This window comes from Drosophila elegans, unplaced genomic scaffold, assembly GCF_018152505.1.
Source record: "Drosophila elegans isolate 14027-0461.03 unplaced genomic scaffold, ASM1815250v1 contig_383, whole genome shotgun sequence".
In the NCBI taxonomy this organism is placed as follows: domain Eukaryota; kingdom Metazoa; phylum Arthropoda; class Insecta; order Diptera; family Drosophilidae; genus Drosophila; species Drosophila elegans.
This window is the reverse complement of record NW_024545767.1, coordinates 1,273-70,214: the sequence shown is the minus strand read 5'-3', so window position 1 is coordinate 70,214 and position 68,942 is coordinate 1,273. Positions and strand designations below refer to the sequence as shown.

General features: G+C 41.6%; 7 protein-coding genes and 1 long non-coding RNA gene across 28 annotated transcripts; 7 read left to right on the top strand and 1 right to left on the bottom strand.

The window, feature by feature from the left end:
- The first annotated feature begins 17,457 nt into the window (after positions 1-17,457).
- On the top strand, positions 17,458-19,553 carry LOC121467356. Its single transcript, XM_041708737.1, has 4 exons — positions 17,458-17,974; positions 18,512-18,894; positions 18,945-19,206; positions 19,342-19,553. Exons 2-4 carry the CDS (start codon positions 18,754-18,756, stop codon positions 19,551-19,553), a joined length of 615 nt encoding a protein of 204 aa, XP_041564671.1. The 5' UTR covers positions 17,458-17,974; positions 18,512-18,753.
- A 9,928-nt stretch (positions 19,554-29,481) lies between these two features.
- On the top strand, positions 29,482-31,224 carry LOC121467350. 6 transcript variants are annotated; one of them, XM_041708728.1, is made up of 3 exons: positions 29,482-29,673; positions 29,768-30,175; positions 30,234-31,224. In XM_041708728.1, exons 2-3 carry the CDS (start codon positions 29,992-29,994, stop codon positions 30,593-30,595), a joined length of 546 nt encoding a protein of 181 aa, XP_041564662.1. In that variant the 5' UTR covers positions 29,482-29,673; positions 29,768-29,991; the 3' UTR covers positions 30,596-31,224. The 6 variants fall into 6 exon arrangements, 2 of the variants coding, with proteins under 2 accessions (XP_041564662.1, XP_041564661.1); XM_041708727.1 differs by having other exon boundaries at positions 29,482-29,711; XR_005977460.1 differs by lacking the exon at positions 29,482-29,673 and having other exon boundaries at positions 29,735-30,175; positions 30,234-30,729; positions 30,827-31,224.
- A 6,151-nt stretch (positions 31,225-37,375) lies between these two features.
- Positions 37,376-39,143, top strand: LOC121467353. Of its 5 annotated transcripts, none has more exons than XR_005977463.1 (4): positions 37,378-37,603; positions 37,665-38,065; positions 38,131-38,635; positions 38,723-39,143. XR_005977463.1 is itself a non-coding variant. In XM_041708735.1 (2 exons), the coding sequence occupies exons 1-2, from the start codon at positions 37,407-37,409 to the stop codon at positions 37,890-37,892; spliced, it is 387 nt and encodes a 128-aa protein (XP_041564669.1). In that variant the 5' UTR covers positions 37,376-37,406; the 3' UTR covers positions 37,893-37,910. The 5 variants fall into 5 exon arrangements, 1 of the variants encoding a protein (XP_041564669.1); XR_005977464.1 differs by having other exon boundaries at positions 37,665-38,072; positions 38,131-38,625; XR_005977461.1 differs by having other exon boundaries at positions 37,665-38,072.
- A 97-nt stretch (positions 39,144-39,240) lies between these two features.
- On the bottom strand, positions 39,241-60,626 carry LOC121467349. The gene is made up of 2 exons (XM_041708726.1): positions 60,380-60,626; positions 39,241-42,287 (listed from the first exon to the last, which is right to left on the bottom strand). The coding sequence occupies exon 2, from the start codon at positions 42,285-42,287 to the stop codon at positions 40,347-40,349; it is 1,941 nt and encodes a 646-aa protein (XP_041564660.1). The 5' UTR covers positions 60,380-60,626; the 3' UTR covers positions 39,241-40,346.
- LOC121467355 lies at positions 49,235-50,918 on the top strand. 4 transcript variants are annotated; one of them, XR_005977470.1, is made up of 3 exons: positions 49,235-49,662; positions 49,728-50,232; positions 50,320-50,918. It is a non-coding gene; the product is annotated as an uncharacterized LOC121467355 (long non-coding RNA). The 4 variants fall into 4 exon arrangements; XR_005977469.1 differs by having other exon boundaries at positions 49,235-49,669; XR_005977472.1 differs by having other exon boundaries at positions 49,235-49,669; positions 50,308-50,918.
- Positions 60,627-61,804: 1,178 nt separating the features above from the next.
- Positions 61,805-63,557, top strand: LOC121467354. 5 transcript variants are annotated; one of them, XR_005977465.1, is made up of 4 exons: positions 61,806-62,033; positions 62,096-62,503; positions 62,562-63,066; positions 63,154-63,557. XR_005977465.1 is itself a non-coding variant. In XM_041708736.1 (2 exons), exons 1-2 carry the CDS (start codon positions 61,837-61,839, stop codon positions 62,321-62,323), a joined length of 387 nt encoding a protein of 128 aa, XP_041564670.1. In that variant the 5' UTR covers positions 61,805-61,836; the 3' UTR covers positions 62,324-62,551. The 5 variants fall into 5 exon arrangements, 1 of the variants encoding a protein (XP_041564670.1); XR_005977467.1 differs by lacking the exon at positions 61,806-62,033 and having other exon boundaries at positions 62,066-62,503; positions 63,142-63,557; XR_005977466.1 differs by lacking the exon at positions 61,806-62,033 and having other exon boundaries at positions 62,066-62,503; positions 62,562-63,082.
- Positions 63,558-64,093: 536 nt separating this feature from the next.
- On the top strand, positions 64,094-65,600 carry LOC121467351. 5 transcript variants are annotated; one of them, XM_041708730.1, is made up of 4 exons: positions 64,094-64,284; positions 64,379-64,786; positions 64,845-65,350; positions 65,438-65,600. In XM_041708730.1, exons 2-3 carry the CDS (start codon positions 64,603-64,605, stop codon positions 65,204-65,206), a joined length of 546 nt encoding a protein of 181 aa, XP_041564664.1. In that variant the 5' UTR covers positions 64,094-64,284; positions 64,379-64,602; the 3' UTR covers positions 65,207-65,350; positions 65,438-65,600. The 5 variants fall into 5 exon arrangements, with proteins under 5 accessions (XP_041564664.1, XP_041564663.1, XP_041564666.1 ...); XM_041708729.1 differs by having other exon boundaries at positions 64,094-64,322; XM_041708732.1 differs by lacking the exon at positions 64,094-64,284 and having other exon boundaries at positions 64,337-64,786; positions 65,426-65,600.
- A 514-nt stretch (positions 65,601-66,114) lies between these two features.
- Positions 66,115-66,649, top strand: LOC121467352. The gene is made up of 2 exons (XM_041708734.1): positions 66,115-66,304; positions 66,404-66,649. The coding sequence occupies exons 1-2, from the start codon at positions 66,146-66,148 to the stop codon at positions 66,629-66,631; spliced, it is 387 nt and encodes a 128-aa protein (XP_041564668.1). The 5' UTR covers positions 66,115-66,145; the 3' UTR covers positions 66,632-66,649.
- Positions 66,650-68,942: the final 2,293 nt, after the last annotated feature.

Genomic DNA, 68,942 nt, shown 5'->3' with positions numbered 1-68,942 from the left:
ATTAGAAACAAGCCCAAACACACATGTTTCAAATGCATATAAATTGCGTACATTTCCGAATCAGCATGGTACAATCTTCGTTGTTGCATTCGAGTCTACATCGGAAAGCAGATCGTTTTAAAATAAACAACACATAACTTTAACACACTATAGAAGCATTATCGATAAAAGCTGCATATTAGCTCAAGAACCAGAAGAAGTCCATAGGTGCGCTCCCTGGGGAGTGCTAGTGTCATGAATGCTATCAAAAACGTTGGGTTCTGTTGTCAAGAGCTGGTCATTATGGACGGCAGTATATGTAGTGAATTTTACTGGAGCTGTTGTGCCGGTGGAGCAAAAAGCCTTACTTTAATGGCATGGTTGTATTCTGGCATTAAATAAGCGTCCAACGACACCACAATTATGACAATCCGATACTCCGTTAAAAAGATATTCAACAAACAAGACAAATACAGCATTATTGAAATGAGAACGTTTTTCCGTTTTTGGCGTGTATGTGCGCATCAAAGCAATGTTTTAGTGTCTTGAAATCAATTTTACTGTATTAAGCAGCTCGAGCTGATGTAGCATATAACGATCATTTAAGAAAGAGCTGGTGGAAAAATTAACGTGTTTGCGGAATACGTGACGTCCTCGGCTTTTCATATGTCTGGTCGGCATGGGGTGGGTTAACGAAGAAAAGAAAACCGCCACGTTATAAGGCTCGTATGCTAGTAAAAATAACTTAAAATTCGAGTACTATTCATTTGGGTACATTGGGGAAGCTAGAGAACAAAAAAAAAAAACAATAAAAAAAATAAAAGGGCTGAAGAAAGAAAAGAATACGAAAACAAAACAAAACGTGAGAGACAACAACACTCCTTTTACTACGCCAAGAAGCCGAAGTGCCCACCCTACCATGATCCTAATGGTCCAGCATTTCCTCTTCAGGATCCCTTGGAGTGACTACAAATCACCTTTTAAACGACACTCGACTTCCATGATCCCCGGATAAGGAGAAGCTTAGTTAAAATTCATTTTCTTTTATTACAAATTATAATTACAAATTATCCCTTTCAATAGGCGGAGATATTTTTGTTGTTGTTTTATACAATCTTATTCTGAGATAAATTTGTTTATTTTAATATTATTTCACATTAGAAAAATAAACGGTTTTCATATAGATTTTCATATTTGTGGTTTAAAATTTTTAAACAATACTATAAAGAATTTTTAAATATAGGTACATTTTATTTCTAACAAAAGCTCTCTATTATTTCGATTTCATTTATTTATATTTTTTTCTTTGTTCTGGTGTATTACCAAAAATAAAATATTTTTTACAAATAGTGCTTCACAACAATTTCAGTTGTATTTACATACCTACGAAAACTGTCTAATTAATTCATTCCATTTCTCTTTTTCTTGTCTAACATTGCAAAGAGTTCAAAGTTGCTGAAAGAGAACGGGATTAATATATATATATAATAATTGCTATATATATATATTTATATATTATATATTTATATAAGTTTATATTAAAAGATCATGTAGGTTAATAGTATATGATCATTGTAAGATTAAAGTTTTAAATTTATAAGTGACTGCGCGTGTAAATCTAAAGGAAACTTTTGTATCTGCCCTCATTTATTAAAACAGAGCTTTAGACGAAATAACTAAAAAAAGGACATAATGAAACAAGGTATGTAAAGGTAACTTACTGTCGATTAACTCCGGCGGCGAAAGATCTTTGGCAGCGGCGACTTCTTGTACATGTTTATTTAGTTATATGGTCATCGGGTTTATTTTTAGTTAACAATGTTTTAGTTTTGATTCGGCAACATTGTTTACTTTAAATTAGTTAATTTTTTCTCGTTAACATTTTAGATATGCATTTTATAAAATTGACGCGTTTAAACTGCGGGATTACACATTTACTAGCACATTCACATATTATTTATTTCGCCAAGTTTTTATTTATTTTTTTTTCACTGTGAGTTTTCACCGGTTCGCAGCTTCAACGTTGAGCTCTTTGACTATCAATTTTCTCTCTAATATCTCATAACCACAGCAAATTAAGAACTCTAATTTTATATTATTTACATTTTTTTTATCGAAAATTGATATTCATACTATGTAGATTTGTTTTTCTTATACAACTGAGAAAAATATAGCAACAACGTGCATTAGGTTTATGTTTAGGTAGGGTTAAGATGAGTAGCAACAGCTCCTGCTGATGCTGCTGCGGCTGCTGCTCTGCAATGTTGTTGAGCCTATTTAGGCTTTAGTATAGCTGCTAAAGATAGCCATGGGTTTGCTGCACCTGCTCTGCTCTATTTCCACTGGGTATTGGGGCATATTTGGGCTGCTGGGTAGCCCTGCTGCTGATGCACCTGCTCTGCTGTACTGGCTGTTGGGCCGAATTAGGCTATGGCCACTGGGCATAATTGTAAGCCAGTGCGATTAGGTTAAGGTGCGGTCTCAGAAGGAATATGGTGGTGCTAAAACAGCATCCGAATTGGCCTCTGATAGTTCACTGTATTCAGCCACCGTTGAACGCGTGTTGCGTTATTCGAATAGATTTCTTTAAACAAAATTAAATAAAAGCACTAACAAGCTTTCGTTGCTTTTTCTTTTGGTTGATTGTTACTCACAGTTTATTTTCTAACCAAGTAACCAAACCACGATGTCTGTTTGCTTGCTGGAGATAATTTATTCCAGACAACTTGTATCGTTGGCGGTGGAAGTCGAAAAGAATAAGCTAAAGCCGTGAGTTTAGAAGGTTACCCCAAAACGGAAATATAACTCTGTCAAAATTGATATTGACCACAGACTTAGATCACTAAAGCATCACTAAACATAACATTTAAAACAAGTATCCGAAAAGCCCGCTCCCCTTAAAAGCAATCGTCGCTAGGGTATGCAGGCACCAACCGTTCGCAAAACATCGACAAGAGCTGATTTAGTTTGAAGTTTTCTCAACCACTGAAGAGCAGTCGGTGTTTCAAGTGACACGACTGCGATATGCCCTGTTCCCATCTCAGTGGACTGATTTCTATAAATTCGAATACATACATATATGTAAAACATTTTACTGCTACCACTGATTTGAATTTGTAAACAAAAATAAAATGTGCGCTGAAATATTAAATAAATATATTATATAATATATAATATTCATATTTTTATCATAACCCAATAGTAAATACGCCCATATTCTTAGGGTACCAAGTCTGAAAAGTGGCAAAAGACAAAATATTCTTGATGCGCCGAAATGAAATAAACGCACACATGCTCCCGTGTATGAGAATGCATGATCACGCATACATACAAAGACGAATTCAAGCGCAGGGCAGCCTTCTTCAAAAAGCGCCTCTCTGCGACTGAACGACTGAACTCGTGCAATGAGTGCGCGAGCATAAAAATGAGAATAAGAATGAGAGAGCAAAAAACCCGAACGCACACGAAGTGCATGGATCTGCGGCTGTGAGCACGGGGGACCTTCCGCGGTCCGTTTTTTTGTGTCCAAATGCGTCGTATGAAATGACCAGTCTATATGTTGTATGGTGAGTGGTACAAGCTAGCATTCTGACTATAAGACCTAAGCTATACTGCCTACTTTTCGGGATTTTTTTTTTCTTTTTATTTTATAAGAGAGCTCAAACAAGACTTTCTACACTGATTCAATCCATTTCAGAAGAAGATGATGATGACGATGAAAAATTCTTTTTAGAGCTTTTTTAAGTAAAATGGAAGCATGTTATTATGGACAAAAATAATTTTTGTATGATGGATTAGAAGGATTAGAACTGTGTTCTTCGGTTTTTTCAATGTCTACGTAACATGAGGCCCGCTCCTGGTCACGGTGTACATTAATAGAAAATTTGATTTTAGGTCTCCTGTACAAATTTATAAACGAAAACAATTCCTTCTATTTGTTCCATACTTTTTAACGAATACAATATACCGTTTTTATCTACGAATAACGGGTATGATAACATTCCCTATAATTAAAAAAGAGTTAATTAACATTGAAAAATTATTAAAATAACCAAAAAATACAAAATGTATAAAAAAAAAATTTTTAAATGTAATACTAATAACTAAAATTAAAAAAAATTTATTAAAAAAAACATTTTTTACTTAACCATTCAATTTTTATTAATCTATCACATTAAGTTTGAGCTATTAGGACTTCTTAAGGATTTCCGCGTACTCAGAAATTATAAATATCTAACTATGTCAACAGTGTAATGCTTCGTAGATTAATACACTGTTTTAATAATTAAATAAACTTCCTAAACGGCTTGCTTTGATACTGCTAGCTGCCTAGAAGAAAATTTTAATTTGCACCTTTTTGCAGATTATTATTTTATTGTTGATACTCGTAACAGTAATTTTTGATGAAACAGTCACATGTAAACTTTTTATGCATTGTCAAAACTGTACAGCAAAGTCATACAGGGACGACTCATAGCCGTGGACTTAAAGTTATTTTTTTATTGCGACTAGGTAGGTATTGGCGCTTTGCAGAAATACGACTTTTGTTTCAAACAAAAACTTCTGATATCAAACAAAAAACCTCTTGACGAGTGAAGAACAAAGTGATGATCGCACTTCAAAAATTTCTTATATCAAATTTTGTGACGATTATTATTAATTTTACCCAAAAAGTTAATCCACAAAAAGCTGCACAACAACATCAATAAGAACAATACCAAACAATACCAAACAATATGACGATTCCAAATGAGCGTGCCGATTACGAAACTAATTTAAAAAAAATAATAAATAAAATGTTTAAGATTGTTGTGTACGTATTGATCCAATATTTGGGGTAAAGTTTTTTAGTAATTAATTCAGTGATCAAGGTAGTAAAGCTAAGCAAATATAGTCGTTTTATTTTAAAACATTTAAAAAAATACCCTTGCTTATAAAATTATATTTTCACTCATCGCATTAAAAGGATAAAAATAGTCCATTATTTTTAACTAAATACTTATTTTTGTTTTTAAAAAAAAAATTCTGATATCAAAAACACTAAATCTGTTTAAAAATATTGTAAAGATCGTACCTTTAACATACAACTTTTATATATGCCATACATCGCAAGCAATAATCTCAAAGTACCGCAGTAGATATAAGAATGTCAAAAAAAAAACAACAACAAGCGAGCAAGGGACAGATAATGATAATGATAACAATCTTTTGTTTACCATTAAATTTGGCCAATAAGATTTGTCTGCTCCCAACATACTCCTCCCGTTGAAGGAATCCCTTTCAACAACCTGATTAAAACCGCGAAAGGATAACAAGATAATCTGACGTTTCGTTTCGAACCTCCGCCTAATCAGTGAAAAGTGAAAACCCAAAAACCCCGAGACCCGGACCCCGCCGTTTAAAAAACGCCGCAAATGGTCACTCCTGAAAAAACAGGACTTGTGCCCAATGGAATAATCAGGCCAAATTCTATCGCCTTGATCCGTTTAGTATGCGTTCGAAGGGAACGTGAATTAAGGTACAAAGAAGGCCCTTAGTAAACTCACTCTCAGGAGAGATCGCTGCAGCGTGGGTTTAACGGAATCCTCCGAGCCCGTCATCACGAGAGCACGTCGAGATATGTTACTACTGTAAGAATAGTTTTAACCAATCTATTAAAAACAAAAACTTCAAAATTAAAATTGAATAACATTCAAGAACAAAAAAGATTTACCCAAATATAAAGTGTAAAAGACACATTTTTGTAATTAAAAAAGACTCATAATATAGATAAAATAAATTCCCACACAATAATCCACCCCATAATAAAAAAAAAAACCCAACACTCTAATTCTTAAGGCAACAACTTCCGAATTCTGAACAATTAAAATTAAAAGTAAACTCAACCTTTCACTGCTGATATATCCATAATGACCGAACAAGATTTGGCAGACATACTCGTGAATCTTTCCAAACCCCCATCAGCCAGTACCACACAAATAAACCCGCGAATCATGACCGAGAAGGACATTGAGGAAAAAATAAAAACAGTCTTAGAGACAAATTTTAGTAGCCTAGGAAAGAAAATGCTTAATCCATGGTCTTTATCGAAGTAACAATACTGTAGACGAATATTACCTGGCAGTTTATCAACACCTATAACTAGTTCTGAACCAAATTGGCAGCTTAGATGCCTCACAAGAAACTACAATCTCTGGCAGCCATTTACAGGGAAAAAGCCTTGGACACTTTTGTCAGAGGCCCTAATGGAAACCTGGCACAATTACTAACCATTAAAAAACCACATGACTTAGGACACGCTCTACATTTATGCAGTCTGCTAGAGAACCAAAATACTAGGAATAACCGGACGACAAAAACGTATTCAGGGAGGGCACCCATGCAACCAGCCAAACCCCAACAACCATATCGGTTGGTAGCCGTCAAACAAAACTTCCATCCGCATCTCTAGCATAATCCAAACCAACTACATTTAGTACCTGCGTCTGGAAAAACACCAATTACCCAAACTAATCAATTCAAATCCTACAGTCAACAAACCATGCCGGTGCAGTAGCACCCTATAGCACCTATAGCACACCAAAATCTCCGCCACGACCACAACCAGTCGTCGATCAGTCAGTTCGCTCGCGTCATATAAATTATTATAAAGACCTCTCAGCGCCGCTAATGTTCCCAACAATAACAAGATGCCAAGACAGTTCCATATTCAACCAGAGCCAGAAAAAACAGCGCAGCAAAATTTATAGGAAGCTACATCAAGCTCAGAACAAGAGTATTAACAGTTAATAGGAGAAAATAACGTAAACGAACTTCAAGAAGAATATGTATGGTAAAGCGATACCGAATACCGATATTCCCTTGCAGAGGGTATTATAATTTCAGTCAGAAGTTTGCAACGCAGAAAAGGAGACATTTCCGATCCTATAAAGTATATATATTCTTGATCAGCATCACTAGTAGGGTCGATCTAGCCATGTCCGTCTGCCCGTTCGTCTGTCCGTCCGTTTCTACGCAAACTAGTCTCTCAGATTTAAAGCTATCTTCATGAAACTTTCCCAAAAGTTGTCTTTCTATTGCAGGTAGTATATAAGTCGGAACGAGCCGGATCGGACGACTATAGCATATAGCTCCCATACGAACAACCGGAAAAATAAATGAATAAAAATATAAATTGCTGTTCTCTAATCTTTTTTTTTAGTTCTTCGACATATAGTAATGGTTAAATATTTCAGAATTTCGGTTTAAATTTCATTAAACTCGGACGACTATATCATTTAGCTCCCATGGAAACAATAAAAATATATATATATTTTCAAATGTATCTTTTCTGTTTTGTAATTTTTTTTTAAATTCTTTTTGACTTATTATTAATTTGACAGTTCAGAACTACGCTTTTAATTTTATTAAAATCGGAAAAAGATTTCATATAGCTGCCATAGAAACTATCGAATAACTAAACTGCAAATCATTATAGCCTCAATGTTTTTAAACATAAACGCAAGTAAATCATAATTTTAATGTTTTCAAGAATATTTAGTTTTTGCAATAGCTTCAAGGGTACATGAACTTCGACTTATCGAACTTTGCTTCCTTTCTTGTTTTTAATTTATTTTAAGTTTTTCGACATAAGTAATTGTTAAATATTTCAGAATTACGGCTAAAATTTAATTAAAATCGGACGACTATAACATAACAAAAAAAATGTTAAAAATAATTTTTTTTTAATTGAAACTTTTATTTTGTAATTTTTTTTAGAAATTCTTTTTGATTATTTAATTATTTGACAGTTCAGAATTACGCTTTTAATTTTTATTAAAATCGGAAAATGATATCATATATCTGCCATAGAAACTCAAAAAATTGAGCTGCAAATCATCATAGCTTCAAAGCTTTTACAAATACACGCAAGTAAATCATAATTTTAATGTCTTCAAGAATATTAAATAGCTGCAAGGGTATATGAATTTCGGCTTGGCGAAGTTTGCTTTCTTTCTTGCTTAGAATAACTGGCTTACTCTAATGTAACCACGGGGAACGGAAAAATTCTAAAATTCTTTATCGACACGGGCTCAAATTAAAATTATATTTAAAACCAATTGGTACCAAAACCAAAGCCAAATGAGAACACTTTTTTAGTTAGTTCAGTGGGAGGAAACGTTAAAAAAACACAACACGCAATACTTAAGCTCGCTAATATTTCGGATACACTCATGAAAACACTCTGAAAAACCTTCCACGGTATTTTGAGCAATGACACAATGAAAAGCCTAGAAGCAAAAATAGATGTGAAAAATTATATATTAATTTTTGGAAATAAACACAAAATTAAAATTCATCAATTAGCGACACAAGCAGTAAATACAATTGTACCGCAAGTCAGTCATATGACCTATTCACAGAGATCAATAATAAAACTCCTCGTACAAAGTCACAAAACAAAACTTTGCAAACCCCGATACAAAGTTAGCATACACAGCTAAAGTAGTAGGTGATATCAGAACTTCATCAGATTCCCCAGTTTACGGAAAACATTACCTATACCCAGTATCACTTAAACAGGAAGTAAATAAATAAACAACAGAGATGGTATTATGACCTTCAAGGTCACCATATAATGCACCAGTCTGGGTAGTTCCGAAAAAATCCGGTCAGTCCGAAAAAAAGTACAGAAAAAAGATTTTAGCTCGGTACCCCATTCCCGAAATTGGAGAAATTATTGCACAGCTTTTCAGTATAAGATCTTAAAAGTGGTTTTCACCAAATACCATTGAAAGATACGGACAAAGAAAAAACAGAATTCGCGGTAAATGTCGGAAAATATAAATTTACGAGAATCCCATTCAATTTGAAAAATTCCCCATCCATTTTTATACCCTTGCAGAGGGTATTATAATTTCAGTCAGAAGTTTGCAACGCAGTGAAGGAGACATCTCCGACCCTATAAAGTATATATATTCTTGATCTTGTCCGTCTGTCCGTCCGTCTGTCTGTCTGTCCGTCCGTTTCTACGCAACCTAGTCTCTCAGTTTTAAAGCTATCTGCATGAAACTTTCCCAAAAGTTGTCTTTCTATTGCAGGTAGTATATAAGTCGGAACGAGCTGGATCGGACGACTATAGCATATAGCTCCCATAGGAACAATCGGAAAAATAAATCTAAAAAAATTATAACTTTGGATATAGTAATGGTTAAATATTTCAGAATTACGGTTTAAATTTCATCAAAATCGGACGACTATATCATATAGCTCCCATACGAACAATCATAAAAAAAATAAAAAAATATTATAACTTTATTGTTTTTTAATTTTTTTTTAGTTCTTCGAGATATAGTAATGGTTAAATATTTCAGAATTACGGTTTAAATTTCATCAAAATCGGACAACTATAGCATATAGCTCCCATAGGAACAATCGTATAGCTGCCATAGGAACTATCAAATAATTAAGCTGCAAATCATTATAGCTTCAATGTTTTTAAACATACACGCAAGTAAATCATAATTTTAACGATTTCAAGAGTATTTAGTTTTTGAAATAGCTGCAATGGTATATGAACATCGGCTTGCCGAAGTTTGCTTGCTTTCTTGTTCAAAGAGCTTTAGATGACATATTGGGAGATACCATAGGGAAAATTTCCTAGGTATACGTAGGCGACGTTATAGTCTTTAGCAAAACTGAAGTAGAGCACGACCAAAATTTGGAAAGAGAGTATCAAAAAAGAGAGTATCAAAGCTACAAAACGCAAATATGAGGGTCCACATAGAGAAATGCTATTTTTTCAAAAACGAAGTAGATTGCTTGGGGTACACAATATCAGAAAATGGAGTAAAACCAAACATAGACAACAAAAAAAGCGATTACAAAATTTCTAGTTCCAAAAACATTAACAGATCTCCGTTCCGGTTTGGGCATGACAGGTTATTATAGGCGGAAATTTGCAAAACCCCGAACCATTTTCTAAGAGGCGAAGAATAAGAAGTCAAGCAGAACTGCTATTAACTTGAGCAAAGATCCGATTACAGCATTCGAGAAACTAAAAAATACTCTCATCTCCAGGGAGCTTACCACTGTCCAGATTTCGGAAAAGAATTTTATTTGACTACTGACTTCAAGTTACGCAAGAGACGCAGTATTGGAACAAAATCATAGGCCTATATCGCGCACCCTATCAAAAACTAAAGAGTGGTAATATACACGGGTCACCTAAGCTATACTGCCTACTTTTCGGGAATTTTTTTTTCTTTTTATTTTATAAGAGAGCTCAAACAAGACTTTCTACACTGATTCAATCCATTTCAGAAGAAGATGATGATGACGATGAAAAATTCTTTTTAGAGCTTTTTTAAGTAAAATGGAAGCATGTTATTATGGACAAAAATAATTTTTGTATGATGGATTAGAAGGATTAGAACTGTGTTCTTCGGTTTTTTCAATGTCTACGTAACATGAGGCCCGCTCCTGGTCATGGTGTACATTAATAGAAAATTTGATTTTAGGTCTCCTGTACAAATTTATAAACGGAAACAATTCCTTCTATTTGTTACATACTTTTAAACGAATACAATATACCGTTTTTATCTACGAATAACGGGTATGATAACACTCCCTATAATTAAAAAAGAGTTAATTAACATTGGAAAATTATTAAAATAACCAAAAAATACAAAATGTATAAAAAAAAATTTTTAAATGTAATACTAATAACTAAAATTAAAAAAAATTTATTAAAAAAAACATTTTTTACTTAACCATTCAATTTTTATTAATCTATCACATTAAGTTTGAGCTATTAGGACTTCTTAAGGATTTCCGCGTTAACGGCTTGCTTTGATACTGCTAGCTGCCTAGAAGAAAATTTTAATGTGCACCTTTTTGCAGATTATTATTTTATTGTTGATACTCGTAACAGTAATTTTTGATGAAACAGTCACATGTAAACTTTTTATGCATTGTCAAAACTGTACAGCAAAGTCATACAGGAACGACTCATAGCCGTGGATTTAAGGTTATTTTTTTATTGCGACTAGGTAGGTATTGGCGCTTTGCAGAAATACGACTTTTGTTTCAAACAAAAACTTCTGATATCAAACAAAAAACCTCTTGACGAGCTAAGAACAAAGTGATGATCGCACTTCAAAAATTTCTTATATCAAATTTTGTGACGATTATTATTAATTTTACCCAAAAAGTTAATCCGCAAAAAGCTGCACAATAACATCAATAAGAACAATACCAAACAATACCAAACCATATGACAATTCCAAATGAGGGTGCCGATTACGAAACTAATTTAAAAAAAATAATAAATAAAATGTTTAAGATTGTTGTGTACGTATTGATCCAAAATTTGGGGTAAAGTTTTTTGGTAATTAATTCAGTGATCAAGGTAGTAAAGCTAAGCAAATATAGTCGTTTTTTTTAAAACATTTAAAAAAAATAGCCTTGCTTATAAAATTATATTTTCACTAATCACATTAAAAGGATAAAAATAGTCCATTACTAAATACTTATTTTTGTTTTTAAAAAAACTTCTGATATCAAAAACACTAAATCTGTTTAAAAATATTGTAAAGATCGCACCTTTAACATGCAACTTTTATATATGCCATACATCGCAAGCAATAATCTCAAAGTACCGCAGTAGATATAAGAATGTCAAAAAAAAAAACAACAACAAGCTAGCAAGGGACAGATAATGATAATGATAACAATCTATTGTTTACCATTAAATTTGGCCAATAAGATTTGTCTGCTCCCAACATACTCCTCCCGTTGACGGAATCCCTTTCAACAAAATCATAATTAATTTTTTAACTGCCGCCAGAGCAGGGACCTGATTAAAACCGCGAAAGGATAACAAGCTTCGCTTCTCGCCAAGTTCGGAAAGTAAAATAATCTGACGTTTCGTTTCTAACCTCCGCCTAATCAGTGAGAAGTGAAAACCCAAAAACCCCGAGACCCGGACCCCGACGTTTAAAAAACGCCGCAAATGGTCACTCCTGAAAAAACAGGACTTGTGCCCAATGGAATAATCAGGCCAAATTCTATCGCCTTGATCCGTTTAGTATGCGTTCGAAGGGAACGTGAATTAAGGTACAAAGAAGGCCCTTAGTAAACTCACTCTCAGGAGAGATCGCTGCAGCGTGGGTTTAACGGAATCCTCCGAGCCCGTCATCACGAGAGCACGTCGAGATATGTTACTACTGTAAGAATAGTTTTAACCAATCTATTAAAAACAAAAACTTCAAAATTAAAATTGAATAACATTCAAAGAACAAAAAAGATTTACCCAAATATAAAGTGTAAAAGACACATTTTTGTAATTAAAAAAGACTCATAATATAGATAAAATAAATTCCCACACAAAAATCCACCCCATAATAAAAAAAAAAATCCAACACTCTAATTCTTAAGGCAACAACTTCCGAATTCTAAACAATTAAAATTAAAAGTAAACTCAACCTTTCACTGCTGATATATCCATAATGACCGAACAAGATTTGGCAGACATACTCGTGAATCTTTCCAAACCCCCATCAGTCAGTACCACACAAATAAACCCGCGAATCATGACCGAGAAGGACATTGAGGAAAAAATAAAAACAGTCTTAGAGACAAATTTTAGTAGCCTAGGAAAGAAAATGCTGAATCCATGCTCTTTATCGAAGTAACAATACTGTAGACGAATATTACCTGGCAGTTTATCAACACCTATAACTAGTTCTGAACCAAATTGGCAGCTTAGATGCCTCACAAGAAACTACAATCTCTGGCAGCCATTTACAGGGAAAAAACCTTGGACACTTTTGTCAGAGGCCCTAATGGAAACCTGGCACAATTACTAACCATTAAAAAACCACATGACTTAGGACACGCTCTACATTTATGCAGTCTGCTAGAGAACCAAAATACTAGGAATAACCGGACGACAAAAACGTATTCAGGGAGGGCACCCATGCTACCAGCCAAACCCCAACAACCATATCGGTTGGTAGCCGTCAAACAAAACTTCCATCCGCATCTCTACCATAATCCAAACCAACTACATTTAGTACCTGCGTCTGGAAAAACACCAATTACCCAAACTAATCAATTCAAATCCTACAGTCAGCAAACCATGCCGGTGCAGTAGCACCCCATAGCACCTATAGCACACCAAAATCTCCGCCACGACCACAGCCAGTCGTCGATCACTCAGTTCGCTCGCGTCATATAAATTATTATAAAGACCTCTCAGCGCCGCTAATGTCCCCAACAATAACAAGATGCCAAGACAGTTCCATATTCAACCAGAGCCAGAAAAAACAGCGCAGCAAAATTTATAGGAAGCTACATCAAGCTCAGAACAAGAGTATTAACAGTTAGTAGGAGAAAATAACGTAAACGAACTTCAAGAAGAATATGTATGGTAAAGCGATACCGAAGAACATAGATATGTCAGAACTTTATTTGTATTCCCTTGCAGAGGGTATTATAATTTCAGTCAGAAGTTTGCAACGCAGAAAAGGAGACGTTTCCGGCCCTATAAAGTATATATATTCTTGATCAGCATCACTACTAGGGTCGATCTAGCCATGTCCGTTCTCTTCATGAAACTTTCCCAAAAGTTGTCTTTCTATTGCAGGTAGTATATAAGTCGGAACGAGCCGGATCGGACGACTATATCATATAGCTCCCATACGAACAACCGGAAAAATAAATGAATAAAAATATAAATTGCTGTTCTCTAATCTGTTTTTTTAGTTCTTCGACATATAGTAATGGTTAAATATTTCAGAATTTCGGCTTAAATTTCATTAAACTCGGACGACTATATCATTTAGCTCCCATGAAAACAATAAAAATATATATATATTTTTAAATGTATCTTTTCTGTTTTGAAATTTTTTTTAAAATTCTTTTTGACTTATTATTAATTTGACAGTTCAGAACTACGCTTTTAATTTTATTAAAATCGGAAAATGATTTCATATAGCTGCCATAGAAACTATCGAATAACTAAACTGCAAATCATTATAGCCTCAATGTTTTTAAACATAAACGCAAGTAAATCATAATTTTAATGTTTTCAAGAATATTTAGTTTTTGCAATAGCTGCAAGGGTACATGAACTTCGACTTATCGAACTTTGCTTCCTTTCTTGTTTTTAATTTATTTTAAGTTTTTCGACATAAGTAATTGTTAAATATTTCAGAATTACGGCTAAAATTTAATTAAAATCGGACGACTATAACATAACAAAAAAATGTTAAAAATAAATTTTTTTTAAATGAAACTTTTATTTTGTAATTTTTTTTAGAAATGCTTTTTGATTATTTAATTATTTGACAGTTCAGAATTACGCTTTTAATTTTTATTAAAATCGGAAAATGATATCATATATCTGCCATAGAAACACAAAAAATTGAGCTGCAAATCATCATAGCTTCAAAGCTTTTACACATACACGCAAGTAAATCATAATTTTAATGTCTTCAAGAATATTAAATAGCTGCAAGGGTATATGAATTTCGGCTTGGCGAAGTTTGCTTTCTTTCTTGCTTAGAATAACTGGCTTACTCTAATGTAACCACGGGGAACGGAAAAATTCTAAAATTCTTTATCGACACGGGCTCAAATCAAAATTATATTTAAAACCAATTGGTACCAAAACCAAAGCCAAATGAGATCACTTTTTTAGTTAGTTCAGTGGGAGGAGACGTTAAAAAAAACACAACACGCAATACTTAAGCTCGCTAATATTTCGGATACACTCATGAAAACACTCTGAAAAACCTTCCACGGTATTTTGAGCAATGACACAATGAAAAGCCTAGAAGCAAAAATAGATGTGAAAAATTATATATTAATTTTTGGAAATAAACACAAAATTAAAATTCATCAATTAGCGACACAAGCAGTAAATACAATTGTACCGCAAGTCAGTCATATGACCTATTCACAGAGATCAATAATAAAACTCCTCGTACAAAGTCACAAAACAAAACTTTGCAAACACCGATACAAAGTTAGCATACACAGCTAAAGTAGTAGGTGATATCAGAACTTCATCAGATTCCCCAGTTTACGGAAAACATTACCTATACCCAGTATCACTTAAACAGGAAGTAAATAAATAAACAACAGAGATGGTATTATATGACCTTCAAGGTCACCATATAATGCACCAGTCTGGGTAGTTCCGAAAAAATCCGGTCAGTCCGAAAAAAAGTACAGAAAAAAGATTTTAGCTCGGTACCCCATTCCCGAAATTGGAGAAATTATTGCACAGCTTTTCAGTATTAGATCTTAAAAGTGGTTTTCACCAAATACCATTGAAAGATACGGACAAAGAAAAAACAGAATTCGCGGTAAATGTCGGAAAATATAAATTTACGAGAATCCCATTCAATTTGAAAAATTCCCCATCCATTTTTATACCCTTGCAGAGGGTATTATAATTTCAGTCAGAAGTTTGCAACGCAGTGAAGGAGACATCTCCGACCCTATAAAGTATATATATTCTTGATCTTGTCCGTCTGTCCGTCCGTCTGTCTGTCTGTCCGTCCGTCTGTCTGTCTGTCCGTCCGTTTCTACGCAAACTAGTCTCTCAGTTTTAAAGCTATCTGCATGAAACTTTCCCAAAAGTTGTCTTTCTATTGCAGGTAGTATATAAGTCGGAACGAGCTGGATCGGACGACTATAGCATATAGCTCCCATAGGAACAAACGGAAAAATAAATCTAAAAAAATTATAACTTTGGTGTTTTCTAATTTTTCTTCTTTTCTTCTTCGAGATATAGTAATGGTTAAATATTTCAGAATTACGGTTTAAATTTCATCAAAATCGGACGACTATATCATATAGCTCCCATACGAACAATCATAAAAAAAATAAAAAAATATTATAACTTTATTGTTTTTTAATTTTTTTTTAGTTCTTCGAGATATAGTAATGGTTAAATATTTCAGAATTACGGTTTAAATTTCATCAAAATCGGACGACTATAGCATATAGCTCCCATAGGAACAATCGTATAGCTGCCATAGGAACTATCAAATAATTAAGCTGCAAATCATTATAGCTTCAATGTTTTTAAACATACACGCAAGTAAATCATAATTTTAACGATTTCAAGAGTATTTAGTTTTTGAAATAGCTGCAATGGTATATGAACATCGGCTTGCCGAAGTTTGCTTGCTTTCTTGTTCAAAGAGCTTTAGATGACATATTGGGAGATACCATAGGGAAAATTTCCTATGTATACGTAGGCGACGTTATAGTCTTTAGCAAAACTGAAGTAGAGCACGACCAAAATTTGGAAAGAGTATTTTCAAAGCTACAAAACGCAAATATGAGGGTCCACATAGAGAAATGCTATTTTTTCAAAAACGAAGTAGATTGCTTGGGGTACACAATATCAGAAAATGGAGTAAAACCAAACATAGACAACAAAAAAAGCGATTACAAAATTTCTAGTTCCAAAAACATTAACAAATCTCCGTTCCGATTTGGGCATGACAGGTTATTATAGGCGGAAATTTGCAAAACCCCGAACCATTTTCTAAGAGGCGAAGAAGGCCGTATTTATAAGACCAAGTCAAGCAGAACTGCTATTAACTTTAGCAAAGACCCGATTACAGCATTCGAGAAACTAAAAAATACTCTCATCTCCAGGGAGGTTACCTCTGCCTGTCCAGATTTCGGACTTCAAGTTACGCAAGAGACGCAGTATTGGAACAAAATCAGAGGCCTATAACGTTAATTTCGCGCACCCTATCAAAAACTAAAGAGTGGTAATATACACGGGTCACCAACCATTGAGTTTTTCCATTAGTATTAACCATATTAGTAAATAACCATAAGGCTAAGCTTAAATGCTGGAGAGACCTCATTGGCGAGTATAACCACGAGACCCGGCACAAGCCCGGAGTAGCTAGTTTGGTAGCGGACGCGTTTTCCGGGCCACCGCGAAAATAAATTCAATCAGCTCCTCAGCATCAGCCCATAGCGACGAAAGCTCGTCACACAACCTCATATTTTCGGTAGAAGCCCCAGTTACCGTATTTAAAAACCAATTATTTTTACTGACTGCCTACACAGATTCCTATAGTTTCGAAATCCAATTCCTAACATACCACAGACACATAATTTAACAAAAATCTTACACAAAAGAAATACTTATGATATAGCCATTTTAACTAGTAGACATCCGAAGAGGCAATGGGAAAAATTTAAAACATTTACCCTACCTATTTTAAATCAAAAAAATAAAGTTTACTCAAAACGAAATAGACAACGTAACTTCAGAGTCCCAACAAAACGAAATAATTACCCTCGAACATAAACGAGCCCATAGAGGTGCAAAAGAGGAGCAAATTACAAATTTTGAAGAATTATTTTTTTTCCACAAGTTACAAAGAAATCCAAGCAATAGTTCAAGCCTGTCAAACTTGTAAAGAATCAAAATACGATAGACAACAAAGAAACTAAAATAGTGGAAGAAATTTTTAAAAAAGAAAATAACTTTTTTTTACATAGAAGAATAATTGCGTAAGCGCTCTCTTGAACCTTCGAGAACCAGAATGTTAGATGATCAACAATCAACAACTTCAATCAACTAGATGAAAAACTTCTACAACTGCAAGGCTCTTTTATATTACAATACCGAAGAAAAGACGAAGTTTAGAGGAAGTTCTCTTACTTCAAATGGTCAAGGAACTCAACAATAATAACACAAAAGCGATGAAAAATTAAGAAGCAAGGCAACCATAGAATCTTCCGTTAGCAACGGATCCGCCATCATCCTACTACTACTCATAATAGGACCGATCATGGAACTCCTACAAAGACGTAGGTCAACAGAAAGTGCACCAGCTTCCGTGCCAGAAACGCAAGAAAAGCCCACGAATTTCGGACCTGTACTCTACTATGTTGTTACCGAGGACAGCCGCGTTTAAGGAGGGAAGAGTTCACACCCAAAATAATACAAATTCCCAGACAGAAGAAAAGAGTAAGTATTGATTGCACAGCAAACAGCAATGCTCAATAAAGTTCAAACGAATTTAGTCTTCCGTTGGAGCGGTGCGTACAAAACAGGCGTTGTACCAGGCGTTGAACCAAGCGTTGAACCAGACGTTGAACCAGGCGTTGAACCGGGCGTTGAACCAGTCGTTTACCCAGACGTTGAACCTTGAGTTGAGCCTGGAGTTCAACCATGCGTTAAACCAGGTTAAATCAGCCATATCCGTCTATCCGTTTCTACGCAAACTAGTCTCTCAGTTTTAAAAATAACTGCTGAAATTTTCTTAAAAATTAGCTGTTTTTTAACCTTAGGATCTTCAAAATATAGTCATGGTATATTATTTTAAAATTACGCGTCAAATTTGAATAAAATCGGACGACTGTATCTTATAGCTCCCGTGGGAACGGTCTAATAATTTAATTGATGATTTCAATATAGCTGCAATGCTTTTAAACAAATACTAAACGTATATTATATGATATTTAGATGTTTTAAAGAATATTTAATTTCTCCTATATTTGCAAGGGTATATAAACTTCAATTTATTTTTTCCGTCAATGGATTTACTCTTTATCTGGCTTTTGGGTTACAACTAAAACCGATGCGCAAGTTTTATCAGAGGATTCGCACAAACTGTAGTGGCGAAATCGATCAATAGCATTTGATGTTTAGCAATTAACCAGACGAGGCTTCTATTTGTATTCTTAATTGTGGTGCCCAACGAGATTGTCCTGATCAAAGTATCACAAAATTAAAATGGGGAAGGGATGGATAAGGACCATCAACAAGGAGGAATACGGCGATGTGGCGGCCAAGCTGGGCATCAAACCAACCGGAACCGTGAAAAACATGCTGAAAAACGTTTTCGGATTTTGGAGACGAGAAGACAACTAGAGTTCCTGGAGCAGGTAGAGTGGTGTTTAATAACCTATGGAATGAACATCAACCAAATTCGCAGGTAGATATGCAAACCCTGATACATTCGTCCCTACGAATGGAAGAATGGAAGAAGAACTTGGACACCGTTTTAACACTGGCAGACGAATTCGAGGAACTAAATCAGCAGAGAAAGGAAATCCAGTGGGAAAAATTACCAAAAATTCCGAAACTGCAAGGCGTGATACGCTGCAACGAACTGATTTTGTTCAATCTGCGCGCAACGAATATCGTGCGGCTGGCTCAGAAAATGTATGTGTTCGTCCCACCAAATTTATATAAACGTGACTGCCATCAAAAACCGATCTTTATTCGTCGACTTGACCCTCGACCTGGGACGGATAATGACAAATAGGTAAAGTTATCGCCTTCTTCACCGATCCCGGATGAACACTCTCCTTCCCTCGTTGATTCTCTAGGTGGCTCTGACGTTGACACATCGGGATGCTTGTGTTTCCTTCTGATGCCGTTGGCTTGGCGGCTATCAGGGCTTAGGGATGCTTCACCGGTCTCAGACTATGGTAAGCAGGCACTGTTCTCCCAGGGCACTCCTTTCGCAGCCGCAGCCTCCTGTCCCTTGCTCTGCCCCGACCACTCGCGTCGAATGCTCAATTTTTACCTGACGGCTTAGGCGAACGCCGGAAGTCTGATCCAAACGCTATTTTCTAGCTTTAACCATACAACATATAGACTGGTCATTTCATATAACGAATTCGGACACAAAAAAATTGAAAGGGGGAGGCCCCCGGGCTCTCAGCAGCAGACCTCTGCACTTCGTGTGCATTCGGGTTTTTTGCTCTCTCATTTTTATGTTCGCGCACCCAATGCACGAGTTCAGTCGTTCAGTCGCAGAGAGGCGCTTTTTGAAGAAGGCTGCTCTGCGCTTGAATTGGTCTTTGTATGTATGCGTGATCATGCATTCTCATACACGGGAGCATGTGTGCGTTTATTTCATTTCGGCGCATCAAGAATATTTTGTCTTTTGCCACTTTTCAGACTTGGTACCCTAAGAATATGGGCGTATTTACTATTGGGTTATGATAAAAATATGAATATTATATGCTAAAATATATTTTACAATATTTCAGCATACATTTTATTTTGGTTTATAAATTCAAATCAGTGGTTGCAGTAAAATGTTTTACATATATGTATGTATTCGAATTAATTGAAAACAGTCCACTGAGATGGGAATAGGGCTGATCGCAGTCGTGTCACTTAAATATCCGACTGCTCTTCAGTGGTTGAAAAAACTTTAAACTAAATCAGCTCGCGGGTATCTGGTCCTGCTCCTTGCTGGTTCGTGCAGGACCAGACGCAGCGCGGTCTTTGGCTCTCGGTATTCGGTCAACTGCCGCTCTCGGACTCTGGCGGTGAACTACTGGGTTCTCAACGCATACGCCTTATGAGACGTCAGCCGATCAAACACGAGTCCTACTTGGCTAGTCACACCAGGACCTGTACACCTTTCGCAGGGCGATCTGGCATACGCCTGACTTTGCCAATACGATCATTGTAGCAAGGCAGATAGCTCTTGAAAACACGGTTCCTTTGCGAAGGACTCTGCAACTCTGCCTGATACGCCGGGCAATACGCTAGGATCAAATCGAGACAGAGCGTATCAAAGCGCCATGACTTAGCCGTGTGATGCTTTAAGGACCTAAGCTACCTGTGTCTCAATCGGACACTTCAAAGTCTAAGTCCCGAACATCTCGACGTAGCGATCCTGCTCTTTGATTCTTCATGTTGTTTCACTGATTACTGGTTCACTGATGGCTGATACTTGTTAAATGGTAATAAACAACTGATCCAGCTTCCTACTCTCGGCATGGTCAGGGCGAGAAATCTGTCTGTTTGCGCACAAACACGAGTCCTACTTGGCTAGTCACACCAGGACCTGTACACCTTTCGCAGGGCGATCTGGCATACGCCTGACTTTGCCAATACGATCATTGTAGCAAGGCAGATAGCTCTTGAAAACACGGTTCCTTTGCGAAGGACTCTGCAACTCTGCCTGATACGCCGGGCAATACGCTAGGATCAAATCGAGACAGAGCGTAACAAAGCGCCATGACTTAGCCGTGTGATGCTTTAAGGACCTAAGCTACCTGTGTCTCAATCGGACACTTCAAAGTCTAAGTCCCGAACATCTTGACGTAGCGATCCTGCTCTTTGATTCTTCATGTTGTTTCACTGATTACTGGTTCACTGATGGCTGATACTTGTTAAATGGTAATAAACAACTGATCCAGCTTCCTACTCTCGGCATGGTCAGGGCGAGAAATCTGTCTGTTTGCGCACTTCGCGCTGTTATTTAATTTAATTTACTAGTTGTAGGGCGAGAGCGGGAGCCAATAAAGCTTTCGTTCGTTCGCTCTTGCAAATTCGCCCCGTCTCTCGTCACCTTAGCATAAGTTAGGTTCTAAGAGAAATTATTGAAACATTAAATTAAGTGATCATCTGTACTCCATTGAAATCTGTCCCTTTCGTTGTCGCAATTTCGCTAAATTTTATAAAAGTTATTTTCGCAATTTAAATCCGTCGAATCCAAATGCAGTCACACAAGTTCGCGTTTCGTTTATACAAACTAGTATTAGATTTTCATGGTGACCCCGACGTGATCGCAGCAGTGTTCGCGATTTTTTTACCACATGTTTTCGGTAAAAACTAAAACAATTACTAAACAAACGCACACAAGCAAATTAATCGTGTCGGTTCGGCTAAAAAATTAACAAGTTTAAGCTTCCGAAATAAATTTCGTCGTTGGACCTTTCCTCCGTTCCTTTTGATGTTGCCCAAGCCATTTTTTCGTCGCTGCTGTTCTTTAATTGTGTAATTTGCCTGCTGCCGCTGGAATATGGATTTAAAAAAGGAAGTTGCAATTGTCGAATCGGCCAACCAGGTATAGAGTGCTAAAAATTTAAAGTTAATCTGTGGCGATTCGTTAATTGTGTTTTGGCCCATCGTAAAACTCTTTGCATTCGTGTAAAAATCGGTAGATAGTGAGCTTTCTGACCAAGAAATAAACTTTGCATGTACTAACAATCAAAATTCTACAATAAACCTAATAGTTTTCGAAATATATCGCGTTGGATAATAAACACGCATATAAAATACTCATCGTTAAGTAGTAACCACCAGTTTAGGGTATAAAAAAAGTGAAAATTGTGAAAAGTGTAGTTCTCAAAAATTAGCGGCAAAAAAACCTCATTACGCTTGAGCTTTAGCATTAGCTCCCCTACAGTGCGGTATATTACTGTCGGAGGGTTTATAGAAAACGTATAAAAACCCTATTTAGATTTTTTTGCTGTACTTCTTAGATTATTGAACAAATAAATAGTATTTATAAAAATAAATATTTAACACCTCTTCGATACCAACAAAAATAAATACAAATAAACGCAATATCGACACTTTTAGTCTACAAAAAATTTCCCAGCCTTCATCGCATCCACTTGGGAGCGAATGTGAGGCGGTTCTCAACAGGCGATACCAACGTAGGCTTCCAATCCTATAACTGTTCAGCAGATTAACCTTAAAGAAGAATGGAAATAACGTTTGTCACTGCCAGGAAGGACCCTGTTCAATGCGTGTATTGCGACTCGCCTGAACATCAAATGGGAAACTGGACTTCCTTCGCAGCCCTAACAGTGCAGTAAAGATTCGATTTCACTAAAAGAGCCCCCCTAATGCATTAACTCCTTAAAAAAGGGTCACACGGTCAAAAAATGCAAATCGAACAGATGTAGAGAGTGCAATTCCTTACACCTCCTGGCACCCCCTTCTCAGCCCACGCACATGTAGTAGATTCCATCCACTTCGCATGTTTTGCATGCGACTGTATCGGATCGAGTCATTCTTGAAACTGCTGTTGTGAGCGTTCATACAAAAAGTGTCGAGTTTGTATTATCTCGAACGTTGCTCGACTCTTGTGAAGTCGCGAGTAGGGAACAGCCAGTTGTCGTCCGATTTTTGGATCCTGAAAAATATTTCTGGTTATCATCCGGATCAAACGGTGAATACCAGCGGGTGAAGTGTGCCTGAAAATATTCAGTTGCCAGATCTATTCTACTTCAAGCCCCAAAAAAAAGATATGATTATCGGCGCTGATACGTTCTTTGAACTTTTGTCTATTGGCCAGATAAAGCAGGAGCCTGAACTTCCCATCTTACAAAAGACAGTTCCCGGCTGGATAGTGTGAGGGAGATGTGCCTCTGAAAATAAAGTAAAGCTGCAGGAGGAAGCGTTGGAGTCCATTGACACAACACTGCAGAAATTTTGGTCTGTGGAGGAATTGCTGCCCAAGGCTAATAGCCTAATTCCATTGTCGCATTAGTGGACTTTTTAAATGTGCCTGATTCCATTGGCGCATCAGCATTTAGCTAATGCTACTCCGACATGTAAGTGGCACGAATCTGGGCTTGTTTACTTTTGAATTTTGGCAAATCCAAAAGAAATTAATTAAAAATAATGAATATGAGTGAGTTTACTCAACTCTTTAATGCTCAGCAGAACATCCATAATGCGATCGAGGCATTTGCCAACTTGGACGACAAGGAGGAGAGATGCTACTGCGTTGTTATGACGGGTTTGCAATGGAGACCACCACAGTTATGTGGGAGTTATTTTATGCCAGAGATCCAGCAGTAGTGCATTGTAGTGAGTAGAATTTGCAGCGTACGCTCAAGGTTTCAGTAATTTTTATACAAAATAGATTTCATATTCAAAAGATATCAATAATTGCGCCAGCCTTGCATATAGTGGTGCCTCGAACAAAATATCGTTAAACATTGGTATTTTCCGGTATTTTTCCTAATAATCGCATTTATTTTAAATGCGGCATTTACCCTTATGGGATTCCCTGTGTAAATAAATGCGCATTTGGCTAAATGCGTTTTAATGCGTTATTGGAATCAGGTTATAAAGTCCATACTCCTGAGCATCAACTCTGTTAACAACACTTTGAGAAAAATACTCAAAGATTTTCTTTTGGTAGATTTTCGGTTCGGTTGCCGTTCAAATTTGACCCAAATACTCTTGGTTCATCATAAGAAGTTGGGAAACGTAGATTTTTGTTGCTGGACAGGAAATTGTCAAAGGACCCTTTGCTGAAGAAGATGTGTCTTGAATTCACTTATCCTCCACCAATGACGAAATTCCGAATACTCCGCGCTATTTCATTCCGCACCAATGCGTGAGAGTAGTTTTCGATGTATCGTGCCGTACTTCCACGCAGGTAGCGTTGAATGACATCTCTATGGTAGGCCCATTTATCCAAGGGGAGCTGTACTCGACTCTGCTACGGTTTAGAATGCATAAGTTTGCCCTTGTGGCTGACGTCAAAAAGATGTATCGCCAAGTGATGGTGGACGAAGCTGACCGAAACTTTCGGCTCATGGTATGGAGACGAGATCCTTCCCTGAAAATCTTTATGTTAAACACAGTTACGTATGGAACTTCGCCAGCACCTTTTTTGGCGATTCGGTGTTTAGCGCGGCTAGGAGAGATGGCAAAAGTAACTCATCCAAAAGCCGCAAATGTTATTCAGAATGATTTTTATGTAGACGACTTGCAATGTCTTTTGCCCAGAGTTATCCGAATCTGATAGCGCTGTAATGCCACTTAGGCAGACTCAGATGTAACTAAGACCCTTGGCGTGGTTTGGTTACCGTTCAAGGATTACTTTCAATTTCTGTTGGATGACATTTTCCTGAATCTTCGCGGGACAAAGTGAAATATTTTGTCGGCGACAGCTCGACTCTTCTACCCACTTGGCCTCTTGTGTTCGTTTGTCGTCAACGCAGATCCACAAGTCCCGATTCAAATACATGGTTTCGCTGACGCTTCCAAGTGTGCGTATAGAGCGTGCAACTACGTTCGTACTCAAACTGCAGGTTTGAAGGTTTAAATGTGTCTTTATTGACCGCCAAATCGAAAGTAGCGCCCCTCAATACAAAAACTTACCTCGCCTTGAGCTGTGTGCAGCTCACCTTTAAGCAGATCTCTATAATCGTGTCGAGCTAGTTCCATTGAGAATGCTTTCCTATAGACAGACTCCGATATCACTTTACACTGGATCAAAACCCATCCCTCGTCGTTGTCGGGTTTTGTTTCGAACCGGGTTGCAGAAATTTAGTAGTGGTCGGAGAAAGCAATTTGAAGACACGTTCCCACAAAAGTGACGTAGAGGAGCTTACAACGTCGATTTGGTTCGGTGGGAATTCGTTCTTGCTCGACTCAGAAAATAATTGGCCTGTAATGCCGGCTGATGTAGTGTCGATAATGCTACGCAAATCGGCACTATCTCTCGTAGTCAGCCCAGAGCCAAAGTATACGCTTCAGAAAATAGAGTCCTTTTCGTCGCGCCTGAAGCTTTTGAAAGTGTTCGTTTAGGTTTTCCGTTTTATTCAAAGGTGCAGAAAGGCGTCGAGCCCTTTGAAAAAAGTATTTCGCCAAGAGCCCTGGATTTCGCTTTTGAGAAAATTGTCGAAGTTATCATATTTCACGAATTAAGGGACGACATAAGTAAAATTCAGAAAAATAAACCGGTAGCAACGAGTATTTAAAAGTTAAACCCTTTTCTTCAGGTGTTTTCTTCATTGGTGTTCCTCGACATTGCAACGAGTTGGGGGTCGGTTATTGAATGCTCCTATCCCGTACAAAGCCAAATTTCCGTTGTGGCTGTCTAAAAGCTCACAGTTCGTCAGATCCTATATGTCATACCAGCACGTTACAAATTGTCACGCTGGCCTATGAGCTCTAGTAAGTCGTGTGCGCGAGAAAATATGGCTTATGCTCATGCTTAAGCTTATGCTCAAGAAGTCTGTCGACGAACAGTTCGGTCTTGCATGCGCTGCTTTCGCTGCAAGCCGCAACTCTTGACGCAAATTATGGGGAACTTGCCAGCAGATAGACTTCGAGTCACGGCAGCCCTGCCAGAAACTTGTCGAAGGATGAAGATGCCGCCAAGTCAACAGAAGAACAAGTCGAGTGTAGCTGGATAAGGGACATGCGGGATAAAATATCTCAGAATCCACATAAATATCCGTACTATTTAGTGGAGGGTCACCAGCTGTACCGTTACATTCCTCACAGAGTGGGCAACGATGGTAATAGCATGAAAGCTGTGCGTACTAACCGGATCGAGGCAGCGAGTCATCGCCGGACACTTGGGCAGCCGGAAAACGATTGCGAGGGTGGCAGCGAGGTCCCATTGCCAGGGTGTGCATCGCGATATCAGGAAGTATGTGCGAATCTGTGAATGCAGCCTCAGATACAAGCTTTATCAGCTTCAGGCGGCCGGGAAAATGCTCACCCAGATCACAAAGAAGCCCTGGGCCAGAGTATTTACCGATTTTGCCGCAGACACCGTTACCGGCCAACACATACGTGTGCAAGTTCCGAAGGAGGTGTGTACACGAAGGGCGAGTCTCGTTACCGGGAATGCGCGGAGGTCTTGTTATATACGCACGCAGCAGCAAGGTTGATCAGGTTAAGCACAAGGAGAAGGGTAGCGGGCCGCATCACGCAGACGCGGGTGGCACCCTTTTGGCTGCTCAGGGCCCGGAGGCCTGCATCGAGAGCAGCAGTCGCGGAGAGCGATTGGCAGCAGCAGCTGGCCGTCGGTGTTGCGACCGCTGAGTAGACCACCCCACCAGCACTGCCGTGGAGGCCATCGACTGGCGACGCCCACCGCCGAGGAGGCACCCGCGTGATCCACTCGGCAGGGTCATCCGAAAGGCCGAAAGGTCGCAAGTGCAACAGCGGAGGAGTCGCACGAGGTCCGGGAACCGACGGAGGAGCTGGAGAAGGGGACATGGTAGTACCCGGCGCCGGTGGCGCCACCCCCGAAATTCGCAAGGCAGGTCTCCGGAGTAATCGAGCCCTGCCGAGAGGTCAAATGAAGTCGGATGACGCCGAGCACTGTTCCGAGGTTCCTGATAAGAATTGTGGACGATAGCTCTCCCTCGGACTCTTCCTGTCCCTTTCTGTACACCACACTCTTTAGGCTCACTACCGTTTGTTTCCTTCAAACAAAACACTGGCCTTTTTGCTGATCGAACCTCGACTTTACCGTTTGGTCTATTAGTGCCTAAACCCGACAAAAAATGCATCCACACCCAACCCGTCTTCTGATTATTTAAATTTGTTTAAATTTAAAATACAAGTTTATGTTCCTAACGGTTAAAAAATGCTTCTTATCCAAGTTATAATCCAAAAGTTTGCTGTTGGAATTTGGGCTTGCCAACAACAAGTTTGATCAAACCGTCCGCTCTAACTTCGAACACATTGATTCAAAATTTTACGCCTATACGCCACTGTGACTTTTGATGGTCGCTTTGCAAAACCTTACGGACCATCTTTGAAAGATATGGTAAATGGTGGATCGTGCTCGGTGGGACTAGGCCATTAGACTTATAAATCTGTTTCAATAGAAAATGTTTTCCCAAGTTAAATGGCTTTATAATTACACAAACAAAAACACCTCTTTACGAGATAAAATTAACGTGACGATCGCACCTATAACTCCAATAAATTCTGATAACAGATTTTGTGACGACTATTTTTTATTTTGCCAACAAAATTTACCTTTTTTTATTCAATTGTAATCGTTTTGTAATCGGCACGAAGCAGCGTGTCGTGAATAAAAAACAAGAAAGGATGTAAACTTAGTTAAGCCGAAAGTCCATATACCCCTACAGCTATTTTCAAAATTAAATATTTTGATTTACTTCCGTATATTTTAAAAGCATCGATGCTATGATTATTTGTATCTCAATTATTCGATAGTTTCTATGACAGCTATACGATATCTTTTCTGATTTTAATAGACTTAAAAGCGTAGTTCTCAACTATCAAAATATTAATAAGTCAAAAAAGATGTTTAAAAAAAAAATTACAAAATAAAATAAAAAAAATTACAAAAAATTTTTATGAATTTTAAACCGTAATTCTGAAATATTTGACTACTATATGTCGGAAAAATAAAAAAAAAAAATTAAAAAGCATCAAAGTTATAATTTTTGTATCCTATAATTGTCCGATCCGGCTCGTTCCGACCTATATACTACCTGCAATAGAAAAACAACTTTTGGGACAGTTTCATGCAGATAACTCTAAAACTGAGAGGCTAGTTTGTGTAGAAACGAACGAACAGACTGACGGACAGAGGGACATGGCTAGATCGACTCTTCTATTGATGCTGATCAAGTATATAAAGGCTGATTTTTTAAGAGCTTTCCTACTTTAAAAACAAAATAATCTTGATTTGAATCGATAGTATGTCAATATAAATGAATGCTTTAAGATAATTTCATTTAAATGCTCCATCCGCTAAGTCCATTTCTGCCAGTATCTCGCTCATGAAAGCTTAGATGTTGGCTTCCAATGCTCCAATTGTTACGGGCTTGTCCCTATAGACATGAGCCTTGACATGACACCAAAATTATCTAACGGCGTTAGATACAAGTAGTGAAGTGACAGAGTCCCGATTGCTGTGAACGGCACCGAATTAATAATCCAAGGTCTCCTTGGACACTGGCCGCTACAGCTACGATGTTTTCTTCATTTCGCACATTAAATAAGCGTGTTGATGGCTTAATGTCCAACAAGGTAAATTTAGTGCGAAATTTCATTACAACACCCCGAATTGCCGACAGAGAAGGTCGCCGAAACTGTTCATAAAGTGGAAGAAGCGCGCGATGAACTTCCTTAACCGAGCACTCATTTTGATAATAAAATTCAATAATTTGCAACCTATGTTCGTTTGTTAAACGATTCATGGTTAAATTATAAGCCTATCTGAAAATATTAACCAGAGTTACAAACTAGGGCTGTCAAAAAAAAAGGAAAGTAAAAAAACACCATTTATATACTTTATAAATTGGGAAATGTCTCCTTGAATGCAAGGGTTTAAATAGTAATTTGATATTAAAGTGCACTATGACAGGAGCCGACCTCATGTTAATTAAAAATTTTTTTATGTCTCTAGTACCCTAAAACATCGCCTTAAAACGCACGTACAATAGAAAAACGTTCTCATTTCAAAAATTTTCAGTTTGGTGCCGGTGAGACGGTCACAAGTAAGACCACTCTGCCTATATGAATAGGTGTGTGGCTTAGTATTTATTTCAGCTCGTTATATACGTTAGCTATATATAAATAGTATTTAGTGGCGTTAGCAGAGGCCTTTACAATAGTAGGCTTTAAGAGTATTTTAACAGTAGTAACATAAAAATATCTTAAAAATAAATACTGAGTATGTTAACAGGTTTTTTTAAAATACTTGGAACTGTGACTAAACACGACAATTTATCGCTATCGAAATATTCTTATAGAAATAGTTGGCTTTAAGAGCTTTGTTTAACAGTGTTAACATAAAAAATAAATGCTGAATGTTTTAACAGGTTTTAAATACATGGAATTGTGACTAAACGCGACAAATTATTACTATCAAAATATTCTTATAGGAACTGTTAACTGTGAGGTGTGACCAAAAATGCCTGAGTATCGATGTCAAGAGTCACTGCCGCGAATATCGATAGTGGCCTTAGTGACCCGATATCGCGGCATGACAATCGAAAAAAGCCAGCATGGCTGGTTTGTTTACATTTTTAGAATTTACAAGTTTGCTAATAAAAATTTTCTTTTCAGGTATTTCGCGGCTTTCTGCCAACAGGATTTGGAGTTGCCGCATCCACAGGAAGACGTCCAGTGTTGATGGAGGTGTACCAGCCAGCGGAGTCGGCGGAGTTAAGTAGCAGCCAGTTTCCAATCCACAGGGGAGAAAGTATCGTCAGAGTTTTTTGCACGCTGTAACTTACAAGTCCTTTCCTCTCGTACTAGGGGTGGTTGTTGCAGCACGTGTCAGCCTCATTCAAAGCCTCTGGAGAGTCCGGATTAATGTGGTTGGATACAGCCAGCTGTAGATTAGCGACGCCAACTTCAGGAGAGTCCACCGTCGGTTGTTGGCTAATTTGCCACTGAGTTTGCTGTGAATACTGGATGCACACTGACCCCAAGGGAGCAGTGGCAGAAGGAGCTGGTCCAGCTGGATGTGATAAGGACTCATGAGAGCAGGAGGCGCTAATCAAGGATGTAGTGGAGACCAGTTCTTTAGCGACTTCAAAACAACCCGAACCAGTGGCCGCGGAGGATCCAGTAAAGTCAGCTCGGGGCAAACCAGTTGTAGAGCATTCAGCAGTACTGCCCAAGGAGTCCAGAGGTGCAGAAACTGGAGTGTCGTTGTAAACAGTGCGTTTTTGTACGTGTGGTCGCATGTTACTAATTAAAGTCTTTTTTCCCTCGCCAGGTGGAATCATCTCGTCTATCTGCAGATTTGACCGCTTGTCTGCGTTGGAGCCGGAGCCCGCAGCTGTACCGGATTCAGCTGATGAGTTTGGAGAGTCCGGGCTAGCGCTGCTGTTGTTTTTTGGCGGCAGCAGATTTCGGAGCATAGAATCCAGTACCAAGGGAGATTGCAGTCAGCTGTTGGAGAGTAGTTTGTCGCAGTTCCTGTGTGTGATGAGTCCAGTTTGGCCCCATTTCTGTTGTCCCAGACAGCGGGCGAGCTATAAAGGCTTCGAGAACGCTTGGAGCTGCAGCTTGGTGATGAGTAGTGGGCGAGGGTGGAACAATTTGGTGATACTCTTCTCTCACACCAGGAGTGAGTAGCACCGCCGCATCAGTTGCTGCCGACGATTCCAAGGGATCCGGATTAGCGCCGTCAATGATTTGGTCGAGGGGCAATCTTGGAGCAGCATCACTGTTGGTGTGTGGACATCTAGGAGTGACCTTCGTTGAAACCTGTAAATTTGAGTGAGAAAAATTAGGGGTGACGGCCATGGTTTTTTGGACCGCCACAGATAAATCTGTATCATATGAATCTAATAGTTCTTCTTCCAGGTACAGTTTCAGCCTGTTCAGGCCAGCTTGAAGCTGCTGCTCTGGAGTTGGCGTGCGGACCTCGGATGGTAATAGCGGGCTCATAATAAGCCTCTGGATGTACTCTGGCTGAAACCTGATGATATGGGCCATGTCTACACGGCTAATCGTGCCACTCCTGACTGACCGTGACATGTTGTTGACCCAGTCCATCGACGGCCTTTCCTGGGGTACGCCGGTCGCTAACGCTAGTGCCTGTTTTTGCCTAGCCTGGCTTTCACGTTGTTCTATGCGCAGCTGTGCTTGCTGTAGATTACGCTGTTCGTGTTCTTGTTGTTTAAGGCGAATTAGAGTTGGAATTTGCTGCTGGTGTGTTGCCGGTTGCTGTAGCAGTAAACGCCGCAAAGGCTCAAAATGTTTTTCAAGTTGTTTCGAGTAAATTGGCAAGTCTTGGTTATCCGGAGTAAATAGATTCAAGAGAAGATTTCTCATTTCTGTGTTCGGGTGTGCAAGGAGTGAGTTGGCAAGCCTGCCACTGGCTTCGTCAAATACTTCTTGCACAGCCTTCACGTTGTAAAGGCTTTGAATGTCCTTATTCCTTGTATAACGGCCGGCTTGCACAGTCCAGCGTAGCATTTTGTTGTGTGACACCTCTATTTTACCAAATTGTGTTTTTGAAACCAGTGGACCCCAGACAGGGAGTGCGTACTGCCAGGTTGGCGCGATTAATTGTTTATATAGTAGTGCTTTGCTTGAAGCTGGGAGCTTGCTCTGCTTACCCAGGATCCAGCTCAAACCATAAACAGCAGCTCGCACCCTGTTTGATAACTGGGTGGTATGGTGATTTAATTTTAGCCTCCTATCTAGTAAAAGTCCTAAATAGCGATGCTTAAATTGGTTTTTTATTTTAGTACCACGTATAGTTGGGGCTGTTGGTCCACGTAAAACCGAAACAGCACGATTTGCAAACATAATATGGACTGTTTTGCTTTCGTTTAGGGTAATACCCCAAAGTGACGCCCAGCTTGTGATTTCAGAGAGATACTTGGTATTCGTGTCAATTGCTATATGAGCCGCCTTGTCCGTACACATAATGACAGCGTCGTCTGCATAAGTTGAAAGTAGCATGGATTTATGGTCAGCTTGCTCAGTAAAAAGTGTCCGTCCGACAGAAGTAGGAAGCGGCATGTCGGCAGTGTAAATCGTGTAGAGAATAGGCCCTAGAACACTGCCTTGAGGAACGCCCGCAGTCATTTTACCAATTCTGGACTGATGTCCGTTATAGCCATTTACAACAAAAGTGCGATTTGTTAGATAACTTTCCAGGGTTCTCAGGAGGTAGTACGGTAGCAGTTTAGCCAGCTTTAAAAGCAGACCGTGATGCCATACGCGGTCAAATGCTTCGCTGACATCAATGAAAACGGCAGAGCAGTATTGCTTTTTTTTAAACGCTTTTTGTATAAATTGCGTAACCCTAAACAGCTGCTGTTCCGTATTATGCTCTTTTCTGAACCCAAATTGGTGGGAGGGGACTGCTTCCTCAAAGTCCTTACTCTCAAACATTCTTCTCATGAGAAGCGCCTCAAATATTTTAGAAAAGCCAGCCAAAAGGCTGATTGGTCTGTAAGAGTTAACGTCATGATGACTTTTACTGGGTTTTTTAATCATAGAGATATACGCACATTTCCATTTTGATGGAAAGTGACCAAATCTTAATATACAATTGAAAATATACGTAATAAACATTACAGCCTTGTGAGGAAGCTTTTTAATTAGGCAGTTTTCGATTCTGTCACCCCCAGGTGCCTTTTTGTTCTGTAATAATTTGATCTCCTTGTAAGTTTCTGATGGCGCAATCGGCCTGAACCGCAATTCCGCAACAGGATGGTCTCCCCCATACTCCTCCCTGTGGAGCCATGTAGCCCTTGAAATTTGCCCTTTTTGTTTGATAATCTCCTTTGCTTCAGAAAGTATATTGTCCCTGTACTCTATAGAGGTTGATAACTTAGGTTTAAACCTTTCCTCTAGATGATTAACAAATGCTTCAGTCTTTTCCTCATTTGACTTTGTCCATACAAAGTTTTCCCCAACGTTGCCATTACCACCACAATTAGTTTCTTGTATTTTAAGAGGCCAGTTAGGCTCCGGTTTTCTTTTGAACCGGTTAACTATCCTCCATAGCTTATGCATCCTATAACGATCATTAGGATCGATATTATTAAAGATCTTGTTATTTATTTTGATTTTCTCTTCCTGCACGGATTTTGAAAATGTACGACTTGCTTGTTGGTAAATTCTTCGATTTTCTGGCGTAGGCCTAACCATGAAGTTTTGCTTGCTAATATTTTTCTGGTCTAGCTGCAGTTGAAGTCGCTGGCTAAGGATGATTTGTCCTGGTCGAAGGTTTGGGCGCGAGTTATTTTGGGACGCTGCCGCAGCCGCGCAGTAGATTTTATTATATAGAGAATCAATAACAAGTTCGATATCATTTCCTGATGAAATTTCTGTATTTAAGTGAATGGAATCAGATAGGATGCGTTGAAATTTTTTAACATTCGCCCTAGGTGGCAGGAGTCGACGGTTTTGAGCACCATTTTCAAAATGTCCTTCTACAGCCAGCTCAATAAAGATAGGAAGATGGTCAGATTGTAGATCTACTACTGAGTGAGTGCGAAACCTATCACTAGGTATACCTAGATAGACCGCAAAATCGATTGCAGATGGCATTTTCCTACTGTCGAAAGGGTAGTGAGTGGCACCCCCAGTTGCCAGTATGTTTATCTGATTATATGAATGAATTGAACGCAAGAGGTTCCTGCCTCTTGCACAGGATCGAACGCAGCCCCACCAGGGGTTTTTGGCATTCCAATCCCCGCATATGATGATTTTTGAGCTATTCGATAATTTCTTCATGTGAGCGAAGAACATGTTGAAGTGAACTTCTGACCATTTGTGCTGGGGTGGCAAGTAGACTGGAGCAACGACTATCTGTTCCCTATTAGCAGTTGTGATGAGTAACGGGCAACTTTGAATGCAGTCTTCCATTATGGGTTGTAGAGCAATATGTCTGAGGTTAGATTTTATAAAAACGGCCGTACCACCACTCCTTTTAGTGGGGTGGGTGGCACTGTATAAAACATATCCATTAAGGTGGACCTCATTATTGGTGGTGGTAAGAGGGTCAAAGTTGCAATGTAGGCGAATTTCAGTAATAATCATAATATCTATTTTATTTTGCTGAATAAAAATTTTTACGTCAGGAAATTTATTACCAAGGCCGCAGGCATTCCAATACGCAATTTTAAGTGATTTGAGTACTGAAACACCTGCATTGGCATTTGTTTGAGTTGGAGTACCTGAGGTATTTCTGGGATTTAGTATCACATTTCTGGCGTTAGGCATGGCAAATTTCATTAACATTTATTTGCCCATTGGATGAGGCAATAAGGAGATTTACTAGTTTAAAGAGGGCATCTACCTTCTTCCCCATTTCACTCACGGCTATCATGTTTTGCTGGACCAGCTGGAGCATTTCCTCAGTAGTAAGTGAGGGGGAGCCAGGGCTAGAACAGGTTTCCTTCAGCGATTTGGGTTTTTGATGGGGCTGCTGCCCGCGCTGCTGGTTGCCACTCGTTGTAGGGGGAGACCTCGCACTGTTTTTCCTGCCGGGAGAAAAATTATTAGGACGGGTTGAAAAAGGATTTTCCCTAAGGCTGCCCTGTTCCGCCTGTAGGCGGGCTTGAAAAACTTTTAAATGATTTTCCGCAGGGTTTTTCGCGGGGACCGTCCTTTGGAGATTTTTCTTGAGTATCTGACTGTAGGTAGCTTTGGAGGGGGTGCAGTGGAGGGGGGTTACGAACTCGCGGAGACTCTACCGGGTATATCCTGGTGCCACCCGAGTTTACCCTGAGAGTTTCCCGCCGCCTGTGCTCCATATTATTATTTTGAGGTACCGTATCCACGGCGACATGCGCACGGTGAGCCAAGAGCCGGGCCTGCGCTTTTTTGTATTCCACGCAGCCCTTGTAACTGGCGACATGGCCCAGTCCACAGTTGGCACACTTGGGATTTGGTACCCTTACTTCTGAGCAATCTGTAGTAGCATGCGGACCCGCACATTTCATGCAGACAAAGTCCCTGCGGCAGTTTGCCTTTGTATGTTCGTACTTCTGGCAGCGGTGGCACATAGCGGGTTCAAGTCTCCTCAGCTGTCGCTCAACTTTCACAACTTGGTTTCCCAATCTAGTGATGCTGAGAACCTTGTCATTTCCATGATCAGCAGCAGGTGCTAGCTCAACCTCAAATAGGTCCAATGGTTTCCGGCTACGTCGATGTTTAATGTTGCTGATATACCGGACAGAGAAGCCCATACCAGTTAGCTGGCGGCGAATCTGGTCACAGGGAGTAGAGTGGTGGATTTGCCTAATTACCACCCTGTATCCACGCTCCGAGCGTCGCTGGAAGGTATGCGTCTGGCATTTCTCCGCCTCCAATTTTGCCAAAACCTGTTGATAAGAAAGTAAATCCTTACACAAAAGTTTAATTCGGTTTCCTTTTAAGCAGGTTAAAGAATATTTATTCCGAAGTCCCTCGATGGTATTAAGAGACTCTACTAGTGGCTGGATGGAAGAAATATTGTGTAAAAATATGGCAGGGATTTTTTCCTCAGGTACAGGGGCATCTCCATGATCCGTAAGAGGTTGCTGGTTTTTGCCTTGGATTGTCTGGCAGGGGGCCAGGCTGTCTTCCTGTACGCTGGCCATGGTAATAGGCGTTTCCGTTACACTCTGGGCATCAATCTGTCTGCAGGGCATATCCTCAGCTACTTCAAAGATGTCCATAACTTCCCTCGTCGCCTTAGACGGGGTGCTGGATACCGGAACAGCACGGGAATGCTTAATAAATGGCTCAACAGATGGATTAGCAGACTCCATTAGTTCAGCCGTCGAAATGGACCTGGTACGCTTTTTGCTGGCAAGCGAGAGAGTGGGCTGCTTCCGTTTGCTGCACTTTGGTCCAGGCTTGGACGCAGGAGCAACTCCGTTAAGGTTAGTTTTATGAGTATGGGTAGATAAAGTATGATTATTTGGTTCATAGTTGTTAGAGTTAATAGCATCCACAGTGAGCTGTTCATCGGGTTTGTTGTTGTTTCCACAGATGAAAGTCATGGATTTGTTACATACGTCAACTACTTTGTCTTTATTTAGCTCCAAAGTTGGCAAGTGAACGTCAGCAATCACAGTAATTTTGTTTTTGCTGGCTTTACCCTGAGTTGGGCTCGGTGAAGAGAGGTAGTCATCACTGCTCAGGCGGCCAGCAGCAGCATTTGAAGGCATTTTTCTCGTTTTATTAGCACACTTGCACTAAAGTTTGGTTAAGTTGCAGTAGTAATTGTGGCTTGGGAACAGTTCGCCTTGCGTGTATTAGTATGTGGTGAGTTTTATTTTTTGGTAATAGGTTTTTCTTATATATTAGCACGCGCGCACCATAGTTTGGTTAGGCTGCACTAGTGTGTGTGACTTTGAAACAGTCTGTGTGTGTCAGCGTGTGGTGAGTTTCGTTTTGGCGCGGAAAAAACACGAATTGGCGCGAGGAAAATTTTTCTGCGTGGGTGCGTTACAAAGTTTTTCACAGCACAAATGCATGTATCAATGTAGACAGTTCACATACACGGTCTGTGTGTGTCAGCGTGTGGTGAGTTCCGTTTTGGCGCGGAAAAACACAAATTGGCGCGAAGAAAATTTTTTCTGCGTGGGTGCGTTACAAAGTTTTTCACAGCACAAATGCATGTATCAGTGTAGACAGTTCACATACACAGGACATAACAATTGCACTAATACATGCGCGTCAAAGTTCACATAAAACATTTTTAACAAGTTAAAATTGGTCAGTAAATTACACGTGCACGTACGAAAAACTTTAATATATTCCGTTTTTTCAGTTTGATTTTTAGTTTTCAGTTTGGTTTTTCATTTCAGTTTGGTGCCGGTGAAATTTTTCAGTTTGGTGCCGGTGAAACGGTCACAAGTAAGACCACTTTTTTCAGTTTGGTGCCGGTGAATTTCAGTTTGGTGCCGGTGAAACGGTCACAAGTAAGACCACTCTGCCTATATGAATAGGTGTGTGGCTTAGTATTTATTTCAGCTCGTTATATACGTTAGCTATATATAAATAGTATTTAGTGGCGTTAGCAGAGGCCTTTACAATAGTAGGCTTTAAGAGTATTTTAACAGTAGTAACATAAAAATATCTTAAAAATAAATACTGAGTATGTTAACAGGTTTTTTAAAATACTTGGAACTGTGACTAAACACGACAATTTATCGCTATCGAAATATTCTTATAGAAATAGTTGGCTTTAAGAGCTTTGTTTAACAGTGTTAACATAAAAAATAAATGCTGAATGTTTTAACAGGTTTTAAATACATGGAATTGTGACTAAACGCGACAAATTATTACTATCAAAATATTCTTATAGGAACTGTTAACTGTGAGGTGTGACCAAAAATGCCTGAGTATCGATGTCAAGAGTCACTGCCGCGAATATCGATAGTGGCCTTAGTGACCCGATATCGCGGCATGACAATCGAAAAAAGCCAGCATGGCTGGTTTGTTTACATTTTTAGAATTTACAAGTTTGCTAATAAAAATTTTCTTTTCAGGTATTTCGCGGCTTTCTGCCAACAGGATTTGGAGTTGCCGCATCCACAGGAAGACGTCCAGTGTTGATGGAGGTGTACCAGCCAGCGGAGTCGGCGGAGTTAAGTAGCAGCCAGTTTCCAATCCACAGGGGAGAAAGTATCGTCAGAGTTTTTTTTTTTGCACGCTGTAACTTACAAGTCCTTTCCTCTCGTACTAGGGGTGGTTGTTGCAGCACGTGTCAGCCTCATTCAAAGCCTCTGGAGAGTCCGGATTAATGTGGTTGGATACAGCCAGCTGTAGATTAGCGACGCCAACTTCAGGAGAGTCCACCGTCGGTTGTTGGCTAATTTGCCACCGAGTTTGCTGTGAATACTGGATGCACACTGACCCCAAGGGAGCAGTGGCAGAAGGAGCTGGTCCAGCTGGATGTGATAAGGACTCATGAGAGCAGGAGGCGCTAATCAAGGATGTAGTGGAGACCAGTTCTTTAGCGACTTCAAAAAAGCCCGAACCAGTGGCCGCGGAGGATCCAGTAAAGTCAGCTCGGGGCAAACCAGTTGTAGAGCATTCAGCAGTACTGCCCAAGGAGTCCAGAGGTGCAGAAACTGGAGTGTCGTTGTAAACAGTGCGTTTTTGTACGTGTGGTCGCATGTTACTAATTAAAGTCTTTTTTCCCTCGCCAGGTGCAAGTATCTCGTCTATCTGCAGATTTGACCGCTTGTCTGCGTTGGAGCTGGAGCCCGCAGCTGTACCTGATTCAGCTGATGAGTTTGGAGAGTCCGGGCTAGCGCTGCTATTGTTTTTGGCGGCAGCAGATTTCGGAGCATAGAATCCAGTACCAAGGGAGATTGCAGTCAGCTGTTGCAGAGTAGTTTGTCGCAGTTCCTGTGTGTGATGAGTCCAGTTTGGCCCCATTTCTGTTGTCCCAGACAGCGGGCGAGCTGTAAAGGCTTCAAGAACGCTTGGAGCTGCAGCTTGGTGATGAATAGTGGGCGAGGGTGGAACAATTTGGTGGTATTCTTCTCTCACACCAGGAGTGAGTAGCACAGCCACATCAGTTGCTGCAGACGATTCCAAGGGAACCGGACTAGCGCCGTCAATGATTTGGTCGAGGGGCAATCTTGGAGCAGCATCACTGTTGGTGTGTGGACATCTAGGAGTGACCTTCGTTGAAACCTGTAAATTTGAGTGAGAAAAATTAGGGGTGACGGCCATGGTTTTTTGGACCGCCACAGATAAATCTGTATCATATGAATCTAATAGTTCTTCTTCCAGGTACAGTTTCAGCCTGTTCAGGCCAGCTTGTAGCTGCTGCTCTGGAGTTGGCGTGCGGACCTCGGATGGTAGAAGCGGGCTCATAATAAGCCTCTGGATGTACTCTGGCTGAAACCTGATGATATGGGCCATGTCTACACGGCTAATCGTGCCACTCCTGACTGACCGTGACATGTTGTTGACCCAGTCCATCGACGGCCTTTCCTGGGGTACGCCGGTCGCTAACGCTAGTGCCTGTTTTTGCCTAGCCTGGCTTTCACGTTGTTCTATGTGCAGCTGTGCTTGCTGTAGATTACGCTGTTCGTGTTCGTGTTCGTGTTCTTGTTGTTTAAGGCGAATTAGAGTTGGAATTTGCTGCTGAAGTGTTGCCGGTGTAAACCTTTCCTCAAGATGATTAAAAAATGCTTCAGTCTTTTCCTCATTTGGATTTGTCCATACAAAGTTTTCCCCAACGTTGCCATTACCACCACAATTAGTTTCTTGTATTTTAAGAGGCCAGTTAGGCTCCGGTTTTCTTTTGAACCGGTTAACTATCCTCCATAGCTTATGCATCCTATAATGATCATTAGGATTGATATTATTAAAGATCTTGTTATTTATTTTGATTTTCTCTTCCTGCACAGATTTTGAAAATGTACGACTTGCTTGTTGGTAAATTCTTCGATTTTCTGGCGTAGGCCTAACCATGAAGGTTTGCTTGCTAATGTTTTTCTGGTCTAGCTGCAGTTGAAGTCGCTGGCTAAGGATGATTTGTCCTGGTCGAAGGTTTGGGCGCGAGTTATTTTGGGACGCTGCCGCAGCCGCGCAGTAGATTTTATTATATAGAGAATCAATAACAAGTTCGATATCATTTCCTGATGAAATTTCTGTATTTAAGTGAATGGAATCAGATAGGATGCGTTGAAATTTTTTAACATTCGCCCTAGGTGGCAGGAGTCGACGGTTTTGAGCACCATTTTCAAAATGTCCTTCTACAGCCAGCTCAATAAAGATAGGCAGATGGTCAGATTGTAGATCTACTACTGAGTGAGTGCGAAACCTATCACTAGGTATACCTAGATAGACCGCAAAATCGATTGCAGATGGCATTTTCCTACTGTCGAAAGGGTAGTGAGTGGCACCCCCAGTTGCCAGTATGTTTATCTGATTATATGAATGAATTGAACGCAAGAGGTTCCTGCCTCTTGCACAGGATCGAACGCAGCCCCACCAGGGGTTTTTGGCATTCCAATCCCCGCATATGATGATTTTTGAGCTATTCGATAATTTCTTCATGTGAGCGAAGAACATGTTGAAGTGAACTTCTGACCATTTGTGCTGGGGTGGCAAGTAGACTGGAGCAACGACTATCTGTTCCCTATTAGCAGTTGTGATGAGTAACAGGCAACTTTGAATGCAGTCTTCCATTATGGGTTGTAGAGCAATATGTCTGAGGTTAGATTTTATAAAAACGGCTGTACCCCCACTCCTTTTAGTGGGGTGGGTGGCACTGTATAAAACATATCTATTAAGGTGGACCTCATTATTGGTGGTGGTAAGAGGGTCAAAGTTGCAATGTAGGCGAATTTCAGTAATAATCATAATATCTGAGTAATTTCTGGGATTTAGTATCACATTTCTGGCATTAGGCATGGCAAATTTCATTAACATTTATTTGCCCATTGGATGAGGCAATAAGGAGATTTACTAATTTAAAGAGGGCATCTACCTTCTTCCCCATTTCACTCACGGCTATCATGTTTTGCTGGACCAGTTGGAGCATTTCCTCAGTAGTAAGTGAGGGGGAGCCAGGGCTGGAACAGGTTTCCTTCAGCGATTTGGGTTCTTGATGGGGCTGCTGCCCGCGCAGCTGGTTGCCGCTCGTTGTAGGGGGAGACCTCGCACTGTTTTTCCTGCCGGGAGAAAAATTTTTAGGACGGGTTGAAAAAGGATTTTCCCTGAGGCTGCCCTGTTCCGCCTGTAGGCGGGCTTGAAAAACTTTTAGATGATTTTCCGCGGGGTTTTCCGTAGGGACCGTCCTTTGCAGATTTTTCTTGAGTATCTGACTGTAGGTAGCTTTGGAGGGGGTGCAGTGGAGGGGGTTACGAACTCGCGGAGACTCTACCGGGTATGTCCTGGTGCCACCTGAGTTTACCCTGAGAGTTTCCCGCCGCCTGTGCTCCATATTATTATTTTGAGGTACCGTATCCACGGCGACATGCGCACGGTGAGCCAAGAGTCGGGCCTGCGCTTTTTTGTATTCCACGCAGCCCTTGTAACTGGCGACATGGCCCAATCCACAGTTGGCACACTTGGGATTTGGTACCCTTACTTCTGAGCAATCTGTAGTAGCATGCGGACCCGCACATTTCATGCAGACAAAGTCCCTGCGGCAGTTTGCCTTTGTATGTTCGTACTTCTGGCAGCGGTGGCACATAGCGGGTTCAAGTCTCCTCAGCTGTCGCTCAACTTTCACAACTTGGTTTCCCAATCTAGTGATGCTGAGAACCTTGTCATTTCCATGATCAGCAGCAGGTGCTAGCTCAACCTCAAATAGGTCCAATGGTTTCCGGCTACGTCGATGTTTAATGTTGCTGATATACCGGACAGAGAAGCCCATACCAGTTAGCTGGCGGCGAATCTGGTCACAGGGAGTAGAGTGGTGGATTTGCCTAATTACCACCCTGTATCCACGCTCCGAGCGTCGCTGGAAGGTATGCGTCTGGCATTTCTCCGCCTCCAATTTTGCCAAAACCTGTTGGTAAGAAAGTAAATCCTTACACAAAAGTTTAATTCGGTTTCCTTTTAAGCAGGTTAAAGAATATTTATTCCGAAGTCCCTCGATGGTATTAAGAGACTCTACTAGTGGCTGGATGGAAGAAATATTGTGTAAAAATATGGCAGGGATTTTTTCCTCAGGTACAGGGGCATCTCCATGATCCGTAAGAGGTTGCTGGTTTTTGCCTTGGATTGTCTGGCAGGGGGCCAGGCTGTCTTCCTGTACGCTGGCCATGGTAATAGGCGTTTCCGTTACACTCTGGGCATCAATCTGTCTGCAGGGCATATCCTCAGCTACTTCAAAGATGTCCATAACTTCCCTCGTCGCCTTAGACGGGGTGCTGGATACCGGAACAGCACGGGAATGCTTAATAAATGGCTCAACAGATGGATTAGCAGACTCCATTAGTTCAGCCGCCGAAATGGACCTGGTACGCTTTTTGCTGACAAGCGAGAGAGTGGGCTGCTTCCGTTTGCTGCACTTTGGTCCAGGCTTGGACGCAGGAGCAACTCCGTTAAGATTAGTTTTATGACTATGGGTAGATAAAGTATGATTATTTGGTTCATAGTTGTTAGAGTTAATAGCATCCACAGTGAGCTGTTCATCGGGTTTGTTGTTGTTTCCACAGATGAAAGTCATGGATTTGTTACATACGTCAACTACTTTGTCTTTATTTAGCTCCAAAGTTGGCAAGTGAACGTCAGCAATCACAGTAATTTTGTTTTTGCTGGCTTTACCCTGAGTTGGGCTCGGTGAAGAGAGGTAGTCATCACTGCTCAGGCGGCCAGCAGCAGCATTTGAAGGCATTTTTCTCGTTTTATTAGCTTTTCAGTTTGGTGCCGGTGAAACGGTCACAAGTAAGACCACTCTGCCTATATGAATAGGTGTGTGGCTTAGTATTTATTTCAGCTCGTTATAAACGTTAGCTATATATAAATAGTACTTAGAGGCGTTAGCAGAGGCCTTAACAATAGTAGGCTTTAAGAGTATTTTAACAGTAGTAACATAAAAATATCTTAAAAATAAATACTGAGTATGTTAACAGGTTTTTTTAAAATACTTGGAACTGTGACTAAACGCGACAATTTATCGTTATCAAAATATTCTTATGGAAATAGTAGGCTTTAAGAGCTTTGTTTAACAGTGTTAACATAAGAAATAAATGCTGAATGTTTTAACAGGTTTTAAATACATGGAATTGTGACTAAACGCGACAAATTATTACTATCGAAATATTCTTATAGGAACTGTTAACTGTGAGGTGTGACCAAAATTGCCTGAGTATCGATGTCAAGAGTCACTGCCGCGAATATCGATAGTGGCTTTAGTGACCCGATATCGCGGCATGACAATCGAAAAAAGCCAGCATGGCTGGTTTGTTTACATTTTTTTTAGAATTTACAAGTTTGCTAATAAAAATTTTCTTTTCAGGTATTTCGCGGCTTTCTGCCAACAGGATTTGGAGTTGCCGCATCCACAGGAAGGCGTCCAGTGTCGATGGAGGTGTACCAGCCAGCGGAGTCGGCGAAGTTAAGTAGCAGCAAGTTTCCAATCCACAGGGGAGAAAGTATCGTCAGAGTTTTTGCACGCTGTAACTTACAAGTCTTTTCCTCTCGTACTAGGGGTGGTTGTTGCAGCACGTGTCAGCCTCATTCAAAGCCTCTGGAGAGTCCGGATTAATGTGGTTGGATACAGCCAGCTGTAGATTAGCGACGCCAACTTCAGGAGAGTCCACCGTCGGTTGTTCGCTAATTTGCCATCGAGTTTGCTGTGAATACTGGATGCACACTGGCCCCAAGGGAGCAGTGGCAGAAGGAGCTGGTCCAGCTGGATATGATAAGAACTCGTGAGAGCAGGAGGCACTAATCAAGGATGTAGTGGAGACCAGTTCTTTTGCGTCTTCAGAACAGCCCGAACCAGTGGCCGCGGAGGATCCAGTAAAGTCAGCTCGGGGCAAACCAGTTGTAGAGCATTCAGCAGTACTGCCCAAGGAGTCCAGAGGTGCAGAAACTGGAGTGTCATTGTAAACAGTGCGTTTTTGTACGTGTGGTCGCATGTTACTAATTAAAGTCTTTTTTCCCTCGCCAGGTGGAAGTATCTCGTCTATCTGCAGATTTGACCGCTTGTCTGCGTTGGAGCTGGAGCCCGCAGCTGTACCTGATTCAGCTGATGAGTTTGGAGAGTCCGGGCTAGCGCTGCTATAGTCTTTGGCGGCGGCAGATTTCGGAGCATAGAATCCAGTACCAAGGGAGATTGCAGTCAGCTGTTGAAGAGTAGTTTGTCGCAGTTCCTGTGTGTGATGAGTCCAGTTTGGCCCCATTTCTGTTGTCCCAGACAGCGGGCGAGCTATAAAGGCTTCAAGAACGCTTGGAGCTGCAGCTTGGTGATGAATAGTGGGCGAGGGTGGAACAATTTGGTGATATTCTTCTCTCACACCAGGAGTGAGTAGCACAGCCACATCAGTTGCTGCCGACGATTCCAAGGGATCTGGATTAGCGCCGTCAATGATTTGGTCGAGGGGCAATCTTGGAGCAGCATCACTGTTGGTGTGTGGACATCTAGGAGTGACCTGTGAAACCTGTAAATTTGAGTGAGAAAAATTAGGGGTGACGGCCATGGTTTTTTGGACCGCCACAGATAAATCTGTATCATATGAATCTAATAGTTCTTCTTCCAGGTACAGTTTCAGCCTGTTCAGGCCAGCTTGAAGCTGCTGCTCTGGAGTTGGCGTGCGGACCTCGGATGGTAGTAGCGGGCTCATAATAAGCCTCTGGATGTACTCTGGCTGAAACCTGATGATATGGGCCATGTCTACACGGCTAATCGTGCCACTCCTGACTGACCGTGACATGTTGTTGACCCAGTCCATCGACGGCCTTTCCTGGGGTACGCCGGTCGCTAACGCTAGTGCCTGTTTTTGCCTAGCCTGGCTTTCACGTTGTTCTATGTGCAGCTGTGCTTGCTGTAGATTACGCTGTTCGTGTTCGTGTTCGTGTTCTTGTTGTTTAAGGCGAATTAGAGTTGGAATTTGCTGCTGAAGTGTTGCCGGTGTAAACCTTTCCTCAAGATGATTAAAAAATGCTTCAGTCTTTTCCTTATTTGGATTTGTCCATACAAAGTTTTCCCCAACGTTGCCATTACCACCACAATTAGTTTCTTGTATTTTAAGAGGCCAGTTAGGCTCCGGTTTTCTTTTGAACCGGTTAACTATCCTCCATAGCTTATGCATCCTATAATGATCATTAGGATTGATATTATTAAAGATCTTGTTATTTATTTTGATTTTCTCTTCCTGCACAGATTTTGAAAATGTACGACTTGCTTGTTGGTAAATTCTTCGATTTTCTGGCGTAGGCCTAACCATGAAGTTTTGCTTGCTAATATTTTTCTGGTCTAGCTGCAGTTGAAGTCGCTGGCTAAGGATGATTTGTCCTGGTCGAAGGTTTGGGCGCGAGTTATTTTGGGACGCTGCCGCAGCCGCGCAGTAGATTTTATTATAAAGAGAATCAATAACAGGTTCGATATCATTTCCTGGTGAAATTTCTGTATTTAAGTGAATGGAATCAGATAGGATGCGTTGAAATTTTTTAACATTCGCCCTAGGTGGCAGGAGTCGACGGTTTTGAGCACCATTTTCAAAATGTCCTTCTACAGCCAGCTCAATAAAGATAGGAAGATGGTCAGATTGTAGATCTACTACTGAGTGAGTGCGAAACCTATCACTAGGTATACCTAGATAGACCGCAAAATTGATTGCAGATGGCATTTTCCTACTGTCGAAAGGGTAGTGAGTGGCACCCCCAGTTGCCAGTATGTTTATCTGATTATATGAATGAATTGAACGCAAGAGGTTCCTGCCTCTTGCACAGGATCGAACGCAGCCCCACCAGGGGTTTTTAGCATTCCAATCCCCGCATATGATGATTTTTGAGCTATTCGATAATTTCTTCATGTGAGCGAAGAACATGTTGAAGTGAACTTCTGACCATTTGTGCTGAGGTGGCAAGTAGACTGGAGCAACGACTATCTGTTCCCTATTAGCAGTTGTGATGAGTAACAGGCAACTTTGAATGCAGTCTTCCATTATGGGTTGTAGAGCAATATGTCTGAGGTTAGATTTTATAAAAACGGCTGTACCCCCACTCCTTTTAGTGGGGTGGGTGGCACTGTATAAAACATATCCATTAAGGTGGACCTCATTATTGGTGGTGGTAAGAGGGTCAAAGTTGCAATGTAGGCGAATTTCAGTAATAATCATAATATCTGAGTAATTTCTGGGATTTAGTATCACATTTCTGGCATTAGGCATGGCAAATTTCATTAACATTTATTTGCCCATTGGATGAGGCAATAAGGAGATTTACTAATTTAAAGAGGGCATCTACCTTCTTCCCCATTTCACTCACGGCTATCATGTTTTGCTGGACCAGCTGGAGCATTTCCTCAGTAGTAAGTGAGGGGGAGCCAGGGCTGGAACAGGTTTCCTTCAGCGATTTGGGTTTTTGATGGGGCTGCTGCCCGCGCAGCTGGTTGCCGCTCGTTGTAGGGGGAGACCTCGCACTGTTTTTCCTGCCGGGAGAAAAATTTTTAGGACGGGTTGAAAAAGGATTTTCCCTGAGGCTGCCCTGTTCCGCCTGTAGGCGGGCTTGAAAAACTTTTAGATGATTTTCCGCGGGGTTTTCCGTAGGGACCGTCCTTTGCAGATTTTTCTTGAGTATCTGACTGTAGGTAGCTTTGGAGGGGGTGCAGTGGAGGGGGTTACGAACTCGCGGAGACTCTACCGGGTATGTCCTGGTGCCACCTGAGTTTACCCTGAGAGTTTCCCGCCGCCTGTGCTCCATATTATTATTTTGAGGTACCGTATCCACGGCGACATGCGCACGGTGAGCCAAGAGTCGGGCCTGCGCTTTTTGTATTCCACGCAGCCCTTGTAACTGGCGACATGGCCCAGTCCACAGTTGGCACACTTGGGATTTGGTACCCTTACTTCTGAGCAATCTGTAGTAGCATGTGAACCCGCACATTTCATGCAGACAAAGTCCCTGCGGCAGTTTGCCTTTGTATGTTCGTACTTCTGGCAGCGGTGGCACATAGCGGGTTCAAGTCTCCTCAGCTGTCGCTCAACTTTCACAACTTGGTTTCCCAATCTAGTGATGCTGAGAACCTTGTCATTTCCATGATCAGCAGCAGGTGCTAGCTCAACCTCAAATAGGTCCAATGGTTTCCGGCTACGTCGATGTTTAATGTTGCTGATATACCGGACAGAGAAGCCCATACCAGTTAGCTGGCGGCGAATCTGGTCACAGGGAGTAGAGTGGTGGATTTGCCTAATTACCACCCTGTATCCACGCTCCGAGCGTCGCTGGAAGGTATGCGTCTGGCGTTTCTCCGCCTCCAATTTTGCCAAAACCTGTTGATAAGAAAGTAAATCCTTACACAAAAGTTTAATTCGGTTTCCTTTTAAGCAGGTTAAAGAATATTTATTCCAAAGTCCCTCGATGGTATTAAGAGACTCTACTAGTGGCTGGATTGAAGAAATATTGTGTAAAAATATGGCAGGGATTTTTTCCTCAGGTACAGGGGCATCTCCATGATCCGTAAGAGGTTGCTGGTTGTTGCCTTGGATTGTCTGGCAGGGGGCCAGGCTGTCTTCCTGTACGCTGGCCATGGTAATAGGCGTTTCCGTTACACTCTGGGCATCAATCTGTCTGCAGGGCATATCCTCAGCTACTTCAAAGATGTCCATAACTTCCCTCGTCGCCTTAGACGGGGTGCTGGATACCGGAACAGCACGGGAATGCTTAATAAATGGCTCAACAGATGGATTAGCAGACTCCATTAGTTCAGCCGTCGAAATGGACCTGGTACGCTTTTTGCTGGCAAGCGAGAGAGTGGGCTGCTTCCGTTTGCTGCACTTTGGTCCAGGCTTGGACGCAGGAGCAACTCCGTTAAGGTTAGTTTTATGACTATGGGTAGATAAAGTATGATTATTTGGTTCATAGTTGTTAGAGTTAATAGCATCCACAGTGAGCTGTTCATCGGGTTTGTTGTTGTTTCCACAGATGAAAGTCATGGATTTGTTACATACGTCAACTACTTTGTCTTTATTTAGCTCCAAAGTTGGCAAGTGAACGTCAGCAATCACAGTAATTTTGTTTTTGCTGGCTTTACCCTGAGTTGGGCTCGGTGAAGAGAGGTAGTCATCACTGCTCAGGCGGCCAGCAGCAGCATTTGAAGGCATTTTTCTCGTTTTATTAGCACACTTGCACTAAAGTTTGGTTAAGTTGCAGTAGTAATTGTGGCTTGGGAACAGTTCGCCTTGCGTGTATTAGTATGTGGTGAGTTTTATTTTTTGGTAATAGGTTTTTCTTATATATTAGCACGCGCGCACCATAGTTTGGTTAGGCTGCACTAGTGTGTGTGACTTTGAAACAGTCTGTGTGTGTCAGCGTGTGGTGAGTTTCGTTTTGGCGCGGAAAAAACACGAATTGGCGCAAGGAAAATTTTTCTGCGTGGGTGCGTTACAAAGTTTTTCACAGCACAAATGCATGTATCAATGTAGACAGTTCACATACACGGTCTGTGTGTGTCAGCGTGTGGTGAGTTCCGTTTTGGCGCGGAAACAACACAAATTGGCGCGAAGAAAATGTTTTCTGCGTGGGTGCGTTACAAAGTTTTTCACAGCACAAATGCATGTATCAGTGTAGACAGTTCACATACACAGGACATAACAATTGCACTAATACATGCGCGTCAAAGTTCACATAAAACATTTTTAACAAGTTAAAATTGGTCAGTAAATTACACGTGCACGTACGAAAAACTTTAATATATTCCGTTTTTTTTTCAGTTTGGTGCCGGTGAAACGGTCACAAGTTTTTTTTTCAGTTTGGTGCCGGTGGAACGGTCACAAGTAAGACCACTCTTTTCAGTTTGGTGCCGGTGAAACGGTTTTTTTTCAGTTTGGTGCCGGTGAAACTTCTTTTTCAGTTTGGTGCCGGTGAAACGGTCACAAGTAAGACCACTCTGCCTATATGAATAGGTGTGTGGCTTAGTATTTATTTCAGCTCGTTATATACGTTAGCTATATATAAATAGTATTTAGTGGCGTTAGCAGAGGCCTTTACAATAGTAGGCTTTAAGAGTATTTTAACAGTAGTAACATAAAAATATCTTAAAAATAAATACTGAGTATGTTAACAGGTTTTTTAAAATACTTGGAACTGTGACTAAACACGACAATTTATCGCTATCGAAATATTCTTATAGAAATAGTTGGCTTTAAGAGCTTTGTTTAACAGTGTTAACATAAAAAATAAATGCTGAATGTTTTAACAGGTTTTAAATACATGGAATTGTGACTAAACGCGACAAATTATTACTATCAAAATATTCTTATAGGAACTGTTAACTGTGAGGTGTGACCAAAAATGCCTGAGTATCGATGTCAAGAGTCACTGCCGCGAATATCGATAGTGGCCTTAGTGACCCGATATCGCGGCATGACAATCGAAAAAAGCCAGCATGGCTGGTTTGTTTACATTTTTAGAATTTACAAGTTTGCTAATAAAAATTTTCTTTTCAGGTATTTCGCGGCTTTCTGCCAACAGGATTTGGAGTTGCCGCATCCACAGGAAGACGTCCAGTGTTGATGGAGGTGTACCAGCCAGCGGAGTCGGCGGAGTTAAGTAGCAGCCAGTTTCCAATCCACAGGGGAGAAAGTATCGTCAGAGTTTTTTTTTTGCACGCTGTAACTTACAAGTCCTTTCCTCTCGTACTAGGGGTGGTTGTTGCAGCACGTGTCAGCCTCATTCAAAGCCTCTGGAGAGTCCGGATTAATGTGGTTGGATACAGCCAGCTGTAGATTAGCGACGCCAACTTCAGGAGAGTCCACCGTCGGTTGTTGGCTAATTTGCCACCGAGTTTGCTGTGAATACTGGATGCACACTGACCCCAAGGGAGCAGTGGCAGAAGGAGCTGGTCCAGCTGGATGTGATAAGGACTCATGAGAGCAGGAGGCGCTAATCAAGGATGTAGTGGAGACCAGTTCTTTAGCGACTTCAAAAAAGCCCGAACCAGTGGCCGCGGAGGATCCAGTAAAGTCAGCTCGGGGCAAACCAGTTGTAGAGCATTCAGCAGTACTGCCCAAGGAGTCCAGAGGTGCAGAAACTGGAGTGTCGTTGTAAACAGTGCGTTTTTGTACGTGTGGTCGCATGTTACTAATTAAAGTCTTTTTTCCCTCGCCAGGTGGAATCATCTCGTCTATCTGCAGATTTGACCGCTTGTCTGCGTTGGAGCCGGAGCCCGCAGCTGTACCGGATTCAGCTGATGAGTTTGGAGAGTCCGGGCTAGCGCTGCTATTGTTTTTGGCGGCAGCAGATTTCGGAGCATAGAATCCAGTACCAAGGGAGATTGCAGTCAGCTGTTGGAGAGTAGTTTGTCGCAGTTCCTGTGTGTGATGAGTCCAGTTTGGCCCCATTTCTGTTGTCCCAGACAGCGGGCGAGCTATAAAGGCTTCGAGAACGCTTGGAGCTGCAGCTTGGTGATGAGTAGTGGGCGAGGGTGGAACAATTTGGTGATACTCTTCTCTCACACCAGGAGTGAGTAGCACAGCCACATCAGTTGCTGCCGACGATTCCAAGGGATCCGGATTAGCGCCGTCAATGATTTGGTCGAGGGGCAATCTTGGAGCAGCATCACTGTTGGTGTGTGGACATCTAGGAGTGACCTTCGTTGAAACCTGTAAATTTGAGTGAGAAAAATTAGGGGTGACGGCCATGGTTTTTTGGACCGCCACAGATAAAACTGTATCATATGAATCTAATAGTTCTTCTTCCAGGTACAGTTTCAGCCTGTTCAGGCCAGCTTGAAGCTGCTGCTCTGGAGTTGGCGTGCGGACCTCGGATGGTAGTAGCGGGCTCATAATAAGCCTCTGGATGTACTCTGGCTGAAACCTGATGATATGGGCCATGTCTACACGGCTAATCGTGCCACTCCTGACTGACCGTGACATGTTGTTGACCCAGTCCATCGACGGCCTTTCCTGGGGTACGCCGGTCGCTAACGCTAGTTCCTGTTTTTGCCTAGCCTGGCTTTCACGTTGTTCTATGCGCAGCTGTGCTTGCTGTAGATTACGCTGTTCGTGTTCGTGTTCGTGTTCTTGTTGTTTAAGGCGAATTAGAGTTGGAATTTGCTGCTGAAGTGTTGCCGGTGTAAACCTTTCCTCAAGATGATTAAAAAATGTTTCAGTCTTTTCCTCATTTGGATTTGTCCATACAAAGTTTTCCCCAACGTTGCCATTACCACCACAATTAGTTTCTTGTATTTTAAGAGGCCAGTTAGGCTCCGGTTTTCTTTTGAACCGGTTAACTATCCTCCATAGCTTATGCATCCTATAACGATCATTAGGATCGATATTATTAAAGATCTTGTTATTTATTTTGATTTTCTCTTCCTGCACAGATTTTGAAAATGTACGACTTGCTTGTTGGTAAATTCTTCGATTTTCTGGCGTAGGCCTAACCATGAAGTTTTGCTTGCTAATATTTTTCTGGTCTAGCTGCAGTTGAAGTCGCTGGCTAAGAATGATTTGTCCTGGTCGAAGGTTTGGGCGCGAGTTATTTTGGGACGCTGCCGCAGCCGCGCAGTAGATTTTATTATATAGAGAATCAATAACAAGTTCGATATCATTTCCTGATGGAATTTCTGTATTTAAGTGAATGGAATCAGATAGGATGCGTTGAAATTTTTTAACATTCGCCCTAGGTGGCAGGAGTCGACGGTTTTGAGCACCATTTTCAAAATGTCCTTCTACAGCCAGCTCAATAAAGATAGGAAGATGGTCAGATTGTAGATCTACTACTGAGTGAGTGCGAAACCTATCACTAGGTATACCTAGATAGACCGCAAAATCGATTGCAGATGGCATTTTCCTACTGTCGAAAGGGTAGTGAGTGGCACACCCAGTTGCCAGTATGTTTATCTGATTATATGAATGAATTGAACGCAAGAGGTTCCTGCCTCTTGCACAGGATCGAACGCAGCCCCACCAGGGGTTTTTGGCATTCCAATCCCCGCATATGATGATTTTTGAGCTATTCGATAATTTCTTCATGTGAGCGAAGAACATGTTGAAGTGAACTTCTGACCATTTGTGCTGGGGTGGCAAGTAGACTGGAGCAACGACTATCTGTTCCCTATTAGCAGTTGTGATGAGTAACGGGCAACTTTGAATACAGTCTTCCATTATGGGTTGTAGAGCAATATGTCTGAGGTTAGATTTTATAAAAACGGCTGTACCCCCACTCCTTTTAGTGGGGTGGGTGGCACTGTATAAAACATATCCATTAAGGTGGACCTCATTATTGGTGGTGGTAAGAGGGTCAAAGTTGCAATGTAGGCGAATTTCAGTAATAATCATAATATCTATTTTTTTTTTTTTAAAAAAAAATTTTTAAGTAAGGAAATTTAATAAAAAGGCCGCAGGCATTAAAATACACAATTTTAAATGATTTGAGTACGAAAACACCCGCATTGGCATTTGTTTGAGTTGGAGTACCTGAGGAATTTCTGGGATTTAGTATCACATTTCTGGCGTTAGGCATGGCAAATTTCATTAACATTTATTTGCCCATTGGATGAGGCAATAAGGAGATTTACTAGTTTAAAGAGGGCATCTACCTTCTTCCCCATTTCACTCACGGCTATCATGTTTTGCTGGACCAGCTGGAGCATTTCCTCAGTAGTAAGTGAGGGGGAGCCAGGGCTAGAACAGGTTTCCTTCAGCGATTTGGGTTTTTGATGGGGCTGCTGCCCGCGCTGCTGGTTGCCACTCGTTGTAGGGGGAGACCTCGCACTGTTTTTCCTGCCGGGAGAAAAATTATTAGGACGGGTTGAGAAAGGATTTTCCCTAAGGCTGCCCTGTTCCGCCTGTAGGCGGGCTTGAAAAGCTTTTAAATGATTTTCCGCAGGGTTTTTCGCGGGGACCGTCCTTTGGAGATTTTTCTTGAGTATCTGACTGTAGGTAGCTTTGGAGGGGGTGCAGTGGAGGGGGTTACGAACTCGCGGAGACTCTACCGGGTATATCCTGGTGCCACCCGAGTTTACCCTGAGAGTTTCCCGCCGCCTGTGCTCCATATTATTATTTTGAGGTACCGTATCCACGGCGACATGCGCACGGTGAGCCAAGAGTCGGGCCTGCGCTTTTTTGTATTCCACGCAGCCCTTGTAACTGGCGACATGGCCCAGTCCACAGTTGGCACACTTGGGATTTGGTACCCTTACTTCTGAGCAATCTGTAGTAGCATGCGAACCCGCACATTTCATGCAGACAAAGTCCCTGCGGCAGTTTGCCTTTGTATGTTCGTACTTCTGGCAGCGGTGGCACATAGCGGGTTCAAGTCTCCTCAGCTGTCGCTCAACTTTCACAACTTGGTTTCCCAATCTAGTGATGCTGAGAACCTTGTCATTTCCATGATCAGCAGCAGGTGCTAGCTCAACCTCAAATAGGTCCAATGGTTTCCGGCTACGTCGATGTTTAATGTTGCTGATATACCGGACAGAGAAGCCCATACTAGTTAGCTGGCGGCGAATCTGGTCACAGGGAGTAGAGTGGTGGATTTGCCTAATTACCACCCTGTATCCACGCTCCGAGCGTCGCTGGAAGGTATGCGTCTGGCATTTCTCCGCCTCCAATTTTGCCAAAACCTGTTGATAGGAAAGTAAATCCTTACACAAAAGTTTAATTCGGTTTCCTTTTAAGCAGGTTAAAGAATATTTATTCCAAAGTCCCTCGATGGTATTAAGAGACTCTACTAGTGGCTGGATTGAAGAAATATTGTGTAAAAATATGGCAGGGATTTTTTCCTCAGGTACAGGGGCATCTCCATGATCCGTAAGAGGTTGCTGGTTTTTGCCTTGGATTGTCTGGCAGGGGGCCAGGCTGTCTTCCTGTACGCTGGCCATGGTAATAGGCGTTTCCGTTACACTCTGGGCATCAATCTGTCTGCAGGGCATATCCTCAGCTACTTCAAAGATGTCCATAACTTCCCTCGTCGCCTTAGACGGGGTGCTGGATACCGGAACAGCACGGGAATGCTTAATAAATGGCTCAACAGATGGATTAGCAGACTCCATTAGTTCAGCCGTCGAAATGGACCTGGTACGCTTTTTGCTGACAAGCGAGAGAGTGGGCTGCTTCCGTTTGCTGCACTTTGGTCCAGGCTTGGACGCAGGAGCAACTCCGTTAAGATTAGTTTTATGACTATGGGTAGATAAAGTATGATTATTTGGTTCATAGTTGTTAGAGTTAATAGCATCCACAGTGAGCTGTTCATCGGGTTTGTTGTTGTTTCCACAGATGAAAGTCATGGATTTGTTACATACGTCAACTACTTTGTCTTTATTTAGCTCCAAAGTTGGCAAGTGAACGTCAGCAATCACAGTAATTTTGTTTTTGCTGGCTTTACCCTGAGTTGGGCTCGGTGAAGAGAGGTAGTCATCACTGCTCAGGCGGCCAGCAGCAGCATTTGAAGGCATTTTGCTCGTTTTATTAGCACACTTGCACTAAAGTTTGGTTAAGTTGCAGTAGTAATTGTGGCTTGGGAACAGTTCGCCTTGCGTGTATAAGTATGTGGTGAGTTTTATTTTTTGGTAATAGGTTTTTCTTATATATTAGCACGCGCGCACCATAGTTTGGTTAGGCTGCACTAGTGTGTGTGACTTTGAAACAGTCTGTGTGTGTCAGCGTGTGGTGAGTTTCGTTTCGGCGCGGAAAAGACACAAATTGGCGCGAAGAAAATTTTTTTTTTTTTTTTTTTTCTGCGTGGGTGCGTTACAAAGTTTTTCACAGCACAAAAGCATGTATCAATGTAGACAGTTCACATACACAGTCTGTGTGTGTCAGCGTGTGGTGAGTTCCGTTTTGGCGCGGAAAAAACACAAATTGGCGCGAAGAAAATTTTTTCTGCGTGGGTGCGTTACAAAGTTTTTCACAGCACAAATGCATGTATCAGTGTAGACAGTTCACATACACAGGACATAACAATTGCACTAATACATGCGCGTCAAAGTTCACATAAAACATTTTTAACAAGTTAAAATTGGTCAGTAAATTACACGTGCACGTACGAAAAACTTTAATATATTCCGTTTTTTCAGTTTGATTTTTAGTTTTCAGTTTGGTTTTTCATTTTTTTTCTTTTTTCAGTTTGGTGCCGGTGAATTTTCAGTTTGGTGCCGGTGAAACGTTTCTTTTTCTTTTTCAGTTTGGTGCCGTTTCAGTTTGGTGCCGGTGAAACGGTCACAAGTAAGACCACTCTGCCTATATGAATAGGTGTGTGGCTTAGTATTTATTTCAGCTCGTTATATACGTTAGCTATTTTTTCAGTTTGGTGCCGGTGAAACGGTCACAAGTAAGACCACTCTGCCTATGTGAATAGGTGTGTGGCTTAGTATTTATTTCAGCTCGTTATATACGTTAGCTATATTCAGTTTGGTGCCGGTGAAACGGTCACAAGTAAGACCACTCTGCCTATATGAATAGGTGTGTGGCTTAGTATTTATTTCAGCTCGTTATAAACGTTAGCTATATATAAATAGTACTTAGAGGCGTTAGCAGAGGCCTTAACAATAGTAGGCTTTAAGAGTATTTTAACAGTAGTAACATAAAAATATCTTAAAAATAAATACTGAGTATGTTAACAGGTTTTTTAAAATACTTGGAACTGTGACTAAACGCGACAATTTATCGTTATCAAAATATTCTTATGGAAATAGTAGGCTTTAAGAGCTTTGTTTAACAGTGTTAACATAAGAAATAAATGCTGAATGTTTTAACAGGTTTTAAATACATGGAATTGTGACTAAACGCGACAAATTATTACTATCGAAATATTCTTATAGGAACTGTTAACTGTGAGGTGTGACCAAAATTGCCTGAGTATCGATGTCAAGAGTCACTGCCGCGAATATCGATAGTGGCTTTAGTGACCCGATATCGCGGCATGACAATCGAAAAAAGCCAGCATGGCTGGTTTGTTTACATTTTTTTTAGAATTTACAAGTTTGCTAATAAAAATTTTCTTTTCAGGTATTTCGCGGCTTTCTGCCAACAGGATTTGGAGTTGCCGCATCCACAGGAAGGCGTCCAGTGTCGATGGAGGTGTACCAGCCAGCGGAGTCGGCGAAGTTAAGTAGCAGCAAGTTTCCAATCCACAGGGGAGAAAGTATCGTCAGAGTTTTTGCACGCTGTAACTTACAAGTCTTTTCCTCTCGTACTAGGGGTGGTTGTTGCAGCACGTGTCAGCCTCATTCAAAGCCTCTGGAGAGTCCGGATTAATGTGGTTGGATACAGCCAGCTGTAGATTAGCGACGCCAACTTCAGGAGAGTCCACCGTCGGTTGTTCGCTAATTTGCCATCGAGTTTGCTGTGAATACTGGATGCACACTGGCCCCAAGGGAGCAGTGGCAGAAGGAGCTGGTCCAGCTGGATATGATAAGAACTCGTGAGAGCAGGAGGCACTAATCAAGGATGTAGTGGAGACCAGTTCTTTTGCGTCTTCAGAACAGCCCGAACCAGTGGCCGCGGAGGATCCAGTAAAGTCAGCTCGGGGCAAACCAGTTGTAGAGCATTCAGCAGTACTGCCCAAGGAGTCCAGAGGTGCAGAAACTGGAGTGTCATTGTAAACAGTGCGTTTTTGTACGTGTGGTCGCATGTTACTAATTAAAGTCTTTTTTCCCTCGCCAGGTGGAAGTATCTCGTCTATCTGCAGATTTGACCGCTTGTCTGCGTTGGAGCTGGAGCCCGCAGCTGTACCTGATTCAGCTGATGAGTTTGGAGAGTCCGGGCTAGCGCTGCTATAGTCTTTGGCGGCGGCAGATTTCGGAGCATAGAATCCAGTACCAAGGGAGATTGCAGTCAGCTGTTGAAGAGTAGTTTGTCGCAGTTCCTGTGTGTGATGAGTCCAGTTTGGCCCCATTTCTGTTGTCCCAGACAGCGGGCGAGCTATAAAGGCTTCAAGAACGCTTGGAGCTGCAGCTTGGTGATGAATAGTGGGCGAGGGTGGAACAATTTGGTGATATTCTTCTCTCACACCAGGAGTGAGTAGCACAGCCACATCAGTTGCTGCCGACGATTCCAAGGGATCTGGATTAGCGCCGTCAATGATTTGGTCGAGGGGCAATCTTGGAGCAGCATCACTGTTGGTGTGTGGACATCTAGGAGTGACCTGTGAAACCTGTAAATTTGAGTGAGAAAAATTAGGGGTGACGGCCATGGTTTTTGGACCGCCACAGATAAATCTGTATCATATGAATCTAATAGTTCTTCTTCCAGGTACAGTTTCAGCCTGTTCAGGCCAGCTTGAAGCTGCTGCTCTGGAGTTGGCGTGCGGACCTCGGATGGTAGTAGCGGGCTCATAATAAGCCTCTGGATGTACTCTGGCTGAAACCTGATGATATGGGCCATGTCTACACGGCTAATCGTGCCACTCCTGACTGACCGTGACATGTTGTTGACCCAGTCCATCGACGGCCTTTCCTGGGGTACGCCGGTCGCTAACGCTAGTGCCTGTTTTTGCCTAGCCTGGCTTTCACGTTGTTCTATGTGCAGCTGTGCTTGCTGTAGATTACGCTGTTCGTGTTCGTGTTCGTGTTCTTGTTGTTTAAGGCGAATTAGAGTTGGAATTTGCTGCTGAAGTGTTGCCGGTGTAAACCTTTCCTCAAGATGATTAAAAAATGCTTCAGTCTTTTCCTTATTTGGATTTGTCCATACAAAGTTTTCCCCAACGTTGCCATTACCACCACAATTAGTTTCTTGTATTTTAAGAGGCCAGTTAGGCTCCGGTTTTCTTTTGAACCGGTTAACTATCCTCCATAGCTTATGCATCCTATAATGATCATTAGGATTGATATTATTAAAGATCTTGTTATTTATTTTGATTTTCTCTTCCTGCACAGATTTTGAAAATGTACGACTTGCTTGTTGGTAAATTCTTCGATTTTCTGGCGTAGGCCTAACCATGAAGTTTTGCTTGCTAATATTTTTCTGGTCTAGCTGCAGTTGAAGTCGCTGGCTAAGGATGATTTGTCCTGGTCGAAGGTTTGGGCGCGAGTTATTTTGGGACGCTGCCGCAGCCGCGCAGTAGATTTTATTATAAAGAGAATCAATAACAGGTTCGATATCATTTCCTGGTGAAATTTCTGTATTTAAGTGAATGGAATCAGATAGGATGCGTTGAAATTTTTTAACATTCGCCCTAGGTGGCAGGAGTCGACGGTTTTGAGCACCATTTTCAAAATGTCCTTCTACAGCCAGCTCAATAAAGATAGGAAGATGGTCAGATTGTAGATCTACTACTGAGTGAGTGCGAAACCTATCACTAGGTATACCTAGATAGACCGCAAAATTGATTGCAGATGGCATTTTCCTACTGTCGAAAGGGTAGTGAGTGGCACCCCCAGTTGCCAGTATGTTTATCTGATTATATGAATGAATTGAACGCAAGAGGTTCCTGCCTCTTGCACAGGATCGAACGCAGCCCCACCAGGGGTTTTTAGCATTCCAATCCCCGCATATGATGATTTTTGAGCTATTCGATAATTTCTTCATGTGAGCGAAGAACATGTTGAAGTGAACTTCTGACCATTTGTGCTGAGGTGGCAAGTAGACTGGAGCAACGACTATCTGTTCCCTATTAGCAGTTGTGATGAGTAACAGGCAACTTTGAATGCAGTCTTCCATTATGGGTTGTAGAGCAATATGTCTGAGGTTAGATTTTATAAAAACGGCTGTACCCCCACTCCTTTTAGTGGGGTGGGTGGCACTGTATAAAACATATCCATTAAGGTGGACCTCATTATTGGTGGTGGTAAGAGGGTCAAAGTTGCAATGTAGGCGAATTTCAGTAATAATCATAATATCTGAGTAATTTCTGGGATTTAGTATCACATTTCTGGCATTAGGCATGGCAAATTTCATTAACATTTATTTGCCCATTGGATGAGGCAATAAGGAGATTTACTAATTTAAAGAGGGCATCTACCTTCTTCCCCATTTCACTCACGGCTATCATGTTTTGCTGGACCAGCTGGAGCATTTCCTCAGTAGTAAGTGAGGGGGAGCCAGGGCTGGAACAGGTTTCCTTCAGCGATTTGGGTTTTTGATGGGGCTGCTGCCCGCGCAGCTGGTTGCCGCTCGTTGTAGGGGGAGACCTCGCACTGTTTTTCCTGCCGGGAGAAAAATTTTTAGGACGGGTTGAAAAAGGATTTTCCCTGAGGCTGCCCTGTTCCGCCTGTAGGCGGGCTTGAAAAACTTTTAGATGATTTTCCGCGGGGTTTTCCGTAGGGACCGTCCTTTGCAGATTTTTCTTGAGTATCTGACTGTAGGTAGCTTTGGAGGGGGTGCAGTGGAGGGGGTTACGAACTCGCGGAGACTCTACCGGGTATGTCCTGGTGCCACCTGAGTTTACCCTGAGAGTTTCCCGCCGCCTGTGCTCCATATTATTATTTTGAGGTACCGTATCCACGGCGACATGCGCACGGTGAGCCAAGAGTCGGGCCTGCGCTTTTTTGTATTCCACGCAGCCCTTGTAACTGGCGACATGGCCCAGTCCACAGTTGGCACACTTGGGATTTGGTACCCTTACTTCTGAGCAATCTGTAGTAGCATGTGAACCCGCACATTTCATGCAGACAAAGTCCCTGCGGCAGTTTGCCTTTGTATGTTCGTACTTCTGGCAGCGGTGGCACATAGCGGGTTCAAGTCTCCTCAGCTGTCGCTCAACTTTCACAACTTGGTTTCCCAATCTAGTGATGCTGAGAACCTTGTCATTTCCATGATCAGCAGCAGGTGCTAGCTCAACCTCAAATAGGTCCAATGGTTTCCGGCTACGTCGATGTTTAATGTTGCTGATATACCGGACAGAGAAGCCCATACCAGTTAGCTGGCGGCGAATCTGGTCACAGGGAGTAGAGTGGTGGATTTGCCTAATTACCACCCTGTATCCACGCTCCGAGCGTCGCTGGAAGGTATGCGTCTGGCGTTTCTCCGCCTCCAATTTTGCCAAAACCTGTTGATAAGAAAGTAAATCCTTACACAAAAGTTTAATTCGGTTTCCTTTTAAGCAGGTTAAAGAATATTTATTCCAAAGTCCCTCGATGGTATTAAGAGACTCTACTAGTGGCTGGATTGAAGAAATATTGTGTAAAAATATGGCAGGGATTTTTTCCTCAGGTACAGGGGCATCTCCATGATCCGTAAGAGGTTGCTGGTTGTTGCCTTGGATTGTCTGGCAGGGGGCCAGGCTGTCTTCCTGTACGCTGGCCATGGTAATAGGCGTTTCCGTTACACTCTGGGCATCAATCTGTCTGCAGGGCATATCCTCAGCTACTTCAAAGATGTCCATAACTTCCCTCGTCGCCTTAGACGGGGTGCTGGATACCGGAACAGCACGGGAATGCTTAATAAATGGCTCAACAGATGGATTAGCAGACTCCATTAGTTCAGCCGTCGAAATGGACCTGGTACGCTTTTTGCTGGCAAGCGAGAGAGTGGGCTGCTTCCGTTTGCTGCACTTTGGTCCAGGCTTGGACGCAGGAGCAACTCCGTTAAGGTTAGTTTTATGACTATGGGTAGATAAAGTATGATTATTTGGTTCATAGTTGTTAGAGTTAATAGCATCCACAGTGAGCTGTTCATCGGGTTTGTTGTTGTTTCCACAGATGAAAGTCATGGATTTGTTACATACGTCAACTACTTTGTCTTTATTTAGCTCCAAAGTTGGCAAGTGAACGTCAGCAATCACAGTAATTTTGTTTTTGCTGGCTTTACCCTGAGTTGGGCTCGGTGAAGAGAGGTAGTCATCACTGCTCAGGCGGCCAGCAGCAGCATTTGAAGGCATTTTTCTCGTTTTATTAGCACACTTGCACTAAAGTTTGGTTAAGTTGCAGTAGTAATTGTGGCTTGGGAACAGTTCGCCTTGCGTGTATTAGTATGTGGTGAGTTTTATTTTTTGGTAATAGGTTTTTCTTATATATTAGCACGCGCGCACCATAGTTTGGTTAGGCTGCACTAGTGTGTGTGACTTTGAAACAGTCTGTGTGTGTCAGCGTGTGGTGAGTTTCGTTTTGGCGCGGAAAAAACACGAATTGGCGCAAGGAAAATTTTTCTGCGTGGGTGCGTTACAAAGTTTTTCACAGCACAAATGCATGTATCAATGTAGACAGTTCACATACACGGTCTGTGTGTGTCAGCGTGTGGTGAGTTCCGTTTTGGCGCGGAAACAACACAAATTGGCGCGAAGAAAATGTTTTCTGCGTGGGTGCGTTACAAAGTTTTTCACAGCACAAATGCATGTATCAGTGTAGACAGTTCACATACACAGGACATAACAATTGCACTAATACATGCGCGTCAAAGTTCACATAAAACATTTTTAACAAGTTAAAATTGGTCAGTAAATTACACGTGCACGTACGAAAAACTTTAATATATTCCGTTTTTTTTTCAGTTTGGTGCCGGTGAAACGGTCACAAGTTTTTTTTCAGTTTGGTGCCGGTGGAACGGTCACAAGTAAGACCACTCTTTTCAGTTTGGTGCCGGTGAAACGGTTTTTTTTCAGTTTGGTGCCGGTGAAACTTCAGTTTCAGTTTGGTGCCGGTGAAACGGTCACAAGTAAGACCACTCTGCCTATATTCAGTTTGGTGCCGGTGAAACGGTCACAAGTAAGTTTTTTCAGTTTGGTGCCGGTGAAACGGTCACAAGTAAGACCACTCTGCCTATATGAATAGGTGTGTGGCTTAGTATTTATTTCAGTTTTTTCAGTTTGGTGCCGGTGAAACGGTCACAAGTAAGACCACTCTGCCTATATGAATAGGTGTGTGGCTTAGTATTTATTTCAGCTCGTTATATACGTTAGCTATATATAAATAGTATTTAGTGGCGTTAGCAGAGGCCTTTACAATAGTAGGCTTTAAGAGTATTTTAACAGTAGTAACATAAAAATATCTTAAAAATAAATACTGAGTATGTTAACAGGTTTTTTAAAATACTTGGAACTGTGACTAAACACGACAATTTATCGCTATCGAAATATTCTTATAGAAATAGTTGGCTTTAAGAGCTTTGTTTAACAGTGTTAACATAAAAAATAAATGCTGAATGTTTTAACAGGTTTTAAATACATGGAATTGTGACTAAACGCGACAAATTATTACTATCAAAATATTCTTATAGGAACTGTTAACTGTGAGGTGTGACCAAAAATGCCTGAGTATCGATGTCAAGAGTCACTGCCGCGAATATCGATAGTGGCCTTAGTGACCCGATATCGCGGCATGACAATCGAAAAAAGCCAGCATGGCTGGTTTGTTTACATTTTTAGAATTTACAAGTTTGCTAATAAAAATTTTCTTTTCAGGTATTTCGCGGCTTTCTGCCAACAGGATTTGGAGTTGCCGCATCCACAGGAAGACGTCCAGTGTTGATGGAGGTGTACCAGCCAGCGGAGTCGGCGGAGTTAAGTAGCAGCCAGTTTCCAATCCACAGGGGAGAAAGTATCGTCAGAGTTTTTTTTTTTTGCACGCTGTAACTTACAAGTCCTTTCCTCTCGTACTAGGGGTGGTTGTTGCAGCACGTGTCAGCCTCATTCAAAGCCTCTGGAGAGTCCGGATTAATGTGGTTGGATACAGCCAGCTGTAGATTAGCGACGCCAACTTCAGGAGAGTCCACCGTCGGTTGTTGGCTAATTTGCCACCGAGTTTGCTGTGAATACTGGATGCACACTGACCCCAAGGGAGCAGTGGCAGAAGGAGCTGGTCCAGCTGGATGTGATAAGGACTCATGAGAGCAGGAGGCGCTAATCAGGGATGTAGTGGAGACCAGTTCTTTAGCGACTTCAAAAAAGCCCGAACCAGTGGCCGCGGAGGATCCAGTAAAGTCAGCTCGGGGCAAACCAGTTGTAGAGCATTCAGCAGTACTGCCCAAGGAGTCCAGAGGTGCAGAAACTGGAGTGTCGTTGTAAACAGTGCGTTTTTGTACGTGTGGTCGCATGTTACTAATTAAAGTCTTTTTTCCCTCGCCAGGTGGAATCATCTCGTCTATCTGCAGATTTGACCGCTTGTCTGCGTTGGAGCCGGAGCCCGCAGCTGTACCGGATTCAGCTGATGAGTTTGGAGAGTCCGGGCTAGCGCTGCTATTGTTTTTGGCGGCAGCAGATTTCGGAGCATAGAATCCAGTACCAAGGGAGATTGCAGTCAGCTGTTGGAGAGTAGTTTGTCGCAGTTCCTGTGTGTGATGAGTCCAGTTTGGCCCCATTTCTGTTGTCCCAGACAGCGGGCGAGCTATAAAGGCTTCGAGAACGCTTGGAGCTGCAGCTTGGTGATGAGTAGTGGGCGAGGGTGGAACAATTTGGTGATACTCTTCTCTCACACCAGGAGTGAGTAGCACAGCCACATCAGTTGCTGCCGACGATTCCAAGGGATCCGGATTAGCGCCGTCAATGATTTGGTCGAGGGGCAATCTTGGAGCAGCATCACTGTTGGTGTGTGGACATCTAGGAGTGACCTTCGTTGAAACCTGTAAATTTGAGTGAGAAAAATTAGGGGTGACGGCCATGGTTTTTTGGACCGCCACAGATAAAACTGTATCATATGAATCTAATAGTTCTTCTTCCAGGTACAGTTTCAGCCTGTTCAGGCCAGCTTGAAGCTGCTGCTCTGGAGTTGGCGTGCGGACCTCGGATGGTAGTAGCGGGCTCATAATAAGCCTCTGGATGTACTCTGGCTGAAACCTGATGATATGGGCCATGTCTACACGGCTAATCGTGCCACTCCTGACTGACCGTGACATGTTGTTGACCCAGTCCATCGACGGCCTTTCCTGGGGTACGCCGGTCGCTAACGCTAGTTCCTGTTTTTGCCTAGCCTGGCTTTCACGTTGTTCTATGCGCAGCTGTGCTTGCTGTAGATTACGCTGTTCGTGTTCGTGTTCGTGTTCTTGTTGTTTAAGGCGAATTAGAGTTGGAATTTGCTGCTGAAGTGTTGCCGGTGTAAACCTTTCCTCAAGATGATTAAAAAATGTTTCAGTCTTTTCCTCATTTGGATTTTTTCAGTTTGGTGCCGGTGAGACGGTCACAAGTAAGACCACTCTGCCTATATGAATAGGTGTGTGGCTTAGTATTTATTTCAGCTCGTTATATACGTTAGCTATATATAAATAGTATTTAGTGGCGTTAGCAGAGGCCTTTACAATAGTAGGCTTTAAGAGTATTTTAACAGTAGTAACATAAAAATATCTTAAAAATAAATACTGAGTATGTTAACAGGTTTTTTTTAAAATACTTGGAACTGTGACTAAACACGACAATTTATCGCTATCGAAATATTCTTATAGAAATAGTTGGCTTTAAGAGCTTTGTTTAACAGTGTTAACATAAAAAATAAATGCTGAATGTTTTAACAGGTTTTAAATACATGGAATTGTGACTAAACGCGACAAATTATTACTATCAAAATATTCTTATAGGAACTGTTAACTGTGAGGTGTGACCAAAAATGCCTGAGTATCGATGTCAAGAGTCACTGCCGCGAATATCGATAGTGGCCTTAGTGACCCGATATCGCGGCATGACAATCGAAAAAAGCCAGCATGGCTGGTTTGTTTACATTTTTAGAATTTACAAGTTTGCTAATAAAAATTTTCTTTTCAGGTATTTCGCGGCTTTCTGCCAACAGGATTTGGAGTTGCCGCATCCACAGGAAGACGTCCAGTGTTGATGGAGGTGTACCAGCCAGCGGAGTCGGCGGAGTTAAGTAGCAGCCAGTTTCCAATCCACAGGGGAGAAAGTATCGTCAGAGTTTTTTGCACGCTGTAACTTACAAGTCCTTTCCTCTCGTACTAGGGGTGGTTGTTGCAGCACGTGTCAGCCTCATTCAAAGCCTCTGGAGAGTCCGGATTAATGTGGTTGGATACAGCCAGCTGTAGATTAGCGACGCCAACTTCAGGAGAGTCCACCGTCGGTTGTTGGCTAATTTGCCACTGAGTTTGCTGTGAATACTGGATGCACACTGACCCCAAGGGAGCAGTGGCAGAAGGAGCTGGTCCAGCTGGATGTGATAAGGACTCATGAGAGCAGGAGGCGCTAATCAAGGATGTAGTGGAGACCAGTTCTTTAGCGACTTCAAAACAACCCGAACCAGTGGCCGCGGAGGATCCAGTAAAGTCAGCTCGGGGCAAACCAGTTGTAGAGCATTCAGCAGTACTGCCCAAGGAGTCCAGAGGTGCAGAAACTGGAGTGTCGTTGTAAACAGTGCGTTTTTGTACGTGTGGTCGCATGTTACTAATTAAAGTCTTTTTTCCCTCGCCAGGTGGAATCATCTCGTCTATCTGCAGATTTGACCGCTTGTCTGCGTTGGAGCCGGAGCCCGCAGCTGTACCGGATTCAGCTGATGAGTTTGGAGAGTCCGGGCTAGCGCTGCTGTTGTTTTTTGGCGGCAGCAGATTTCGGAGCATAGAATCCAGTACCAAGGGAGATTGCAGTCAGCTGTTGGAGAGTAGTTTGTCGCAGTTCCTGTGTGTGATGAGTCCAGTTTGGCCCCATTTCTGTTGTCCCAGACAGCGGGCGAGCTATAAAGGCTTCGAGAACGCTTGGAGCTGCAGCTTGGTGATGAGTAGTGGGCGAGGGTGGAACAATTTGGTGATACTCTTCTCTCACACCAGGAGTGAGTAGCACAGCCACATCAGTTGCTGCCGACGATTCCAAGGGATCCGGATTAGCGCCGTCAATGATTTGGTCGAGGGGCAATCTTGGAGCAGCATCACTGTTGGTGTGTGGACATCTAGGAGTGACCTTCGTTGAAACCTGTAAATTTGAGTGAGAAAAATTAGGGGTGACGGCCATGGTTTTTTGGACCGCCACAGATAAAACTGTATCATATGAATCTAATAGTTCTTCTTCCAGGTACAGTTTCAGCCTGTTCAGGCCAGCTTGAAGCTGCTGCTCTGGAGTTGGCGTGCGGACCTCGGATGGTAGTAGCGGGCTCATAATAAGCCTCTGGATGTACTCTGGCTGAAACCTGATGATATGGGCCATGTCTACACGGCTAATCGTGCCACTCCTGACTGACCGTTTCAGTTTGGTGCCGGTGAAACGGTCACAAGTAAGACCACTCTGCCTATATGAATAGGTGTGTGGCTTAGTATTTATTTCAGCTCGTTATATACGTTAGCTATATATAAATAGTATTTAGTGGCGTTAGCAGAGGCCTTTACAATAGTAGGCTTTAAGAGTATTTTAACAGTAGTAACATAAAAATATCTTAAAAATAAATACTGAGTATGTTAACAGGTTTTTTAAAATACTTGGAACTGTGACTAAACACGACAATTTATCGCTATCGAAATATTCTTATAGAAATAGTTGGCTTTAAGAGCTTTGTTTAACAGTGTTAACATAAAAAATAAATGCTGAATGTTTTAACAGGTTTTAAATACATGGAATTGTGACTAAACGCGACAAATTATTACTATCAAAATATTCTTATAGGAACTGTTAACTGTGAGGTGTGACCAAAAATGCCTGAGTATCGATGTCAAGAGTCACTGCCGCGAATATCGATAGTGGCCTTAGTGACCCGATATCGCGGCATGACAATCGAAAAAAGCCAGCATGGCTGGTTTGTTTACATTTTTAGAATTTACAAGTTTGCTAATAAAAATTTTCTTTTCAGGTATTTCGCGGCTTTCTGCCAACAGGATTTGGAGTTGCCGCATCCACAGGAAGACGTCCAGTGTTGATGGAGGTGTACCAGCCAGCGGAGTCGGCGGAGTTAAGTAGCAGCCAGTTTCCAATCCACAGGGGAGAAAGTATCGTCAGAGTTTTTTTTTTTGCACGCTGTAACTTACAAGTCCTTTCCTCTCGTACTAGGGGTGGTTGTTGCAGCACGTGTCAGCCTCATTCAAAGCCTCTGGAGAGTCCGGATTAATGTGGTTGGATACAGCCAGCTGTAGATTAGCGACGCCAACTTCAGGAGAGTCCACCGTCGGTTGTTGGCTAATTTGCCACCGAGTTTGCTGTGAATACTGGATGCACACTGACCCCAAGGGAGCAGTGGCAGAAGGAGCTGGTCCAGCTGGATGTGATAAGGACTCATGAGAGCAGGAGGCGCTAATCAAGGATGTAGTGGAGACCAGTTCTTTAGCGACTTCAAAAAAGCCCGAACCAGTGGCCGCGGAGGATCCAGTAAAGTCAGCTCGGGGCAAACCAGTTGTAGAGCATTCAGCAGTACTGCCCAAGGAGTCCAGAGGTGCAGAAACTGGAGTGTCGTTGTAAACAGTGCGTTTTTGTACGTGTGGTCGCATGTTACTAATTAAAGTCTTTTTTCCCTCGCCAGGTGCAAGTATCTCGTCTATCTGCAGATTTGACCGCTTGTCTGCGTTGGAGCTGGAGCCCGCAGCTGTACCTGATTCAGCTGATGAGTTTGGAGAGTCCGGGCTAGCGCTGCTATTGTTTTTGGCGGCAGCAGATTTCGGAGCATAGAATCCAGTACCAAGGGAGATTGCAGTCAGCTGTTGCAGAGTAGTTTGTCGCAGTTCCTGTGTGTGATGAGTCCAGTTTGGCCCCATTTCTGTTGTCCCAGACAGCGGGCGAGCTGTAAAGGCTTCAAGAACGCTTGGAGCTGCAGCTTGGTGATGAATAGTGGGCGAGGGTGGAACAATTTGGTGGTATTCTTCTCTCACACCAGGAGTGAGTAGCACAGCCACATCAGTTGCTGCAGACGATTCCAAGGGAACCGGACTAGCGCCGTCAATGATTTGGTCGAGGGGCAATCTTGGAGCAGCATCACTGTTGGTGTGTGGACATCTAGGAGTGACCTTCGTTGAAACCTGTAAATTTGAGTGAGAAAAATTAGGGGTGACGGCCATGGTTTTTTGGACCGCCACAGATAAATCTGTATCATATGAATCTAATAGTTCTTCTTCCAGGTACAGTTTCAGCCTGTTCAGGCCAGCTTGTAGCTGCTGCTCTGGAGTTGGCGTGCGGACCTCGGATGGTAGAAGCGGGCTCATAATAAGCCTCTGGATGTACTCTGGCTGAAACCTGATGATATGGGCCATGTCTACACGGCTAATCGTGCCACTCCTGACTGACCGTGACATGTTGTTGACCCAGTCCATCGACGGCCTTTCCTGGGGTACGCCGGTCGCTAACGCTAGTTCCTGTTTTTGCCTAGCCTGGCTTTCACGTTGTTCTATGCGCAGCTGTGCTTGCTGTAGATTACGCTGTTCGTGTTCGTGTTCGTGTTCTTGTTGTTTAAGGCGAATTAGAGTTGGAATTTGCTGCTGAAGTGTTGCCGGTGTAAACCTTTCCTCAAGATGATTAAAAAATGTTTCAGTCTTTTCCTCATTTGGATTTTTTCAGTTTGGTGCCGGTGAGACGGTCACAAGTAAGACCACTCTGCCTATATGAATAGGTGTGTGGCTTAGTATTTATTTCAGCTCGTTATATACGTTAGCTATATATAAATAGTATTTAGTGGCGTTAGCAGAGGCCTTTACAATAGTAGGCTTTAAGAGTATTTTAACAGTAGTAACATAAAAATATCTTAAAAATAAATACTGAGTATGTTAACAGGTTTTTTAAAATACTTGGAACTGTGACTAAACACGACAATTTATCGCTATCGAAATATTCTTATAGAAATAGTTGGCTTTAAGAGCTTTCAGTTTGGTGCCGGTGAGACGGTCACAAGTAAGACCACTCTGCCTATATGAATAGGTGTGTGGCTTAGTATTTATTTCAGCTCGTTATATACGTTAGCTATATATAAATAGTATTTAGTGGCGTTAGCAGAGGCCTTTACAATAGTAGGCTTTAAGAGTATTTTAACAGTAGTAACATAAAAATATCTTAAAAATAAATACTGAGTATGTTAACAGGTTTTTTTAAAATACTTGGAACTGTGACTAAACACGACAATTTATCGCTATCGAAATATTCTTATAGAAATAGTTGGCTTTAAGAGCTTTGTTTAACAGTGTTAACATAAAAAATAAATGCTGAATGTTTTAACAGGTTTTAAATACATGGAATTGTGACTAAACGCGACAAATTATTACTATCAAAATATTCTTATAGGAACTGTTAACTGTGAGGTGTGACCAAAAATGCCTGAGTATCGATGTCAAGAGTCACTGCCGCGAATATCGATAGTGGCCTTAGTGACCCGATATCGCGGCATGACAATCGAAAAAGCCAGCATGGCTGGTTTGTTTACATTTTTAGAATTTACAAGTTTGCTAATAAAAATTTTCTTTTCAGGTATTTCGCGGCTTTCTGCCAACAGGATTTGGAGTTGCCGCATCCACAGGAAGACGTCCAGTGTTGATGGAGGTGTACCAGCCAGCGGAGTCGGCGGAGTTAAGTAGCAGCCAGTTTCCAATCCACAGGGGAGAAAGTATCGTCA

Bases quoted from the DNA above. Each gene is read 5' to 3' on its own strand.
- LOC121467356 (XM_041708737.1), top strand. From the start codon at position 18,754: ATGGATAAGGACCATCAACAAGGAGGAATACGGCGATGTGGCGGCCAA. The intron at 18,895-18,944 runs GTAGAGTGGTGT...CCAAATTCGCAG, and splicing joins AACTAGAGTTCCTGGAGCAG to GTAGATATGCAAACCCTGAT. The intron at 19,207-19,341 runs GTGACTGCCATC...TTGATTCTCTAG, and splicing joins CCCACCAAATTTATATAAAC to GTGGCTCTGACGTTGACACA.
- LOC121467350 (XM_041708728.1), top strand. From the start codon at position 29,992: ATGAGAGCAGGAGGCGCTAATCAAGGATGTAGTGGAGACCAGTTCTTT. The intron at 30,176-30,233 runs GTGCGTTTTTGT...TTCCCTCGCCAG, and splicing joins CTGGAGTGTCGTTGTAAACA to GTGGAATCATCTCGTCTATC.
- LOC121467353 (XM_041708735.1), top strand. From the start codon at position 37,407: ATGGCTGGTTTGTTTACATTTTTAGAATTTACAAGTTTGCTAATAAAA. The intron at 37,566-37,664 runs GTTAAGTAGCAG...CTCTCGTACTAG, and splicing joins CAGCCAGCGGAGTCGGCGGA to GGGTGGTTGTTGCAGCACGT.
- LOC121467349 (XM_041708726.1), bottom strand. From the start codon at position 42,287: ATGCCTTCAAATGCTGCTGCTGGCCGCCTGAGCAGTGATGACTACCTC.
- LOC121467354 (XM_041708736.1), top strand. From the start codon at position 61,837: ATGGCTGGTTTGTTTACATTTTTAGAATTTACAAGTTTGCTAATAAAA. The intron at 61,996-62,095 runs GTTAAGTAGCAG...CTCTCGTACTAG, and splicing joins CAGCCAGCGGAGTCGGCGGA to GGGTGGTTGTTGCAGCACGT.
- LOC121467351 (XM_041708730.1), top strand. From the start codon at position 64,603: ATGAGAGCAGGAGGCGCTAATCAAGGATGTAGTGGAGACCAGTTCTTT. The intron at 64,787-64,844 runs GTGCGTTTTTGT...TTCCCTCGCCAG, and splicing joins CTGGAGTGTCGTTGTAAACA to GTGGAATCATCTCGTCTATC.
- LOC121467352 (XM_041708734.1), top strand. From the start codon at position 66,146: ATGGCTGGTTTGTTTACATTTTTAGAATTTACAAGTTTGCTAATAAAA. The intron at 66,305-66,403 runs GTTAAGTAGCAG...CTCTCGTACTAG, and splicing joins CAGCCAGCGGAGTCGGCGGA to GGGTGGTTGTTGCAGCACGT.